This window comes from Dendrobium catenatum, unplaced genomic scaffold (assembly GCF_001605985.2).
Source record: "Dendrobium catenatum unplaced genomic scaffold, ASM160598v2 fragScaff_scaffold_156, whole genome shotgun sequence".
In the NCBI taxonomy this organism is placed as follows: domain Eukaryota; kingdom Viridiplantae; phylum Streptophyta; class Magnoliopsida; order Asparagales; family Orchidaceae; genus Dendrobium; species Dendrobium catenatum.
In genome coordinates, this window is record NW_021318618.1 from 760,769 (window position 1) to 830,088 (window position 69,320).

Here is a 69,320-nt window from a genome sequence, read left to right on the forward strand (position 1 = left end):
CAGTATAACTATTAAAATTTTGATGGCGAACACTTTTTTATATATATTTTTATGTATTATTAAAATATATCTATGTAGGTAACCCACAAATATCGGATAAGTTTCTATCATGGGAGAGGGGAACTCGCCTAAAGAGTAAAGAGAATGTAATCTAGTATTAGGCTAGTTGGCATCAACTTGTGGATTCATAGTCACTCTCCCTCGATGGAGTCATATCATAAAGACTTGCTAGACTAAGGCGTCATTATGCTCCAGAGCTCTGGTCGGCGGCTAACTCACTCTGTACTAGACTAAATCTCAGTGGTCATTCACCTCAACAAGGCTCCCTCATCCATGGCAGCTATCTCCAATCAAAGCCACTTGTATACCATTATTGTCTTCGATCCAATTACAAGAAGCTCATACCTTAGAAACCCTAGCTACGATTTCCTAGGCTGAGTCAGCTCTCGATTCATAGCATTTTCCATTTTAGTTAACTCACTTCTAAAGCCCGAGGGTCCAAATAATGCCTTTATTGAATCTTCAACGCATCTAGAGGTCTTGTTTGACCAAATCATTCCATGCACTAGATCCCAAAATTCACCCAAGGCACTAGAACTTAAAAACTTACCTAAAGCACTCACCTAGATGGGGTATTAACATTAGATGTAGAAATTCATATGAATATAAACCAGCTAGGCAATGTGTTTATATTTTTCATGCCATATATTATATTTTTTTTTCCCTCGAAATGTAGCCTTTCTTGTTGTCGTTAGATCCCTATAAGTAAAGGGTGAAGAGGCATTTTATTGGATCTTTGTTGTTTCACATTACTTCGTGTGGATTTTATATATAGACTCCAAAGCTCTTCTCTAATTCTCCATACTCACTCAGACCTAACCTAATTTTCAATTCAAACCTACCAACCACCTGCTAATAAGGTAGCATGTCATACTTGGATAAATTTGGAATTGAATGTCCTAAAGGGTGTGATGAACAATTGATGCAGTGGATAGAAGACAGGTACGTTGAAAGAGTAGCAAAATATTAAGTTTTTAGTAACATGGAGAAGCAAACCTATATCGCTCATGGTGATTTAATGGAAATAGAGGAATGGCTTACTAAGATGATTCAAGATGCAATGGGAGGGATAAAGAGGAATGCTCCAAGATAGAGTAAGCTAGAAGGATTATTTGATTTAATAACTCATCACAAAAGGCTGAATATTAGGTTGCTTACTTTGACACTTAATGCTAACTCTACTCACACTAACACTAGTGATGATAAGTATAACCCTTAATATCAGTGTGTTCAAAGGAGAAAACCTAAGTTAAAACAAAATATTCTTCAAGAAAAATAAGTTCATCATTCAGCACCATGCTTCAAGACGAGCTCATATAATCCCTTAAGGATAACCTCAATGTCTTTGCATGGAAAGTAGCATAGATGCTAAGAATTGACATAGCATTCACCTACCATAGGCTAAATGTAAAGAAGGTAGCTTGGCCTATCAAGCAAAAAATAAGAAAGACCACAACAATCATAGTTGAGTTAATATAACAAGATTTCAGCTAGCTACTTGATGCAAAATTTGTTAGAGAGGTGCAATACTTTGATTAGATTTCAAAACTTGTAATGTTCCAATAGGTAATGAAAAAAGGATAATGTGCATTTTCTTTGTTGTGTCCTGGAATATTCGTGAAAATGGAGAAATATAAAGTTTAACATCTTAGCTTATTATGAAGATCTAAAACACAAACAGATAAAATCTAAGGGAGGGGTGTAGCATTCATAAAGAACACCAGAGTTTTTACGTGGAAACCCCTGAAAAGGGGAAAAACCATGGGGCCTTACGCAGTTTAAATTAATCCACTGGTGTTTGTACTTAATAATAAATGAGGCCCTTCCTTGAGGTGAAGGCCTTGGATCAATGTAGTAAATATACATCATTTAAAGTGCACTGCAAGATGAGAGTTGGAGTAAAAGTGTTGACATGTTCATTTGGTCGGCAAGACCATAGTCGGTGATTCATGTAGGTCGAAAAGATCATAATCAGGTGATAATCATCGTAAGGATCATAATCAGTGAGTGATAGAGTTCAGAAAGACAGTAGTCGGTGATGGTGGTCGAAAGGATTGTAGTCAAGCGATGGTGATCAGAGAGACCATAGTTGAGAGACAGTGGTCGAGCAGACCGTAAATTAGATATGTTGGATGGAGAGGCCAAAGTTAGCTGGTGCAGAAGTCGGAAGAATTAAAATTGGGTGATGGTGGTCGGAAGGGCCATAATCTGGCAATGGCGGTCAAAAGGATTGTAGTTTAGTGATGATGATCAGAAGGACTATAATCGGGTGATGACAATCAGGAAGACCATAGTATGGAGATTGTGATCAAAGAGATCATAGTTGGTGGATGATGGTGGTCAAAAAAATTATATTCTGACGACAGAGGTTGAAAGGATCATTGTCAGCTAGCGATGATGGTAAAAAAGATCGTAGTCAGACTGCTGAGGTCGAAAAGACCTTAGTCGCGCAAAGGTGGTAGGAAGGATCGTAATTGGGCGAAGGTGGTCGAATATATCATAGTCGTCAAGCGACTATATTTAGAAGGACCATAGTTAGTGGGCAACTGAGGTCATAAAGACTATAGTTGGATGACAGCTGGTGGCTGAGTAGAAGTCCAGCTATAACTAGTGGCTAGGTGTAAATCTGACGTTAGGTAGTTGGTGATGGAGGTTCGAAGGATCGTAATTGGATGACAAAGGTCAGAAGTCTGTTGATAGCTGGTGGTTAGGTTGAAGTCAAGTGATAGTTGGTGGCATGGCGGAAGTCCGACAAAAGTTTGGTGATAGTCGGTGGTCGGGCTATGGTTGAGGAGGAGCTTGGTGGAAAGAGAGATCTCGGATGTCTCGTACTTTCCTCTCTTCCTTCCTTTCTTCCTTCCTCTCTTCTTGCTTGCTCCCCATTCATGTGATGAATAAGGGGCTATTTATAGTTTTTTGGGAATGACATGGTGAATAAATAAGGAGAAGTTCAAGGGCATGTTGGGAGTGTTTTGAATGAACGATCGATAGCGACACAATTCACCATGGAGCATTTATTAAGTATATTGATATCTTAATGACATCAAAATTTAGCAATCTTAGATTCGTTGGATTTTTCTCGATGACCCACTCGATTTGACTATAGGCATGTCATGTTCGGAAACCATTTGGTCATCCAATTTCTAATTTGAACCTTCCCTATTTTTTTAAGGTCTTTGATTTGGACCCACTTGGGCTTGGATTGCATCAAATTTGGTATCGTTGGGTTCATCTTTTCAAAACGTTCAATTCAAGTATAAGTTTGCTAAAAGAAAGGTTTGGATGGTCCCATATTTAATTTTGGAAGTTTCCAACTCAAATTTTCCTCGTAATTTGTGCCCGATCAAGATAATTTTTTTATGATAAACAAGACTTCATGAACTTAAATGCAATGTGCCCTAAGGACAATTATCCATATAGTAAATAATCAAAACTCCTCATTATAGTCTTTATTGATAGTAGATATATTGCAACCCATCTTCCTTTTGTATCCATATAGTTAATAATCGAAAGTCTAAAATGTAGTCACTCTTTTGAGAAAAAAATTAACCCATGTAAACATATTATTCATCAATTATCATAAAATCATATGACTTTCCTCTCAAAGTGGTGGTGCTAATGGGTCTAAATAAAACCATATGTTTTATGTTTAGTACTCTAAAATTCACTACATCCTTGATGGAATATAATGTAATGATGACTTCACATATTATTTTACTAACATGAATCATTTCGGTGCCCCTCTAACCAACTCTAGGTGTGTGATTTTCCTAAAGGGTGTTCTTGTTAGTATGCAATAGTCTCTTATGCCAAAATCAAGATGCATCTACTATGATTTTTAAATAATAAACTTCTTTAGACATATCTATACTTTTTAGTCTAAACATATAAATATTATTCATATGAAAACATTCTAATTTTTTTTTTATTCAATGAGAGCAAACATTTGTTAGAAAGAAAATTTATATCAAATCACTTACAACAAAACAAATTAATGCTTGATTAATTATGTTTCAAGCTGTCAATTTATATGAACGGTAAAATGATTTAACTTATCAACAATATTTGATTCAATTACATTTTTTTGTAGTATTATCACCAAGGAGCACATTTCAATTACTCCTAAACTCAAGTGTGATGAATTTTCTCTTATCTCCTGTTATATAATGTGATATTCCACTTTCTAGGTATCATATGCCTTCATTGATCTCATAATGAAGGCATGCATATACAAACATGCTAAGCTGTGATCATAAAAATCCAAATTTTTATAGTTTCACAATTGTTATATGGTGTATGCATGTTGTGATGAATCCTAATCAGTTTTAATCTCCATTCATAAGAAGTGCTTATATCTAACCTATGTGTGCACATCCATATAATTTGTCTTACCATGTCACATCTATAATAGGTAAAGCAAATGAATGAATGAAGTAGTCTATCAAATCTAAACTTCTTCTTCCTAGAAGTAGATGATGCATGTAAAACCACTCCAGATGGTATTTACACCTGTAGAAGTAAGTGCAATCATTCTTAATTCAAAAATTATTTTCTTAAATATTCACTGGATAATTAATTATTCCAATATTGACCCAAATTTCATGTTCAATCTTATCAAAATATGAAACTTCACATTTTATAGTAGTGTATGCATGCTCTTTCTCTTTATGAATTAATTATTTTTTTGGCTTATTTTTTAAGTTTAAATTCAGGCAACGAAATATTATGATGTCTTTGTAAGGAGGATTTTTTTAATGTAGAGTACTTTTTCCTTAAGAACTTAAAAATAGCATATGATTCTTCAATTAACAAAATGAATATCATTATAAGAAATATTATATACCTATTTGCCATCAGTTCAATTGATCCTTCATTTGCCATTTACCATTTGATAATGATTAGTAACCTCTTCATCAATTTCTATTTATGAGGAGTTTGAATTAAATTGATCTATAAAGCACCCTATATTCTTTTCTTGTGTTTCTTGCTACGTCTTATTTACTCAACTGGCCTTCTATAGTTAGCTCTTAAGACTTGACACTGCCACTTGATTTGTCATGATTTCTTACATTAATACAAATAATATCAAAAATTTATTTAATTCTCTTTAACTTTTTCTTTTCTCTTCTATTTATCCCTTCTTTTTAATGTTTAAGATTATATTAAATTTCTAGGTCATGAAGGAAATATCCTCATCTTTTACACTAATAGACTTACTACTATTAGTTCTTCTACTTTTAATGTGATTATTTTATAATTCCATCAATCACTTGCATCTATTTGTCATATTATTAGGAATTAGTCTCATATCGCATGTCATAAGTCAAGTGGCTTTCGTGTAAGAAGTTATCACTTCCTACCTACAAGTAAATAATATCATACCAGTAAATCTGCTTATACCTCAATTTTCATATCATTTAGGATTATACTATAACTTTTATTTAAAGAAAAGCTCATCAGCCCACCCTCATATATAGGATAGCATATCTCCAGCCAACATGAATCAATCAATCATTTCCAACCTGTCTTTCTTATTTTTACACACATTTCATATCATATAAATCATAATAACACACATTATGTACACATCATGTACAGTGACCTTAGCATGTAAATCTATTAGGTGTGCACATTAGTATGCATGCATGATGCCAAAATGCATGTTATACTATATGAACATTGTCCTAATGCATATCACGTATTTCATGCTCCAATATAGTACACAAATTCCTGATTATTTTATCTTTTCTATTACGTCACTCATTTAAAATAAAATGACATATATACAAAACTATATTGTGGAATTTGAGTACAATCAATCAAAAGGTTTAGATGATGATATCTATCATATATCAAAACTTGTATAATAAAATTAAGTTAATTAAATTGAGAAATGTTATATTTTAATCAATTTTTAGAGAGAGAAAATAGACAAAATATGAAATCATTAAAAACAAAGATAGGTTAAGATTCTCTATCATGATTAGAATACTTTTTTATAAGTAGAGCAATGGATGAAAATGCCCTAAAGTGAGCTTTCACTGTTCTCTCTCTACTCCTATCTCCCCTTTTACCTTTCTTGCCAAGAAACAACAAATTGGGGGGGGGGGGGTAACTTAATGATTTTAGATATTTTATTTAAAATAAATAAATTTCATGCTCAGCGTCACAGTGCTCTAGACCCTAGCATCACAACGCTCTCTCAAATTCTAGAGAACATAAGAGCATGGCATCGTAGTGCCCAAAAGGAACAGCACCGCAATGCTTTCTCAAAAAATTTAATTTGAATCTATTACACATAATCTATTCCAAATTTTCTTGCCAATTTTGCAAGTAGAGAGACACATGTAGTCTTCTAATTTTATGTACAAAAGAAGTAGTTTAAGCATTTAAAAATGAATTGTGCAAGTTCTCTTTTGTTGTTTGTCCACTCACTAAAAGAGATTTCAATGTCCTTTTCTATTTTCTAATCTTAGTGGTAGAGTTTACCCTATCTAAACAAAATTTCACATTCTAAAGTTAATGGATTGTTTAAATATGGTTATACTAACTTTTTTTAAAATAAAATGAAATATTATTAAATAGTGATGATTAATGGGTACTCGAATACACTTTTAAGTTTTTACTATTACCCATTTGTGTCATAACTAATTTAACTTGAGGTGATTAAACTTATCTAGCAAGTAACCACTTTAATACCAATTAAAGCAGCCAAGGGAGGTTAAATTGGTGTATCTTTAAAGTAAATATGAGATCAATAAGTACCAATTCACTTTTCACATTAATCATATTACAAGAGAATACTAGAGCATATTATTCATCATCATAATAAATGTTGTAAGTAGAATAATAAGTGTATAAAATAAAAGATATGTAAATCATATTTATAGTGTTCGGCCTTCTAGCCTACGTTCACTCCCCAAATATCTACTTGGGAGTTCCAATAAACTCTCTCCTTTTGTTTTATGTAAGCCAAAGAAGCTTCTCTCCTTCATGGAATAAAGGATAAACTCCTATGCCTCTACTTTTCCATGAGGATTATAGCTTCCCTAGCTTATTGACTATACTTCCAAGTACATGTAGAGCTTCTAAGAGATTACAATCAACATACATAAATTCTTAAATCGAAGCTAGGTGGCAGACTTTCAAATTAGATGATTAAGGACATTGTTTAAGGAAAAAAAGATGCAAAGCCCTCACAAAAATCTTTCTTTTTTTATGGTGGAAGAACAAGAATCAAGAGAGGAAGTTACCAAAAAAAATTACCCCCAAAACTCCCACGTAGCAACAAACTTTTACTCAAAAATTATATTTTAAAATTAATAAAAAAAGTATTTATATTAAAGGGATTTTATTATAAATCCTAAATTATTGTTATAAAAAATTTCATGATTATACATTATAATACATGGATCATGTAGTATGATTAGTTCATTAATGTGATTACAAAAAAAAATTCATATATGTTTAATCAGATTATACAATATGAATCATGATCAGCATATATCATATGAATCATACAATATGATATTTTTCTCAAAATTAATTTTTAAATTGCCCTTGAATATTCCAATCTTAAATGTTACTTGCTTAAGTTATTTTACAGCATAATAAGTATTATATAATAAGTTTAGTTTAATTTTTGGATACTCAATTAAGTAAAGGAGTGTATTGTTGTTTAGAAATTTCTTATTACTAATCATCTGGTATGATTTTCATTTTACATTATGATTAATTAAATATTTTTAATTTTAAACTTTTTAGATATAAATATGATGTATTAATCATATAGAGATATGAAAATTAAATTTCATATATATTGTACAATACAATTACATCATCGTATAGTATGATCCATAATGTCTTAATTAACTCCCTTAAACAATTCTAAAAATTAATTTATCTCAATTATATTCACATTTGTTGTGCTTAGTTATTTTACATCAATCATGTACCTAGTACATACAAGAAGTTATGATTAAAATTTTAAATTTCTAATTCTTATGCAATCATCGTTTGTCAAAATTATATTTTAGCCTTTTTTTAATGTACGCAAGTAATTGTTAGTATAAACAAAAAGTCTGCACACACAAAATCATTAGTTGAAATTCAATACAATCAATAATATTTGTGAGTATTAAAACTTTAGATAAGCTTTTAGGCTTCTAAGTGGATGCTCGCTTGAGGGAGACTCTCTAGAACCCTAGTTTAAAGGGTATTACTCGCAGATTTAAGGGAGCCACTTACTTAAGTGGAACTCACCTCATTCTGAGGAGCAATTGACTCGACAAAAGAGGCCACTTACAAGTAAATAAGAGATGTTCACCATTGAATATTCAGAAATAGATACCATGATAAGTGATTGTTCCCACATTTACCAATGATGTCTTATGCATTTATCAAAGATAACTATCCACTTGTACCCTATAGCCATGTATTCATGTCTATAATAGCTATATAATATGTTTTCAACCTATTTTTATATACATTATAGGTGTAAATTCTACTATAACCCTTTGAATCTTATAAATCATGGGCAAAGGGAAATTTTCACTCAAATAATACTTTATAGTGACTACTTAATCTTTTTGTGTTGGCCATAGAATTCCCAAAGCTACTCATTTACTTACCTTTTTACCTCTCTTTCTTTTTTTTTTTCTATTAATGTTACGTGCCAAAATATTTGTGATGGTAAAGCGATAGGAAGTTTAATGTCCTAGATTTATATGAGGATCTAGTGTAAACACAGATAAAGGGATGAGGACAGCAATTAAAGGAGATAATGGAGTTTTTATGTAAATTTTTTTAGGAAATGGAATAGCCCTATTAAACTTATTCCACTAGTATTTATATTATGTTACCAGTGAAGTCCTTCCACAAGTGAAGGCATTGATGAAGCACATAATTATTAAAGTTGGAATAGTCCTTTGGGAGAAATCCAGTATAAATCTAAGAACCAAAGTTGAGAGTCAGAATTCATGTTGATATTATGCACCAATTTTATAAGAAATGGTGTCCATTAGCCTCACGACAATGGTAGATGATGAAATCAGTGGGCATTGCAGTAGCTATGCAACAACATTGTTTAATAGATTGTAGGTTGGTGGATCATAGTCGATAAATGGAATAGGTCAAAAGGATTGTGTTAAAGCAAAAAATATTGGAAGTCTATAATCAAACAATGGTAGTTACAAGATTATAGTCAGTTGATAGTGATATGATGACAATGATCGATGGGTGATAAAGGTCGAAATGATCTTAATTAGGCTAAGTAGTCAAAGGGACTATAGTCAAGGTGATGGCAGTGTAACACCTCTAGGATCATATCACTATTCAAACTGGTATAACTCAATTGTAAGTCAGATAATTTGTTGATTTTTTTTATATTAATATCTTTTGCATGAGTTTAAGAATGATCTATATGCATGAAAAAGATCTTCATGTATTTTAGAGTGAGTTCCACGGGTATGAATGCATGTTTGTGAAATTTAGAATTTCTCCCATAGAGCGCCCCATCACGATATTTTCTAGCACCCCGACATTATACTCTATGGAATTTGAAAAAAAAAATGAACAAGTGCCCCTGCGCTATGTTTTGGGCACACTAGTGTGCACATGACACTTTTTGCATTTATAAATATCTTTTTTCACTATCCATTTCATTCATTCATTTTGGACAGTCGACCACGAGAGGGGAAAAGAGGATGTGGTTTGCTTCCAATCTTATTTAGTTATCCACCCAATTCTAAAAATGGTCTAAATTGAGGCAGGTCGCACTATGCATATCTCAAATTTAAAAAAGTACAAAGTTTTTTTAATTTTATGATTAAATTTATATTTTTGTCATCAAAAAATAAGGAGAACTTTGCACCAATAAAACTTTCACCACGTAACTTTGTATGTTATAACAACATAACTTATGAACATTTAAATATTTTTCTTTAAATTTTACACTTTGGTTTTTGAATGTATACTATTTTTATTGAGTAGACAATAATATGGACTCTAGAAAAAATAGTATAGAGCAATTAAAATCTTAAAATAATGTTAAATATGATCCCTAATAATTTAGAAAAATTCTAAAATAGTACATTTTTACTAAGTAGTATGTTCAGTTGCCTACAGTTATAGTAATTTGGGAAATTTTACATTGAGGTTTTTTTATGCTTTAATTTTCATACAACAATAAATTATATGTTATATTGATTGATTTATATTAGTTTTGATGTGAAATATGTATGTTGAGAGATATAAGGAGCCAGAATCTTTTTGATATTGTGTGATGCCTAGAATATAAAACTCTCTAAAATTCATTTTGTTGGGAGTCATAAAGGGTCATAATATTGAATTTTATCTAACTGAGGAGAATTCTGTTGTGAGTTATAAGGGGCTAAAATCTTTAGATTTTGTTAGGGACTAGAAAAAATTGTTACATTTTGTTTGTGAAATAAAGTTTATATAAAATTTTAATTTATTTAAATGTTCAACTTTATTATTTGAATCTTTGGATAACTACTATATATTATTACACAGCTCAGGGTTGTAAAGTTTTATAATACATTAAATAATTTTAGAAAATATTTAATAAAAAATATTTAAAAATCTATATTAGTATTTGTGGCCTACTATGCTATTTTAGCTCAATGTTATCTTTCTTTTTCAAGGTCTAGGAAAGGGAAATAACCTTTTGAATAGTAGTTTCAAGAATATGATCTTACTCTGTTGGTATTTCTTCTTTTAATTTTTGCACAATTATGGATAGTTTTTATTACTCTAATTTATAGCTTTTATTTAGTCATGCATTATGATTGTATATATATATATTTGATGATAGATGAAAAACTAGTTGTTGGATGAGTTTATTTTCAGTACTAGATGTTACTAGTTGTTTTATGTTTATTATTATTATTGAGTTAAATTAGAAGAAGACTTATGAACATTTTTTGAAACTTAGATCTTGGGTTTCACTTATTATAGCTCGACATAGTAGGACATATCTAGTCTATTGGCCTTATCGGGTTAGGTTGTGACAGGTGGTTTATGAATCATAGTTAGGGCAATAGAGGTTAAAGAGATCATAGTCAAAGGACAATGGTTTAAGGATCATAGTCGATAGGTAACAGAGTTCCAAAAGACCATAATCGGGGTATTATAATCCAACCTAATAAGACCCAACTGATAGGCAGGTCCTATCATGTTGCTTTTCAAGTTTAAAACTCCAATTGATATATGCTTCATTTATTGCACCTTGGTGGCTAAGAAAACAACTTGATTGGAGTTGACTTTTAGTATGGCATTGCTATCACTATTAGTTTTGGGCTTAGGTTTCTTTTTCTTGGACACCAAGATCAATGGCCCTTAGGAATTCTAGATCAAATCAATACCTAGTTATTGAAAAAATATATATTTTTTGTACTTTTATAATGCCCTAGAATCAAATTTAGAAAAAAAAATTATTTATTATTTTAGGAATATACTAGAGCTTTTATAAATCATCAATATAAACAATAATAACAAAAGTAATTAAAATCACATAATTCAAGATATTATACTATTTGTTCATTAAAAATATCATTTATACTAGCTAGAAGATCACTACAATCACTAATCTATCACTAGCTCTTGGCTATAAAAGAATAAATGAAAATACATAACAAAATTTTTAAAAAAAATCTAAAAATCTCTAACAATATCACTCCCACTAGTCTTGATCCATTCCCTTACCTGAAATAATTAAACATTCATATAATGAGCTCAAAAGTACAGCAGTGATTCAAAACTCACTAAATCTTTCAATACAAGGACTAAAGATTCAATATAATATTCTTAATCTAATATAATCAATAGCAATCAATGTAGTTAATGATAAAATATTATCAATAAAATTCAAAATGATCAATAATAAAAGAAGAAAATCATTACAATGAATCTACAAATCAATAATTAGTATAAAAATCAATAAATCGATAAAATAACAATGCAAAAATTATTCATAAATCACTAAAGGAATCCATCTTATCTATTCATATGCATCATCTATTTAAGTATTATTAATGCATCCAAAATTAAGAATGATATTAATGTATATGTCATTGTCATTAGTGCTATCATTATATGTATGCATCAATGTATGATTTAATAAGGCAGCATCCATCTTTAATGTAGTGTTTTTAACATTTTTAACCCCAACTGATTTCCAATTGGTCATCTGTCATATAAATTATCATACTCAATCAATCAATAATCATTATAGATGAATTCATTAAATCAATAAAGAGTTGTCACTTTTTGCTCGTCAGCATAATCGATCATCAATTACAAGATACAATAAGGATAACACTACAAATCATCTTTAAAGGAAAGTCTATTAGCCCATCCTCTTATGCAGGATTAGGGGTGTCAATTTGGGTCAACAGGTCGGGTTCGGGTCGAACCCGACCTGACCCAACCAGCTAACCCGATTAGCTAAAGGGAAAAAAAATGCAAAATCTGATCCGAACTCAAGCAGTGACGCCGATGGGGTGAGGTCAACGGTGGAATCATCTCTAAAAGACATTGGCATTCACAGTTCTGGCCTTCTGGGTTGTTCATGTCCTCGTGGCTGCTGTCGGGTCATGGCAGCAAGCGATCTAGGAGACTAGAACGGTGTAGCGGAGACCCTGGATTGCGGCAGTTTGTAGGCCGGGCCTGGCCGGCGGCGATTGCTGCAGTACTCGACTAGACCTAGACGCCTAGTTGCCTAAGACACGGACGACGGGACAGGATAGCTAGCCTGCAGTGACGAGACTAGACGGTGGATAACTGGGCTGAAGTTGACTCGATGCGAGGTACTAACGTTCCCGGGTTAGTACGAGTCGACCTGCGGGTTGCTGGGTCAACCCGAACCCAACCCAATTTTGAAATGGGTTAAAAAATCGAACCTGGACCCGACCCGTTTACTAATCAGGTCGGCCTGAACCCGAATTTTTTTAGGTCAGGTTCAGGTCGGGTTTCGAGTCGGGTCAATTATTGACACCCCTATGCAGGATATTATGTTTTAACGACTAACCCATTTTATAGTGTTAACAACTTGTCTTTCTTACATATAAAAATATTACAATCATACAATCAAAATATAGTAAGAAATAATCAATTCTATTTATTATAAGAAAATATTTATAATAATCAAAATTATTAAAAATTAAAATGAGATTTGAGTTACTTACAATAAATAGAAGAAACTTTTGAATAAAATTGATAGATGAAAAAACCCCAAATAACCTTCTCTCTCTTCCCCTCTCTTCTTTAAAAGGACAACACTAAAATTCAAAATTTTTATTTAAAAAAATTGGATTATTACAATCTATCCACCTTAGAAAAATATTATCCATAACATTTCTTTTAAGGATTTGGGCATAACATTAATGCCAAAGAAATATATAAAATCAAAACTCAAATCGAATCAAAACTCATCAATTTATTAAATGCGAATATGATAAATCTATACTGCATTACTTTGATATATCTCTAGTTACAATCCAATTCTTTCAACTACCACTCTAATATCAATTTTAATGCCCTAGAATTGGAAGAATTATTTATTCATTATTTAAGAATATACCATAGCTTTTATAATTTATCAATATAAATAATAAATAGTGAAAGCAATTTAAATTATATATATCAAGACATTTTACTATTTATTCAACCAAAATGTTATTTATACTAGCCATAAAATCAATGTAATCACTAATCTAACACAAGCTCCTAACTATAAAAGAATAAATGAAAAATTAAGACTATTCTAGGTTAACAAAAAATTAAGGGTATCATAATAACACCACAAACCATCTTTAAAAAAAGCATGTCAACCCTCCCTCTTATGGAGGATATTATGTTTTTACTGCCAACTCATTTTATAGAGCTAACAGCTAGCCTTTCTTGCTTATGAAATTGCCATAATCAAAATGTAGTACAAAATACTTAATTATAATAATTACAAGAAAATCTATATAATAATCAAAATCATTAAAAATTAAAATAAAATTTATTTTACTTAAAATAAATATAAGAAAATTTTAAACAAAATTGATAGATGAAAGGCCCCGAATTACCTTCTCTCTCTTCCATCTCTCTTTTTTGATAAGGCATGGTGCTGAAATTCTGCATTATTGGATGCCACACCTACTTTAAATGCTTCAAGAATCCATAAATAACAAATTAAATTCAACATTAACATTCTTATCCACTTGAATATCATTGGCCACAACCATATATATGGAAGTAACAACTGAATCATACACTCGAGTATCCACCTAGTCCATTTTGCAAGCTGCATGAGGGCATCCATTCATTGAGTTGGGAGTTACAATAGCCAAAACCAATCCATCAGAGAGTTGAATGTCTTCATCTCAACAAGCATTTGAGGTATCCAAGTCATGATAAGAACAGTAGTGATCAGATTGCTGGACATTTTAGTTATAAGTCATCTGAGCCAAGGAGTCCAAATTTGCGCAAGATTGACACTTGGTGAAAACTGCGACTAGGTTTAAAATAAACTCATTATAAAATCTCTTTCATTAATCATCAAAGACATATGCATACTCATATTACATGGCTATAAATATAAGCTAAAGAGATGAGTAATAAAACTAGCCATGACTTTATAAAAAGCAACAAAAGAAATACCTATAAACTCAAATTTGATTCTTAAAACTGCTAATCAACAAGCTCCTCTTTTTCATATCCTAAAAATGCAGAACTATAGTGAGCTACAAAAACTTAACTGACCACAACCACTGATCTAAATTTTTAAATTATTCTTTTATTAAATAGTTTTTAGAATATTTAGATGTAGTATAATAAATCACTATGTTGAGCAAAGTAATAAGAGCATAACAGTTATACAATTTTCAAATAATATGATGAGTAATAAAATAAACTAAAATTCAAATCACATAATATAATATAAAATATTTCTCCAGTCATAGACAAAATCTTAAAGGAATCTAGCCCCCTTATGACTACCTTTATGCCAATAGCACCAAAACATGGTATTTTGCCACAAAAATATGAATTTTTAGCCACCAAAACATGACTTTTTAGCCACAAAAAAAAAGTCGTATAGGCACCATATATATATTGCTTCTTTTACATTAACACTTTTTAGAACTTCTTTACTATTACAAATTTATCCTTATAATTCAGTAATAAAAAAAAGAAATTTAATTAGAAAATTAAAAAAATATTCCTATTTTTGAAAACTAAGACATAGTGCAACCTAACTCGATTCAACTAACTTTTTAAATTGAGCCGACTATAAAAATGACTCGAAATAGCTGAAAATCCCTTCTTTACCCTCAAAATCCTCTCTTTCTCACTCCAATGTTATCTGCTCAAATGTTCATATGAATGGAATATTGGAATTTAAAACATATTAAAGTGTATATAATGACAAGTGCTGTGGTGTCACTATCTAGCACTGCAGTGCTAGTTTAATTTCTAAAACCTAAGAACACAGTGCGAGAAAGCCATGTTTGAGTACCTATGCATCAATTAGCACCACACATAGGCACCATAACACATGAAATTATGATAGTTTAGAGGAAAAATTCATATTTCACTAAAATGCAACCAACCCTATAACTCACTCCAAAATAAATGTAGACCTTTTTAATACACACATATAACTTTTGAACACATTTGAAAGAGTCCAAAACATGAAAGTTCAAATATTTACCTTTTTAAATTGAGTTAGTAATGAGTTAAGCTAAATACTGAACATGGAGGTGTCACATTGGCGATAGTGGTCATATATAGTTGGGTAATAGTGGTCAGATGATCGTAGTCAGATGATGGTTGTTTGAGGAACACAATTAGGCATTAGTGGTTAATGGGACCATAATTGAGCGATAGTGGGCTAAGGATTATTGTCGGATGATGGTGGTATAAGGACTATAGTCAAGTGGGCGATGTTGATCATAGGACTATAGTCTAGCAATGGTGATCGGAGGGATCGTAGTTGGATGATGGTGGTATAGAAACCATAATTGAATAATGATTATTTTGGGATCATTGTTAGTATGAAATGGATCTTGAAAGGATCATAGTCAGGCGACTATGGTTAGAAGGACTATAGTCGAATGATAATGACTGGAGGATTATAATCATACAAAGATGGTCTGAGGACTATAATCTATCGATGATGGAGGTTGAAGGATTATAGTCGAATGATTTTTGTTAGAAGATTATAGTTGATGGGTGTTAGAGGTTAAAAGGTCCATAGTCGGTTGATAGTGGTTGAAGAGATGTAATAGGGTGATGGTGGTTTAAGGACCTTATTTAATATGTGATGAAGGTCTGATGACCGTAGTTAATGAGTAACGAAGGTCAGAAGGACTATAATAAGTGGGCAATGAAGGTTAAAATGAGTGTAGTTGGGTGATGAAGGTCGAAAGGACCATAGTCAGGAGATAGAGGTCAAAGGACCATAGTCACGCTATAGTGGTCAGAGGACTATAGAAGGTTGGCGATAGAGGTTGGAGAACCATAATTGATGGACAATGGAAGTCAAACGGATGTTGTTAGCTGAATATAAAGGTTGAGGACCATTGTCAACTAGCAAAGGAGGTCGAAAGGATCATTGTCTGACAATGGTGGTCAGAGGATCATATATAATTAGCGGATGACAGAGGTCAAGAGGATCGTAGTCAGAAAATGATGGTGGGAGGACTGTAGCTAGTGGGCGACAAATGGTAGATGATTATATTTAGGTGGTGATGGTTAAACATCAAACCAAATAATCTGACGGTGGAGATCAAGCTATGAAGCTTAATGGCAATTGTTAGGCATTATCGATTTGACCATAACAATTAAGCACTGGAGATTCATCCATAGTGGTTAGGCACTAGAGATCTGACCATGGTGATTCGGCATTGAAGGACCGACGATGACAATCAGGTGGAGATTTGACCACGATGGCAGTCGGCCGATGAAAGATTTAATTGTGGTGGTCAGCTCATGAAAGGTTCAATGATAGAGGTTGAAGGTGCGAGGGTGGTGGCTATACAAAGGTTTGATGATGATGTCTGGGAGGCAAAAGTTTGATGATGGCAGTCGAGATAAGGTCTGGCAATAGCAGTCGGGTGGAGGTCTGATGCAAAGGGACTTGGTGGCAAAAGTATGGTTAATCGAATAATGATGGTTTGTTGGTGGTAGTGCTCGAGTGGAGTTCTGGGATTCCTCAAACCTCAGAACTCTCTTGAATCTCTAGCTTTGGGTGTTCCCTTTCCATTTAGTGAGTGATGCGCTATTTATAGATTTCTTAGAGTGGAATGCCTTGTAAATATGGAGAAAATCCGGAACACACCATCTTTCAGCCTACATTGATTCCCTTGCTTATGAATTATTTGTTCAATATTTAAGTGCCTTAATGATGTCAACATTAAGATAACTTAAGCAGTTGGATTTGTCTTATTGAGTTGCTTGATTTGACTATAAGCATGTCAAATTTGAAAAGCATTTGATCATCTAGTTAGTATCCCAAAGTTTTCAATTATGTTTCAAACCTTTGATTTGTCCTCATTTGAGCTCGGATTGAACCAATTTTTTTGTCATTGAGTTTGTCTCATCGAGAAGTTCAATTCAACTATAAATTTGCTAAAATCAGAGTTCGGATATTTTGATTTTAATTTTCGAAGTTTTCAACTCAAATATGCCTCAAAATTCATGCATGATCAAGATAATTTTCGATAACATGCCATTCATATTTCTTTCTCATGATATATAACTAATTTTATGAGTAATATCCTAATATCATTTACAAATAAATTAGAATCCAACAATATTAGCGTCATATGCATACTGTTATACTAAATACAATGAAAAAGCCCCTAACAATACAAATGTCTAAGCAAAATGGTTCAACTGCCAGAAAAAAAGAGCACACCGGTCTAGAAGATCCGATGCACATTCCGTGGTCCGGTTTGGTTCGAAAGAACGAGCCGATTACGGCACGAAACCGGGGCGCTCAAAATCTCTAATTCAAAGATTGGTCGCATACTCCGGGGCGGCTTGGTCGCATTTGGCCCGGACTCATCAGCCACGTGTTTGATACACGTGGCAGAATCTTCTTCAACTTGTACGCACGGCGTTGGGTGAAATTGGGTGCAATTCAGCTTGGTGAGGCAAGTCCATTTTTTCTCTTAACAGTCTCAGCCATAAACTCCGCCACGCTTTGCCTGGGCTGGCCCACTTGGCTGGGCCCGGCGGCGAAGAACGCCAAAACACCGCAGTATCGATTTTTGACTGTTTTCATTTCACACCAAACAGCGGTAGAGACTATTAGCACGATGCCACGTGTCATCATTTTCCAGCACATCCGTGCTCCATTTCATTTTAGCATCCGTGTTCTTACTTTTTTATGTTACCAGAGGTTCGATTTATATTCTGTAGAAGAAGCGAGAGAGAGCTGACAGAGCAGAAGGAGAGCAAATGAGACAGAGAGTGCGGGTAGGAGATCGCCGGAAATTCCATACCGAAGCTGTCCGTAAGTACCTTGCGGAATATCTGGGCCGGAGAGCTCGGTTTCTATTCTCTTCTTGGCATACGTTTTGATCCTAAGGAGGCGATTCGTTTGCTATTTTGAGGCGAGGTCGTTCCGAGGAGGGTCTTCTCTGGAATGGATTCGGAAGAGACGTGAAAAAGTTGGTTCTGTTTGATTTTGTGGCTGTTCTTTGATTGCCTAATTTGTTTGCTATTTGGGTTTTTGATTTGGGGAAGAGGGCAGGAAGAGAGCGGTCTGAGGAGGAAGAGATGGGGTTCAATTTCGGGTCAGAGCTGGTGCGGCTCGGGATCCTGGCTACGACCTCCGATCATAAGTCGGTGGTGTCTATAAATCTGTTTGTAACGCTGCTGTGCGGTTGCATCGTCATTGGCCATCTCCTGGAAGAGAGTCGGTGGATGAATGAGTCCATAACCGCTCTCGCTATCGTGAGTTCTCCATCCCTACTTGAAAACTATCGGATTTTTTAACGACCTATCTGGCCAGCCGATGCAGGATCGATGATTTGTTTTTGTGATTTTCTTTGGTTTTGGTTCTTTTTAATGGGGGGTTTATGTTTTGGGCGCAATAACAGGGGTTATGTACGGGAGTTGTTATTCTGCTGACGACCAAAGGGAAGAGCTCTCATATACTTGTCTTCAGCGAGGATCTGTTTTTTATATACTTGCTTCCTCCGATTATATTCAACGCCGGGTATGTATAGTTAAATTTCCTTTTTTCCCAAAAACTTTGTTTGATTGTTGAATTCTTGATTTGTTGTATGAATGCGTGCAAGTTTGGCATAATTTTGTTGTTCTTATGCTATATCATACTCTGGAAAGTTGCGATTTTGTTCCTTTAACTTGCATATTTGAATGAACTGTTGAATTGATACATTAGATGGTTTGTGAATATGTTATTTTTCATTGAGGATTTTGATTATGTTTCTGAACGGGGTAATGGAATCTGAATGATGTAATCACAATGATTCAGTCTTGTTACAAAAATCAATGAATGCACTTAAGAAGCAAAGGAAAGGTATTAGCAGGGTGGTGTAGAGAAAGGCCATTGCTGTATCTTTAAGTTGTGTCTTGCTTAATTCAGGCTTCATATTGCGATAAATTTTTTTTCCCTAATTTTTTGGCTTTTGAATGAGGGATTGTTGTGGTAAAATAATTGAGCATGACAATGAGATCTTGATGTAGCATCTGAACGCTGTTGCAAATAAGCAACAAGATTTTGAGGCCTAATTTTCTAATCGAAGTTCACATTTTGTTATTCATTCATGACATAAACTTAGATTTATCTGTAAATTTGAAATGTTTTTACTTATTTAATTCAGGCATCATGTTGTGATGATTTTAATGTTTTTTTTTTTTAGCTTTTTAATTTTTTTTTTTTTTTTTTTTTTTTAATTTTTTTTTTTTTTAGGGATTTTAGTGCTAAATAATTGAGCTTGCCGATGATTTTTTGTTGTGGTATTTTAACGCTGCTGCAAATAAACAATAAGATTTTGAGGTCTTGTTGATTAATCTCAGTTCAAATTTTTTAATCCATTAATGGCATAAACTTGGTTGTATCTTTAAACTTGAAATGTTGTGTCTTGCTTAATTCAGGATTCAGAAGTGTCAATTTTAATGTGTTTTTCCTTCAGATTTTTTTTTTTGGGTTTTTGGAGCTATTATTTTAGTGTTAAAATAATTGAATATTTAAACGAATTATTGTCGTTGCCTTTGAACATTGCTGCAAATATGCAACAGGATTTTGAGGCCAGATTGACTAATCATAGTTCAAATTATGTTTTCATGGCATTAACTTGGGAAAAAAAAGAGTCGTCTATATTTGTTGCTTGGAGGTTTCTGGTAAATATTATTTTTGCTTGCTAAAAAATTGAGTCGCATGAGCAAGTTGATCTTAATATACTTGGCTACTTACGATGACGCATGCGCAATCAATCAATTAAAGAGAGAATAGGGACATGATTTTATACATGAACAACTTGAAATGGAAAAAAACCCTAGGTCTAGCCTATCTAGAATAACTACTACAAATAGCACAAGATGCTATAAGGGGCTGCACATCATCAAAATTTGAGGTCTCAATACAAATTAAATGAACACAAGTTGTTGTAGGCGTCTCAAGTGAGATGGCAATGTAGGAAGGTCGACAGGGCATCCAAAGTTGATTGCAGCACACCCCTTCGAGATGTGTATGACACAACCTTGATGCAATAAAAATAGTAAAATACAATATGAATTCTAGAATGCTAAAAGTGTCCTACTCAAGTTTCTTAGTGATCCCAACAACCTTTAGAATTCCAGAATTCTTGAACATTCAAAATGCCCCAAATGAATGGAATTGAATGCCTATTTATTGATTTTGAGAAGGTATATTTATTTTTATTAGGATATGTTAGAATATTCTCTGTAAGTGTCAACAATGAATGGTGGAAATCAAGCCTTTAAAATATAATAGAACAATTCTGCCTTTGGGTTGGCATAATCAACTCATGAGTGGTTATTTGTGGTGGTTCGATGATGAATAATGATCACTAGACGAAGATAACGGTTAAATACTATTTTTATTCTCCTATATGAGTCGCAAAACAAAAGAAGTAAACTATCGCCAACTCAACTACAGCCTTTTGAAAAACAAAATAAACTTTACACATCATTCAAACACCAAAGGATGGAAAGTTGCGATCACCACTTCCTGATTTTAGGCTGGGATGTTCATCACTGCTAGGAAAGGGTCTAGGCTTGTGATTTCCTTGTCATTTCCTTAATTGCAAGAAATTGAATCGATAAAGACAAATTATCTTAATTTACCTTAGCTATTTATGATGACACACAATTAGTCAAATCTATAAACAATATGAATGCATACTTTTTTACATGAAAAAATCGAAAAGGAAAAATCATAAGAGTTCTTGTCCACAGTTGAAACAACTTGCACTCACAAAATAGGTTATAAAATGCCTTCCTTCTACATAAAATGCAAATCAATGCAAGGTAAAATTAAATCAATTTGTTGGAGGTGTTTCAGACGCTGATGATGCACAAAGCTTGATGATACTCCTAAGGTTTATCACAATTCACCTTCTCTGGAGATACAAGTGCAAAATGTTGATGTTACAAAATGTATGGCATTAATTCCAATGTGCTAAAGATGGCCTAAAAAAATTCTTCTAGAATACAAGATACCTTAAACTCCAAAATCCACAATGTTTATGTGTCCCAAATGAGTTGAAGTGAAATCTTCTTATAAATTTTGAGAAGGGCGCAACAGTCTTTGTTCGAATTTTACAATAATATTCTCTTAGGATGCTTACAATGAATGCTACAGATTTCATCCATCCATAATCAAAATATGGCTAAACAGCGCTTCCTTTAGCTTGCCTTAAGATGTTGAGATCTAGTTAAGCAGTCGGTGATGGGGATGATGTTGGCTCAGCAACCGCCATCACCTGCAACATCTTAATCAAAGTTTTGAATATACACTCTTTTATATCAAATTCATGAGTCCAATAGGGAAACAAATTGTAATTTTGATAAGAAATACTTGAGTTCGCTAGCAACCCTAGCAATAATTGATAAAAACAGCAGAAATAATGCAATAATCTTGATGAAATCAATCTCAAACGATAGATTGTAACAGTGGATTCAAAGCAAAAGCAAACACCAAACAAAATACAATTGATCCTCAATTCGAGAGGAGGATCGTTCTCTCCCAATCTCTAGACGATAAGTTTAGAGCTCAAGACGCCAAAGAAAAAGAGAACAAAAGAACCCAAATCAAAATATAGTCCTAACCCTAATTCCCTCATCCTACTTAAAGCAAACAATCAATTAATCAAGCCACAATTACTAATCAGCCCTTGCTGCCCCTCCTTTCCCTCCAAGGAGTTTGAATTTGAACTCTTAGTGGACCCCACTCCTCTCTCTCTCTTTGCCGCTGCCCCTTCCTGGAGGAAACCAGGACCAGTCCACTAGGGACCGGTTGTAGTTGGACCGGTCTAACAATGCCGCTCTCATAAAAGAATCACGTTGTCCTGAAACTGATGTTTCACCCTCTCGTATGGCTCCCACATGGCATCGTAGTGAGGAAGATTCTTCCACTTAATCAGCATTTCTTTAGTTTCATCTTCTTTATGGCAAATCCCATCAACTTTAAGGGTTCCCAAACACCTCTAAATCCTTAATAAGTGTCACCGATAACTCCAAACTGGATGTATAATCTCCAATGACCCTTCTCAACTGAGATACATGAAAAATTGGATGTATAGTTGCCGTTGGTGGTAGTTCCAATTGATATGCTGCACGACCCGGCTCGGGGGCTCGAATTAATGAGGTAGGAACATACGGTCGGACGGTAGATTAATTTTTTTTTTTAAATCTATTTCAATAAATTTTGAATGAGCCACTAAACTTCAAATTTGAAACAAATTAAATAAAACAAGCAATACCTCTCATTGGTTACATTACGTCTACGATATTGATTTCTACTTCTCATTTTGATTTTATTAACTTACACCTGAAAAAGAATGTTAGAACAACAACAGTAAGCCACAATTTAACAAGTAGCATATGTTTCTAAACTACAGTAACTCAAGGCAGTAGAAGTAATATGCTTGATGCCACTTTTTATTCCATATCTCAAATTTTATTTATTTTAAACATATCATTTATTTCATCAATATTTTAAATGTATAATTTTATGCATAAATCATAAATATATATCATATCATATTTAATTTACATTTGTCATATCTATGTTTATATCTTCCTCATTTTCATAAATAGTATAACTGTCACAAGAGCCACCGTCTAATTTAGTATCAATGAATGTACTACTTTTTTATCATTTTATTTTACTTTTACGTGAACGGGTACAACGTCCTTAGCCAGTATCATAAGGTGGTGAGCTCCATTAGTCAACATGCATATGCAATCATTCTATATCAAGCATATCATCTCATTCTTATAATATATGAATTTATATGATAATGCCATGAAATATAACAGTAACATAATCGTGATCTAAATTAACCATAAAGATTTCATAAGCATGCTTTGACTTTCTAAAACATATAACTGGAGATAAACAAAATTATCATTATAAGTAAAAAACCATGAGTACTCACCTTGAAATCAGATGTTTTAATAATTTATTTTAGTCTCTAATTTGCCGTCAGCTTAACTCATATATAATATTATGTAAAAATTAAGATCATTACATAAATATCATTATTTAATAATGAAAAATCTTAATTATAAATTATTTTACCTCACTCTTTCTCTCTCCAATTAACTATTTTAATATTATTATTTTTGGATTTATCATAAAGCCTTAAATTTGGAAACCAAATTTTCATTAATCTCTTTATATTAGCATGCCAAATCTTCCCAATCATTTAATTAATAAATAGGACTTTTCTATTTTCGGATTTAATTTAATTAGAAATTAGGAAAAATAATATTTTATGAAAAACCTTAATTCCTATCCTTAAAATTTTTCTAAGGCCATTAGAAATAATATTTATTATGAAATTTTCATAAAAATTAAAAATTGAAAAAAACCTAATTTTGAAATCTTAAAATAATTTGGGAAAGATTAAAATTTCATGAATTAGAAATCATTTTGCAACATTCCCTAATATTTTCCTTCCAAAAATTCAAGTTTTAGAAAAACCCTAACTTTTCATTTCAAAAAAAAAAAAAAAAAAAAAAAAACTAAGAAAATAAAAAGATTTCTAGGTTTAGGAACTTACCCTATTACTTCTTAGGCCTTCTCCTACGATTTTCCTCCAAGACCACCGCCGAAAACCGCCACCTTCGCCACCGTCTCCCTTGCACCCGTCGCCCTTTCCCTCTCTCGTTCGCTCTCTCCTTTGTTTTGGCCAAACACAACAAGAAGGGACCAAATTGGCTTTTAAGGGTGTTGGTAAGTGAATGACGCATGCACCTTCACTTCTAAAATTTTTTTAAGAGCTTGTAGGGGCTATTTAGTCTTTTATTTTTAAGTAAACTTCGCCGATTTTTAAACTCTAAATCCGTACGAAATTAAGTATAAGTTCTTTATATCAAATCGTTTGAAATTTCGTGTAGAATTTTATAAAATTAATTGTGTCGAATTCCGAAAACTTTAAAAATTCACATAATTTCATCACATTGCATCAAAATGCGTGCAATGCTTACTATCGACATTTTTGGGTTTTACAATTCTCTCCTCCTAATAAAAATTTCATCATCAAAATATACATATAACTTATAAGTATATAAGAAAACATCATCTAGTTACATAAGCAAATAACGTTTTCAAGTTTTCTTCAATATAAACTTTAACATTGAATACATAACTGATTAAAACTAAACACTTGAGATAACATAACAAGATAACCTGATAAACCAAAAACATATGATATAACATAATAAGGACTACTCATTCATCTTTATTAACATTTGCAGACTCATTAGGCTCTTATTGAGTCAAAGTATAAACTTGTGTCGAACATTCTACCTAGATTGATTTTGTGTTGAAGGTGCAATTGATGGTTCTATCATCTTTGGTTTGCCAAAGTTTCTTTGTGAAGGTGCTTCACTTGATTTCATTTCTCTTGAAATCTTCTGAATCAATACAGGATAATATTTTGATATGTGTCCAGGCTGATAATACCAATAACAAGTGTTGGAACTAATCAGACATTCACCCTTATGCAATCTGCCACACTTAGCACAAGCTTCAATAACTTTACTAATAGTTGCACAACTAACTCCACTAGAACTAAACTTGGGGTTTTTCTCATTTGATCCTTAAATCAGATTGATTTGGATATCCTCTTCAACACTCTTCCTTTTATGTTAGTCCCTTCTCTTCTGAGTGTGTTAAAAGTCAGTCTCCACCATCCTAGCTCTTTTCACCAACACAGAATAATCATCGATTCCTAAAGGTAATAAATGTTGTCTAATTGTATCTTTTAGACTAGAAAGGAATCTATAACATTTCTTCTCTATCATTCGAATCAACTGTAGTGCATATCTTGATAAAGTTGTAAATTCTGTTTCATATTGCATCACTGATTTATCTCCTTGAATCAATCTTATAAATTTGTCCTGCATTTGTCTCCTTGCTGATATATGTACAAATCATTCTCTGAACAGTTCTACAAAGTCTTCCCAATTAACCGATGTATTTGGAATATCTCCTAACCTATCTTCACGTTGTCCTCTCCACCACCTTTTCTGCTTCTCTGTCCAACGCAAATGTAGCGAGTGATACCATCCTTTTATCAGGACATGACATGCTATTCAGAATCTTCTCTATACGAAGTAATCAATTTTCTGCCACAATTGGTCCTTCATTACCCTTGAATAATGGTGGTCACATGTCTTGAAACAACTTCAAATATTTATCCATTCTAACTTCAGGCTGTGATCTTGATTTTTGAAACATTTGGGTCATAGCCATCATCATCTAGGTAAGGGTATTGGTGGTGATAGTTACTTCAGGTGGTAGTTCTTCTCCTTCTACATTTCTATCAGTTACCTCCTCTTGATCACTCGCATACCTGACATAATTATAAATTAATTAATTATCTTATATAATCGAATATTTAAATTATCAATTAAGTTCATAAAGAATTCATATGGCTCTTTCATTTCGATTCACATTCCTAGTACCCTCCTTAGGCTTTGATACCACTTTTCTCATGACTCGGCCCAGGGGCTCGAATTAACGAGGCGGGAGCAGACCGTCGGACTGTAGATTAATTTTTTTAAAATCTATTTACATTAATCTAAAACTATCTCAATAAATTTTGAAAGAGTCACTAAACTTCAAATTTAAAACAAATTAAATAAAAAAATCAATACCTTTCATTGGTTGCATTACGTCTATAGTATACATTTTCACTTCTTCCCATTTTGATTTTATTAAGTTATACCTAAAAAAGAATGTTAGAGCAACAATAGTAAGCCACAAATTAGCAAGTAACTTATGTTTCTAAACTACAGTAACTTAAGGCAGTGGAAGTAATATGTTTAATGTCACTTTTCATTCCATATCTCAAAATTTATTTCATTTTTAACATATACTTTATTTCATCAAGACTTTAAATGTATAATGTTATGCATAAATCATAAATACATATCATATCATATTCAATTTATATTTGTCATATCTGTGTTCATATCTTCCTAATTTTCATAAATAGTACAACCGTCACAAGAGTCACTGTCTAATTTAATACCAATGAAGATACTTTTTTTCCTTTACCATTTTCTTTTCCTTTTACGTGCATGTGTACAGCGTCCCCAGCCAGTACCATAAAGGGGCGAGTTCCATTAGTCAACATACACATACAATCATTTTATATCAAGCATATCATCTCATTCTTATATCATATGAATTTTATATGATAATACTATGAAATGTAACACATCACTTTATCGTATGATCAATCATTGGATAAGAGTAACATAATCATGATCTACATTAATCATAATGATTTCATAAGCATGTTTTGACTTTCCAAAATATATAATTTGAGAGAAACAAAATTATCACTATAAGTAAAGAACTATGAGTACTCACCTTGAAATCAAATGTCTTAATAATTTGTTTTAGTTTCTAATCTACAGCCATCTTAACTCCTATATAATATTATGTAAAAATTAAAATCATTACATAAATATTATTATTTTAATAAGGATAAATCTTAATTATAAATTATTTTCCCTCTCTTTCTCTCTAATTAACTATTTTAATATTACTATTTTCGGATTTAACCTAAAGCCCTAAATTTGAAAACCAAATTTTCATTAATATCTTTATATTAGCATGTCAAATCTTCCCAATCATTTAATTAATAACTAAGACTTTTCTATTTCGAAGTTAATTTAATTAGAAATTAGGAAAAATAATATTTTATGAAAAATCTTAATTCCTACTCTTAAAACTTCCCTAAGGCCATTACAAATAATATTCATTAAGAAATTTTCATAAAAATTAAAAATCGGAAAAACCCTAATTTTGAAATCTCAAAATAATTTGGGGAAAATTAAAATTTCATGAATTATAAATCATTTTGCAACATTCCCTAATATTTTCTTTCCAAAAATTTAAGCTTTAGAAAAATCCCAACTTTTCACTTAAAAAAAAACTAAGAGAATAAAAAGATTTCTAGGTTTAGGAACTTACCTTATTGCTTCTTAGGCCTTCCCCTACGATTATCTTCCAAGACCCTTGCTGGAAATTGCCGCCGCCGCCACCATCTCCCTTGCACCCGTCACCCTTTCCCTTTCTCGTTCGCTCTCTCCTATGTTTCGGCCAAACACAACAAGAACTTGGTCCCTTAGGTTTTTAAGGGTGTTGGGTAAGCGAATGACGCATGTGCCCTCACTTCTAAAATTTTTCTTAAGAGCTTGGAGGGGCTATTTAGTCTTTTATGTTAATTTTAAACTTTAAATTAGTGCGAAATTAAGTATAGGTTCTTTATACTAAATCGCTGAAAATTTTACGTAAAATTTTATAAAATTAATTGCGTCGATTTCCAATAACTCCAAAAATTCACCTAATTTTGCCGCAGTGCATCAAAATGCATGCAATGCTTATAATCGACATTTTTGAGTTTTACATATGCTACCGTTCCAATCTTCTCCAATCTTCTTAGGTAAGGGCCACCTCAACATAGCCTCTATCTTTGATTGATCGTCTGCCACCTCTTTTTTGGATTCAATATGACCCAAATACTCCACACTAACCTAGGCAAAACAACACTTCTTCAGGTTAGCTCTTGGCTGATGCTTCTGCAATAACTTCAACACCCTCCTCAGATGCTCCCAGTGCTCCTCATTTGTCCGACCATAAATTATGATATCATCAAAGAATGCTAAGATAAACCTTCGGAGGTAAAGTTTGAAAACCTTGTTCATGAGTGCCTAAAAAGTGGATGGAGCGTTGGTGAGGCCAAAATGCATCATCAGGAACTCGTAGTGCCCCTCATGAGTTCTGAAAGTTGTCTTTGGCACATCTTCCACCTTCATCCTGATCTGATGATATCCTGACTTCAGATCAATCTTCGAGTAAATCACTGCTCCACTCAACTCATTCAACAACTCATCAATCACTGGTATAGAAAACTTGTCTAGCACAGTTTCCTTATTGATTGCCCTATAATCCACACAAAACCTCCAACTCCCATATTTTTTTCTTCACCCGTAAGACTGGACTAGAGAAAGGGCTCACATTGGGTCTTATAATTCTCGCCTCCAGCGTCTCTCTAATCAACTTCTCAATCTCATCCTTCTAAAATTGAGGGTATCGGTAGGGTTTGACGCTGATGATTAACACACCTTCCCTCATGGTTATGGCGTGCTCCTGCTCCCTCGGTGGTGGCAATCCCTGAGGTGGCTGAAACACCTCCTGGAATTGATGAATCAACAGCTATATGACGAGGGGTATGTCCCCTCCCTACTCCAATCTTGCTCCCTCCAAATTGTGCAGCTTCACCAAATATCCTCCACCCAGCTCTTTTATGGTCTTGATCAAAGACTTGAGAGATACCCCAGTCTTTGACAGCCCTGCATCACCATGAATCACCTTTTTCTTCCCCCCAACCACCAGGTCCATCCTCAATGTTCCCCAATTGACCTAGTCCCTCACTTGTATCCCTAAATGGTCAACACCACTCCCCTAAAAACTCTTCTATCCATTTCCACATTTCCCGTACCCATCATTACCCCATAGCCTCCTGTATCCACTAATTTCACCCCCAGTAGATCAACAATCTGGGTGGAGATGAAATTGTGAGTTTCCCCACTATCTATCAACACTACCACCTCTCTATCAGCTATCTCTCCATTCACTTTCATAGTGTGATTCAGAGTAAATCCTACCACTGCATTTAGGGAGACTTTTGCCACATCCAGTTCAATGTTTAAAATTGCGTATTCGGGTATTGAGGCGTTTTTCATTCGTGAGGCGAGGCGTAAGCCTCAAGGCGTTTTGAGGCGTAAGCCTCAAAATCAAAAGATTGCGTAAACATAAAATGATAAATTTTTTATATACTAATGAGTGAATAATATAAAACATAAAAAAGCATAAGATATGAAGTGAAATCAAAATATCTCAATAATAAGACAACATGAAATATAGTTCCAACTCAAAATTCTATCTTTCCCAAATCCCAGTATTCTATTCATTAACATATAATTCAAATTTTCAAAAATAAATAGTAATGACATATCACATAAGAACTTAAAAGTCATCAGCACTGTCATCACTATGGGGTTCTTCATTTGAATCATCATTATGAAGAACAACTCTCTCCCCTTCCTCCTCTCATATAGAGTCCAATGTCGGGCATTTACTTCAAGATTTATGTAAATTTTAATATATATAGCGTGAGGCGTAAGCCTCATGCCAGTGAGGCGAGGCGGGCCTCAACCAAGTTGAGGCACAAGCCTCATAAAAAAAACTCGAGGCATTTTTTACTGGAATTGCGCAAAGGTGGACCTCAAGGCGAGTCTCATATTGCGCAATTTTAAACCATGATCCAGATGCAACTTCTCCTCTTCCTCCATCTCTAACCCACTCTCTCCTCCCTCTTTAGTTTCCTCATCATCACAGACGGTGAGAACCTAAAGAGTTTGGTCCTTACACCTATGTCCCGTCATGTACTTCTCATCACATCTAAAACACAACCATTTTTCCTCTTCTCATGTATCTCCTTCTCAGTCAGCCTTTTGAAATTTTCCCAATTTCCTCCTCCAGCTCTCTCCTTGGGCACTTCCTTCAGACTCCTTGGAGCTAGTTCCCTGGGAGTTAAGAAGGTGCTGGTCATCCTGTATAATCCCCCTTAGTTGCTCCTCCTTGCCCCTCTTTCTAGCTGCTTCTATTCCTCCACCAACTATGCTAGCTCTATGGCCTCCCCCAGGTCTCTTGATCTCATCGCCCTAACCGCTGCCAATATATCCAGTTTAAGCCCTTTCATAAAGTTCCCCTCTAGCACTTTCTCAGAGAGCCGGTCTAATCTGCTGGCCAAGTACTCGAACCTTTCACGGTAATCTGCCACGGTCCCCTCCTATGGCAAGACAAAAAATTACTCATAAAAGTCTCCTCCCTTACCGATTCAGAAATTTTCTAGTAAGCGCTCTTTGAACTCTCTCCAACTCCTGATGGGTTGCCTCATGTCACGCCATTGGTACCTCGCCAGTTCCTTCCCCTCCAAACACAGTCTTATCGCCGTCAGCTTCTCTTCCTTTATCAATCTGTTGAAGGCGAAATATCATTCCACCTTGTAGATCCAACCATGATCATCATCGCCATCAAAGATGGGAATCTTCAGCTTCCTCACATTCGGGTCACCCCTGTTGCCCCTGAATTCTCCATAACTTTCAATTCCACGATGAGGAGGCGCTCCCCAGTGGTTACAATCTTTTCTCCGGCAATCATACCCAACCCCTTCATCAAATTTCCCTCTTCTTCTTTCAAATTCAACACCTCTGCAGTAGAAATCCCCCCTTCTCCCTATAAAATTAGCTGCCTTTCTTTCAAAATCAGTGCTCATCTCCTCCCTAGAAAGTGGTTCTAGAGGAGGCATTTTGTCCTCACCCTCCAAGATCTCCACTTCCGGATTTTCCCTTCCCCTAAACATGTAAGTATTTCCACTTCTTCCATAGCCGCTGATGGTTTTCCTTGCTTCCGATCTCACCGGGTTGGTCTTCACTTATAGCAATTTCTTCAACATCTCTTCCATCATGGTGAACTTCCCTTCCATCCTTTCATTATTGGATGAAATCTGATTTTGAAAATCAGAAAATTTTTCCTCCAAATCTGATTTAAGTTGCCCAATTTCTCCTCCCAAAACTTCAACCTTCCCGGCCATATTTCTTCCCAAGAATCACGATAAGATCTTCTTTCAGATGAAATCTCACTGCTGAAATTTCAAAATTTCAGATAGTCCCATTACAACGCTTTGATACCGGTTTGATAGGAAATACTTGAGTTCGCAAGCAAACTTAGCAATAATTGATAAAAACAGCGGTAATAATGCAATAATCTCGATTAAATCAATCCCAAACGAAAGATTGTAATAGTGGATTCAAAGCAAAAGCAAACACTAAGCAAGATACAATTGATCCTCAATTCGAGAGGAAGATCGTTCCCTCTCAATCTCTAGATGATAAGTCTAGAGTCCATGACGCCAAAGAAAAAGAGAACAAAAGAACCCAAATCAAAGCATAACCCTAACCCTAATTCTCTCATCCTACTTAAATCAAACAATTAATTAATCAAGCAATAATTATTAATCAGCCCTTGCTAACCCCTCGTTTTCCTCCAAGGATTTTGAATTTGAACTCTTAGTGGACCCCACTCCTCTCCCTCTCTCTTTGTCGCCGCCCCTTCCTGGAGGAAACCAGGACCGGTCTAACAAATTCCAACAGTTGGATTAACATGATCGTTTCGAGAAGATTTATTGCTCAAATTTGGGTCATTGGACTATAATGGTACCATGCCAGTTTTATATCACATTGTTCATCTCTTTAGAGAGGAGTCACTGGTCATTAATGGTTCTATAAAAAAGGATTTATGGAAGTTACAATGGCTTGAAGAAGTTAAAATCTATACAATTATTTTGTATAATAATGAGCGTGGGTTGGTGTGATCAGACAACCTCGACATAATATTTGCGGTCCAGATATGCCAATGGCTGGTCTGGCGCACCCCGAACTCCCCATAAGCCAACGGTGACCTTTTCTGCCTTTCACCTTGATCTCATGTGCAAGTTACGCGTACAAGATATCTGACCAAATTGTACCAGCTTAGGCCTTTTTAAGTTCAGACTTCAGCATTTTTGGTGTCAATGGTTTTTTCACAATGCAAAAGGCCTTCTTCTATTGCTTTTGCTTCGTTTTGAATGTGTTTGGTCTCTGATTTGAATTTTTTTTTGTATAATTTGGCACTGATTCAATTTTCCAAATTGCCTTGCAATCTATACATTGCTTTGAAATTTCTGCTTGATGGATTGAGATTTTTACGATCCCAACAACTATATTGTTCAAACAAAAACTTGTGTATGACTGTCCTCATTAAATTGTTCAAAGTCGTGCTTTACCGTTTTGTAGTTTTTTGTTTTTTATGGAAAAGTTAAACAAACATGCTGAATTTTACTTGCAGTCACTGGGATCATCATTAAATTGTTCTTGATTCATGCTTGCTTGTTTAACTTTTAACTGCATGCCGTGTTTCATTAAACTCTTTCTGTGACTATAAACTTTTAGCGTCCTCCAACCCAATGTGCCTTATTTTTGAGAAAATGGTTAAATAACTTAAAGCGAGACATTGAATGTTTGGTGACTTTTTCCTTTTCCGACAGTTTTCTTCAGACTTTTTCAGTGGCCTTAAAAATTTGTCATCTACTAACCCAGTGTGCCTGTTTCTCGAGATATGAAATACTTACGTAACTTCAAGTGAGACATTGAATGATTGATGATTGTTCTCTTTGTGCCAGGTTTCAAGTAAAAAAGAAACAGTTTTTCCACAACTTCATGACAATCATTTTGTTTGGTGCAATTGGGACATTAATCTCCTTTTTCGTAATATCGGTTGGTAAGTTCTAACACTTTGTTCTTCTTCAGGTTTTTTAAAAATTAACCAGATATTTTTAAAATTAAGGTGGAATTATAAGTCTATCTGATCTTTGTTAGTCAGTTTTCAGCTTAGTTTAGATGGTTCCAGCTGAGTGAAAGTTTCAGTTCTGCATCTTGTTGTTGTCGTTTTGAAAGAATCTCTCTTGATTCACCTATGAAATTACGCGGACATCAAATGAACCCGCAGTTAAATTTATGATATACTTATAGTAAAATGTATTAGGTTTTCCAGTCTTTTGGTTATTTTATTGTACTTTTTTAATTAATAATTCATCAAAGTATTCTTGCTTTATTTATTTATTTATGTTTTTCATTCAACATCCTCTTGAGTTGTTATAGAACACGAGAAAGTTATTTGAATAGTCAATTGCATAAGAATGTTATGTAATCTAGGTTTAAAAATGAGTATTTTTTTCCTAAATTCAGTAATTTCTAGTAAACAAAATACTTTGTCTGGATAAAAGTTTCAAAATTCATGGATGCACCATGAAATTTTGATACTAATTAGAGAAAGGAATTGAACAAATATGAATGGCAATTTTATATAATTTATATAATAGTTACTTATATGTTAACAAAGATTTCGAAAGATGTTGACAAATTTAAAAAACAAAAAGAGAGAAATGCTGCAACAACAACAACAACAACAACAACATAAGCCTTTGTTCCACTACGTGGGGTCGGCTACATGAATCCTTTTTTCTCCATTATGTCCTGTTAAAAAACAAATTCTCATTTAAATCTAATAAAGAAATATCATTTCTAATATTTTCTAACCAAGTCTTTTTAGGTCTATCTCTATCTTTCTTAACAAAAGCCAAATCTAATACCTCTACTTTCCTAACCGGGTCATCGGAGCCCCATTTTATGTGACCAATCATCTAAGGCGACTCTCTCTAATACTATCTTCCACTGGAGCTACTCCAACCTTTCCACATATATGCTCATTTTGTATCATATCTCTAAGGGTAAAGCCACTCATACACCTGAGCATACTCATCTCTGCAACACTTAACTTAGTATTATGCTCTCTTTTAATGGCCACATTCGACACCATAAACATTGCAGGTCTCACCACCATCTTATAAAATTTTTTCTTAAGTTTGAGTGGGATTTTTCTATCACACAACAAGCCCGATGCATTCCTCCACTTCAATCACCCACTTGAATTCTACTGATAAATCCCCATCTATTTCACCATCACTCTGAAGAATAGAATCAAGATATCTAAGACATGTACTCTATTAATAACTTGATCACCTAAATCACAATCCCTTCACAAGATCCATTACTCTAAAATTAACCCATATATCATTTTTAGATCTACTCAAGCGAAAACCTTTAAACTCTAAGGTTGACCTCCATAATTCAAGTTAACATTTAACTCCTCTCTAGTCTTACAACAAGAAGAATATCATAGCAAAAAACCTACACCAAGGTATATCCTCTTGCAAGTGTCTAGTGAGAACATTCATGATAAAGCAAAAAAAATGGGCTAACGTCGATCCTTGATGTAATCCGACTGAAATAGGAAAATACTAGGTCAAACCACCTTGTGTTTAAACACAATAATGCTCATGCATACATATCTTTAATGATTTGAAATAAGCATTATTAACTCCTTTCTTTCAAGAACTCTCATGACACTTCTCTTGGAATTTATCATATGCTTTTTTAAATCAATAAATATCATATGTAAATCCTCCTTATTCTCTCTATATTCTCCATCAAACCTCTCAATAAATGTATGGCTCCATAGTAGACCTACCCGACATGAATCTAAATTGATTTTGAGAAACATTAGTATCACGCCGCAATCTTCGCTCCATAACTTGCTCCCATAGTTTTAAAGTATGACACATTAACTTAATTCCTCTATAATTCGCACAATCTTGTGCATCACCTTTATCTTAAAAATAGGAATTAACACATTCATTCTCCACCTTATCATCTTTTAGTCTTTAAAACAATATTAAAAAATTTAGTAAGCTAAAAATTCCTTCCATCTCCTAAGCATTTGCACACCTCTATTGAAATATCATCAGGTCCAATAACTTTTTATACTTTATTTTCTTTAAAGTCTCTTTAACTTCAGTTTTACTAATATGCGATAAAAAATAGATTTCTTTTTATTTAAAGTGTAAGGTCACTAAAATCATGTATTTCACATTCTTCATTAAAAAAATTATCACCCATACCTATAAGGCTACACCGAAACCTTCTCAATCCAAGAATGAGCTGCATTTGAAGAAATAACCTCATTGACAATCTTAGTTTCTTTGTAAGTTTCTATCTTTGATGGATTTCAATATCTCGTATATTTTTGGATGATGCAGATCAATGTTTAAAATTGTGTTCAGGTATTGAGGCGTTTTTCATTCGTGAGGCGAGGCGTAAGCCTCAAGGCGTTTTGAGACGTAAGCCTCAAAATCAAAAGATTGCGTAAACATAAAATGATAAATTTTTATATACTAATGGTGAATAATATAAAATAAAAAACATAAGATATGTAGTGAAATCAAAATATCCAATAATAAGACAACATGAAATGTAGTTCAACTCAAAATTCTATCTTTCCCAAATCCCAATAATCTTTTCATTAACATATAATTCTAATTTCCAAAAATAAATAGCAATGACATATCACATAAACTCATAAGTCATCAGCACTGTCATCACTAAGGGTTCTTCATGAATCATCATTATGATGAACGCTCTTCCCTTCCTCCTCTCCTATAGAGTCCAATGTTGGCATTTACTTCAAGATTTATGTAAGTTTAATATATATAGCGTGAGGCGTAGTTCATGCCAGTGAGGCCGAGGTGGGTCTCAAGGCGGGTCTCAAGCGGGCCTCAACCAAGTTGAGGCGCAAGCCTCATAAAAAAGACTCGAGACATAAGCATTGAGGTTTTTTACTGGAATGCGCAAAGGCGGGCCTCATATTGCGCAATTTTAAACCATGATACAGATTCTTCCTTTAGTGTCTGTGGTTTTGAGAAGTCTACCAAAAGACTTTTTGATTTCGCCCTTAACGTTGTTTTTTTTTCCCTCGCCCAATTTCATAGTCACGAATGATTTCACAGGCGTCATGTTTGGCAACTTGTCAATAAAATTTGCAGGAATTAGAGTCAATATGAATTTGTTGTTAGAAAAGAAAACTATGAGCTTTTACTTTAGGTTGATTAGTGGAAAAAGTTTTATTTCTTTTTATTATTAATTATTATTTTTGCTTTCAATAAAACCTTTCACTGGAGTGTCTCTCTGTATATTAAAAATTGATTGATTAATTTAATTAATAAAATTAATTAAAAAATAATTAATTTAAATTTATCGCTCCTAGAATTTTAAATTGCTCACAAATTTTAATTGCTCTCAGATTTTAAATGCTCTCAGATTTTTAAATTAATGAACCAACAAATTTTAATTAATTTTAATTAATTAATTTCAATTAAACAATTAATTTAAATTATCTAATTTCAACTAATTAATTAATTTTGATTAATTAATTTTAATTAACCAATTAATTTTAATTAATTAATTTCAATTAAACAATTAATTTAAATTATCTAATTTCAACTAATTAATTAATTTTGATTAATTAATTTTAATTAACCAATTAATTGTAATTAATTAATTTCAATCAATTAATTTGGTTTAATTAATTAATTCTAATTAACTAATGGATTTCCATTAATTAATAACAATCAATTGATTTATTTCAATTAGAAATTTCAATTCATTGATTAAATTTAATTAAGAAATTTTATTTTAATTAACTCATTTTAATTATTCAATTAATTTTCATTAGTTGATTAATTTTCATTAGTTAATTTTATTTTTATTACTCAATTTTAATTAAATTTAATCAGTTGGTTAATCGATTAAAATTCAAATTTAATTGCTCTCTAATTGTGTAATTTTATGAGGCAATTTTGGCAGTCTTCTGGCATCCCGTCCCCTCGCTGGGAGGTCGGGACGGCATTTTTCATTATTTCTTCCTGCCTGGATCAGAGATTGACAGCACAGGGTCTTTGAATTTTAAACCATTCTACCCGGATTAGAGATCGACGACATAGAGTTTTCAAATTTTATAACCATCCGCCCATATTAAAGATTAATGGCGAGTGTCTTCCAATTTAAAATTCTCCTGCTCTTAGTAGAGATCGATGATGCAAGTCTTCGAATTTAAAATTCTCCTGCCCATATCAGAGATCGATGGCACAGGTCTTCAAAATCGATGCATACCTATTGCTTACAATTGTTAATTTTTTATATTTAATTCTTCAAAGATCAATTAGAATAATTCTTTAAAGTAAAAACCAAAACCCATCAACTTGTTGTTTTGATTTAATTAAAGAGGAGAAGATACTTGAAGCAATTACACACAAGCAATAGACGGAGAGTTGGAAGTGACGGACGGCTTGCGTGAGCAGAGTCGTGTGAGTGTGTCGGCCTTGTGCAAACGGACAGGACACGGGCTATCCACATTATTGAAGCCAGAGAAGACGATTGGATCGAGTGCTTGCGAACGACGAAGCTGGAAGAGGTGGAAGTCTGAGTTGGAACAGACATACACAATCACGTGCGGGTAGGGCCGAACCGTGGCTGGGCTTGGTCGCGTGCTTACAATGGATCAGATAAAGGAGGTCCCGGGATCAGTAGACGCAGGCAAGCCCCTATTTGAGGTTTCACAGGGTTGGAGGTAGATTGGGACTTCGGTCCAGGATCGAGTAGATTGAGGGAGTGTGAAGTAAGGCGTTCAATTGAGTGAAAGATTCGATCGATGTGGGTAAGGCAAGCAGCAGAGAGGCTGCTCGCAGGAATTGAAGAGGTAAGCATAGGAGATTCGACAAAGGCAAATCAATGGGAGAGAGGCGGAACCGAAAGTAAGTCATCTTCTTCTTCTTTTTGTTCTGTTTCATTGTGTATTTATCAACTGATTTGCCAAAAGAGAGTTACAGTGACAAAGCATTGTATCTTTTGACGAGGTGAGGTTGAATCAAAGAGATGTATCTCTACGATTTCTTCTTTTTTTTCCTCACATCTCTCTCTCTCTCTCTCTCTCTCTCTCTCTTTAAAATTTGTCAACAAAAGAGAAACAAGCTTGCACATCTTAACGTTTAAAAAAATTCAATAGTGTTAAGAATATAAAAATATGCGGATTTTCATTGCCTTATTTGCATTTAAAGCATATATAAAATAATTATCAAATGGGATAATATGAATGTTCCTAAAAGTTTTATAATCCATTCGTGCTATAGTTTGAAACATTTGTTTTCTTTTCTAACATGTTATTGTGTTAATTTTAATATTGGTGAAAAAAAGAAAGCTTATTATGCAATATATAAAGCCATTTTTTACTTAGTAATAATTATAGAAATTAGTAAGTATCTTTGTGCAAAAGTTGCTAACAAGATGGAAAATTTGGTTGATATGTACTATTTATTAGAATTGTATAATTAATTAATTTGAAAAATCATCATTGATTTGGATGAAAAAAGTTAAGAATGAATGTCTTAGACAACTCGATAAAGCTTCAAACCTTTTTGATAATAGTATAGATTACTATTTAACTTGTGTACAAAAAATAATGTTAACTGTATTTGACTTGCATTTACATTATAGTAGCTATAGTTATGATTCTCTTAAACTGGTACAGTTAGGGGCTTATTGCTTCTCTCAAACCCAGTGCAACTAGTTTCACTGTCCACGTTGCTTTAATAAAATTAAAGTGCACGACCAGTAACCATTTAGGTGATGCAAAACTATGCGTCTAAAGATGCATCCTTTGCCAGTTCGGTGATCAGTTTACACTAGGCAGATAGTTTCGCCCTTCCTTTTTTCAACGGTCTGAAATAGACATCTCGGGCCTTGTGTCATCAGCTTGATAGTTATACAGTTTTGTATGATAATCATATATATTTGGATGAGAACAGGAAAAATGTAATTATTAAGAAGGAAGTTTGTTGACTTGCCTTGCATAGAATAGTACTATTTACTCTCATTTTATGATTCTCTATTTTTTTTTCCTGTTATGATTCTATTGCTAAATTCAGGTGCTATTGAGTTCTTTGGGAGGATGAACATAGGCCTTGACATTGGAGACTATCTTGGTAAGATTTAATTTTATATTTATGTTGATACAAATTTGTTATCTGTTAATGCTTGATATTACTTGCCATCCGCTAATTATCACTGACATCTATGCTTATGATTGCAGCTGTCGGGGCTATATTTTCTGCGACGGATTCCGTTTGCACTTTGCAGGTTCTTGAGATTTATGAAGCTGTCTTAATTGTTTAGCTTTATGAGGAAAAAACTCTATGTAAGCAACTTATTGCTTCTGCAGATTCTTAATCAAGATGAGACGCCTCTTCTTTATAGCTTGGTCTTTGGCGAAGGTGTTGTAAATGATGCCACATCAGTTGTGCTCTTCAATGCACTACAGAATTTTGATTTAGTGCACATTGATGCTTTAATCATATTGAAGTTCATTGGCAACTTCTTCTATTTGTTTTTGAGTAGCACTGTCCTTGGCGCAGTTGTATGTTCTTTTTTTTCTATTTGCTTCAGTTCGTCAAATGTATCTCCTTCATTTCCTTTTTACAAATTCCAATTATATTTTCTCATATGTAGACTGGATTGCTAAGTGCTTACGTCATCAAGACGTTATACTTTGGCAGGTTTGTGCAGCACTAACTATACCTTCTCTAGTATTTTTCTTATTGTATGCAGATACTATCGATAGCAGTACAATATGTTATATAATTTTCTGGCTTGCACAAGTTTTTCTTGTTCTGTAAAGTTTTACTGTTTTTTTGTTATTTTCTTTGGTATGTAATAAAGGCATCTATTGCTCATGGTCATGAAGTCATAAAGGTTATGCATGTATAGTTTATAGCTTATTTTCATATGCTTCCTGCAAATTTCAAAATTATATTATATCAAATTTTGAAAAAGAAAGCAGCTGGAAAAAAAAAACTTTGCTTCACAAAAATAGGACATATCACAAATTTGAGTTGTGTGGGAGCATGCATCAAAAAGCATTATTTTGGATATTCATATCCTCCACAGCTTGGTGGTTAAGGGAAAGCCCAACCACTTGCAGAGCAATGAAAAATCAATTTATTTATCTCTGATAGTAACAGCGACTATATTTTGCATCAAAAGCACAAACAGAGCTTTATCAAGTGTAGCTACTCTTGATTAGTTCAATAATTTGTAACACACTTGCTATGATATTATGGATTTTATCCATGATGTCACCCCTGACCAGAAAAAAATCAGGTGAGCTTCTACATTCTTGTTTTGACTGGCATATTTGTGATATTTTGTAAAATCATCGTTCAATTTATCTCTTTCAACATATTTTTAAATTCATTACAACTTATTATCTTTTAATTGCAGGCATTCTACTGATCGTGAAGTTGCGATTATGATGCTCTTGGCATATCTTTCGTACATGTTAGCTGAAGTAAGATTCATAACCTATTGCAAAGATTCAAGAAATTTCTGCAATTTTTTCTTCTTCTTTAAATGAGCATTTAGTAGAGGAAAACACTTTTTTTGTCTTGGCCCATATAAAACTTTCTAATTAAATCTTTTGTTGATGTTGCAGTTATTAAATCTTAGTGGCATTCTGACAGTATTCTTCTGTGGAATAGTGATGTCACATTATACGTGGCACAATGTAACTGAGAGTTCTAGAATAACTACCAAGTAAGTTGAACTTCAGAATTGCAATATTTTGTCTTAGAACCAATTTTGATGCATCTTTTAGTGATTTGATTGTATGAATTGTTTGTGATTATTTATTGCAGGCATGCTTTTGCAACATTGTCGTTTATTGCTGAGACTTTCCTCTTTCTTTATGTTGGAATGGATGTACTGGACATTGAGAAGTGGAAATTTGTCAGTTCCAGGTATGATCTATTTCATTTTTACCATGAATTCGCAATGGTTATGAACTGAAAAGATTAACTTCAATAAAATTCAATAGGATTTATCAATGTGATTTACAATTTTCGTTCCTTGAATTACTGATACTTTGGTATATGCTGATAAACTACTTGGAAATTTGTTTATTATGTGATTTCTATTACTACTCAAAATGAAGGGTAGTAATTGAATTGTGTCGAAGTATAGGATTACTGAAAGTTGTCCTGCCACAGTGCTTGGGAATTTATTTTGCATGTAGTTGTGCACTACGTAGAATGATTGCTTTTGTTATGGTAAAGGCCAAATGAATTTGTTCTGAATTTAGCTTGCTTGTGAAAGTAAAAGCTTTGTTATTGAGGCCTTATATGTTACAGGGGTACTAATTATCAGAAATATCATAGTTTCACCATTAACAGGATGATATGGTTTCTTAAACTGCCAAAGTATAATGTGGTATGCATAATATACCATTCATCCTTAATATAGTATCACGCTAACTAATTTATGAATCATTTATTAAAAGGGTTCCATATTTGACATTTTCTTTTTGACTGAAGTATCCTTTTTTCCCTTCACATTTGCAGCCCTGGAAAATCAATTGGTGTTAGCTCGATTATTCTTGGCTTGGTTTTGGTTGGAAGAGCTGCGTTTGTTTTCCCACTGTCTTTTCTTTCCAACTTAACTAAGAAGTCTCATAGTGAAAAGCTCTCTTTTAGGAAGCAAGTGAGTGGCTAGAATCCTTGGCCTTCTGCGTTGATGTTACCTTACGAATTGATAAAGAAATTTAAGCCTTCTTATTAACAGGTTATTATTTGGTGGGCTGGACTTATGAGAGGTGCCGTCTCCATTGCACTTGCCTATAATAAGGTGACACATTTTGACCTTTTTGAAACTCTCTAGATTTATGAAGCTTTCATTCTTTCTTTCGAACTAATCATTTTTTTATGTTTTAAAATATATATGTACAACTAGCTTTTGTCCTCAATGTCAGTATGTTTCACCCTTTCTCTTTAGGTAAATAAAACACTTCTTAAGACCAAGTTATTGTCCATGCAAATCTAATATAGTGTCATTTTCACTCTAAAGATCATGTTCAAATGAATGCTAATGCTTTTTCTACCGGGAAAAAAATCCTGGATCCCTCATTGACTAGTGATAAAGAAAGACAGATTGTAGGTACTTTGGCTGAAAAGAGTCAAGGTGAGTTCACAAATTAGACTCTGTGATGACACATTATTTAAAACATAAATAGCAAGGGATTGGGGCATGATTCTGATAGGGAACAAGTGCAGAAATTGAAGAACTAGGGGCTGAAATTAGAGATTTCAGCAAGATCAAGCAGGAATTTGAAGAAATCCCTTGGCAAATCAATAGGAAAACTCAATATTATATGAAAAGTGGAAGAAAACAAGCAAGCTACAATGGATCTTCAATTCGAGTGGAAGATCCGGCTCTCCCAATCTCTAGCCGACTCCTAGAGCCCAAACAAAACCTAGAGAACTCCTGAATTCACCAAACATCAACATAACCCTAACCCTAACTCTTCCCCCCAATTTAGATAATACAAAATAAATGCATAATTACTAAACAACCCTCCTTAAATTAATTTCCGTCATAAATCCTACCCCTCCTATTTGAAAATGGCTTTTAATTCATGGGCCCCACAAAGGGGTCTGTGGCTTCCTTGTTCGCCTGGCATAGACCAGGTGCCGACCTTAATTTAAGGCTAGCTAGACTGGTCTAACAATACCCCTTCCAAAGAACCGCCTTGTCCTTATGGTGGAAGGACATAAATTGATGCTTTATCATATGGCTCCGAAGTAGCATTGTACTCTTGTAGGTCTTTCCACTTAATCAGCACTTCCTTACTTCCTCCCTCCCCCTGTCGCGCACTCCTACCTAGTTCAGTGATTCCATAACCACCTTCAAATCCTTAGTTAGAGTTGCTGGTAACTCTGCAGTGGAGGTGTGATCCCCTATAGCTCTCCTCAACCATGACACGTGGAATACCGGGTGTATGGTCAGGATGGGAGGAAGCTTCAGTCGATACGTCACTGCTTTGATCCTCTCCACTATCTTGAAAGGGCCAAAGTGTTGTGGTGCCAGCTTCTCATTTCTTATACTCGCCATTGTTTCTGTCTGTATTGATGAACCGTCAAATACACTCTATACTCGGCCTCCAATTGAATGTCCTTCCTGTGCTCAACAGTCTGACTTTTTCAATGAAAAGACTAATATGTTACTTTGCCCAAAGTGCACCAAATGAGACGAATCTCTGTCTTGCAACACTTAGAAAGGGGTCATCTGGGATACTGAATGATACGAAGTGTTATACCAATACTCTGCCCACGCCAGCCACTTTGCCCACAACCGAGGTGTCTCTGAAAAAAGTATCGCAAATATGTTTCCATGCTCCTATTGACCACCTTCGTCTGCCATCTTTCTTAGGGTGGTAAGGGGTGCTCCTCTTTAGTACAGTCTCCTACAGCCTGACTAATTCCCTCCAAAAGTGACTGAGGAACACCTTGTCTCAATCAAATACTATTTATTATGGTATCTTATGTAATCTGTCCACCTCTCTAATGAAAGTTGATGCCACTATTATTTTCGTGTAAGGATGTTGTAGAGGAATGACATAAGCATATTTGCTTATTTTGTCTATTATCACTAGAATAACTTCCCTTCGATCGAGGTAGCCCATCTACGAAATCCATAGAGACATCTTCCCACTTTCTGTCTAGAAGTGCTAAAGGCTGTAGTAGCCTCCCTATAGCCATTGCCATATACTTGCTCCTTTGGCAAACCTCGCACCTAGCCACCATCGCCTCTACATCCTTGTGCATTCCCTTCGAATATAGTTTAGCAGCCAATCTTCTGTATGTCTTTTGTACACCCGAGTGACCCCCAGCATCGCTCTCGTGAAACTCTTGCAGCAAGTGTAGCATATGAATTGAGGTTGGTGGCAGCCCAAACCTCCCCTGGTATAGATGTCTCTCCCCATCTACTGAATAACCAGAATGGCTATTCTCATCTTTCAGCAGGTCCTCTCTGATCTTTCTCAGCTCCTTGTCCTGTGCATTTTCTTCCCTAATAACCCCCCCAATCCAACATCAGCAGTATCAAAATGGCTTTCTCTTGAAGCTCCCCCATTCATCTAGCCAATGCATATGCCACCTCATTTTCTAGCCTTAGCCAGTACTGGATTTCAAAATCATATCCCAGCAACTTGGACAACCACCTTTAATGCTCCTCAGTCACCATTCTCTTCTCTAGTAAGTAGTTCATGCTCCTATGGTCGGTCCTGAAGATGAAATGTCGACCCAGCAAGTACAGCCACCACTTCTGAATAGCCGATATAATGACCATCATCTCCCTCTCATAAACTAACTTCAGTTTGGCTCTAGCTGCCAACACTTGGCTAAAGTAGGCTATTGGTCTGTGATTTTGCATGAGCATTGCCCCAACCCATATCGTGAGGCATCTGTCTCTACCAAGAACATCTGGCTGAAATCGGGTAGTGTCAAGATCAAAACTGTGGTCATGGTGATCTTCAATCTCACAAAGGCTTGAGTAGCTGCCTCTCCCTAGAAGAAGTTGTCTTTCTTCTTTCGTGAAATGGAGGAGGTGGAGCTTTGTTTTGTAGAGGAAGTTGTGGTGGTTGTTATGGAGCCTTCAAGCATTTGAATTAGCTTTCTTTGGACATACTTTGCATGGAAGATCAGATATGACATGCTTTGTATGGACAAATCAACTATAAGCCATGGACATATTTAAGCAAATAGTTTGCATCTTAACTTTGATAAGGTTGATCACTTGATGTTGGTCATCAACTAACATTCCATTTTATTAATTACTATTAGAGTCAATTTTTTACAATCATTACATTGATAACTAAAATAATATGGGTTGAGAGATTGGGAAACAAACACAATATAAACACATCACATACTAGGGTTTGAATAGAAAAAAAATAAAACCTAGACCATATCAGTACGAATTTAATCACATATGGGAGGGAGATCTAGGGAATGATTGGTGAGGAAGAAACAACTAACATATATTAAATTAACAATAAATTACAAATTATAGTATATGCCACCAACTCTTCCATGATTGTGGGGATCACCAAAGTTGGATGGCTCCTTCCACCACCAAGTGGATAAATGAGAGATTCTAATTATTGGAAAGAGCTTTTTGACCAACTCATCTTTTTAATTCAATTTCTTCTATAATTATACATACAGTGACTTTCAAATGAGTAAGTGCAACATTAAATTAAAATTATAATATTTAAATTCAAACTGAAAAGTGGGGGTGGTTACAAGTAGCGGAGGTAGTCTTGCATGAAATGGAGCTTTGATTTGTGGAGGAAGTGGTGGTGATTGTTATGGAGCCTTCAAGCATTTGAATTAGCTTTCTTTGGACATACTTTGCATGGAAGATCAGATTTGGGCATGCTTTGTATGGACAAATCAACTATAAGCCATGGACATATTTATGCAAATAGTTTGTATCTTGACTTTGATAAAGTTGATCACTTAATGTTGGTCATCAATTACATTCCATTTTATTAATTACTATTAGAGTCAACTTTTTACAATCATTACATTGAAAAAATAATATGGGTTGAGAGATTGAGAAACAAACACAATATAAACACATCACATGCTAGGGTTTGAAGAGAAAAAAATAAAACCTATACCATATCACTGTTATTTCATTCTTGCATGGGAGGGAGATGAAGGGAATGATTGGTGAGGAAGAAACAACTAACATATATTAAATTAACAATAAATTACAAATTATAGTATATGCCACCAATGCTTACATGATTGTGGGGATCAGCATGCTTGGATGGCTTCCTTCCACCACCAAGTTGAGAGAAGAGAGATTCTAATTATTGGAAGGAACTTTTTAACCAAATCATTTTTTTAATTCAATTTCTTCTATAATTATACATACAATGATTTTCAAATGAGTACGTACAACATTAAATTAAATTATAATATTAAAATTCAAACTGAGAAGTGTGGGTGGCTACAAGTAGCTTAGGTAGTTTTGCATGAATTGGAGCTTTGATTTGTGGAGGAAGTTGTGGTGGTTGTTATGGAGCATTCAAGCATTTGAATTAGATTTCTTTGGACATACTTTTTGTGCGTGTTAACCCGCTGTATAAAACAAAAGAGAGAAAAAACAAAAAAAAAATTAAAATCAACGTACCTGCCATCCCACGCAGTCGCACGTCGTCGCCGCATTTCGCACGTCGACGTCCCCTCACGATCGCCCACGACCTCTTGTCGTTAAAGAGTCAAGGAAAAGAGGCTGAAGGCCTCTTACTCTCATCCCGACATCTCTCTCACTCTCGCTCTCGCTCTCTTCTCCCTGCTGGATCGTGCGAAAATCAGATTTGAACATGCTTTGTATGGGCAACTCAACTATAAGCCATGCGCATATTTATGCAAATAGTTTGCATGTTGACTTTGATAGGGTTGATCACTTGATGTTGGTCATCAACTAACATGCCATTTTATTAATTACTATTATAGTCAACTTTTTACGATCATTACATTGATAGCAAAAATAATCCAATGCATTTTGAAAATTAATCTTGAAATGTTATAATTCTCCACATGAGCTGTATTAATTTGATGATCATAACTCTGGTGAATGCTCGCATCTTTGGTCACAACCCTTCAATATTTAATGCTTGGTTTATGATTATCACACCTTTCGCAAATGCTTCTTCATGTGATCTTTGAATTTTGGCTCCTTATACTACATCCGTTCTTCATTTTAAGAACTTTGCTCATTTAGAGTTAAATTTTTATAACAAAATACATAAGTATTATTCATGTCAATTTTCCTTGCTCATGATGGACTAGATGTTTTGGAGGTGGTGAATTAGATATTAGATGATGCTGTTGGAGAAGGCTAGTAGAGAGGGTTTATTGAAAAAGGTAAGGGGTGGATTAGAATGGAGTTGATATTTTAAGTAGGTACTAAAGGTAAAAGTCTTTGTTCCTTTGAGGTTCTCATCAAAGTTCATAAAAAAGATCATAAAAAACTAACATTGAACTGTTGTGACCCCAACAAATAACCGCGAGATCCATCTATAACCTCACCATTAGATCGCTTGCAAAAGAAAGGTCACCAAACAAATTTTTAACCAAGTAATAGTCTTTAATACTAACATTGAAGCAGGGTGGAATGGCATGGTTGTGTAGCTGGCCATTGAAACACCTTAGAAGGGGATAAAATTGACTATGAATATAGTGGTTAGGTAGTGGTAAAGTAGGGTTAAATATGGAAGAGTGTGGAGTGATGGTGCGTAGAGTTACTTGGAGGTTAGGAAATCTAATTGCCCACCTCGATTTTAAGGAATTATTTTGTGTGTGTGTGTGGGGGGGGGGGCTTGGGTGTGGGGGGGGGGGGCTTGAGGGGATGTTTTGGGTTAGTACAAGAGGTGAAGATGTGATTTGGAGTTTGGTAGGAGATGATGGGGGTGTACAAGCTTGTATGTGGATTTTTGGGTTAAAATACGAGAGTTTTACTCAATGCCTTAGAAGAGGATGGAAGCCATTGCATGGGGCTTTGGCGATTGTGCTTGGGCTTTGAAAAATGAGTAAGGATGAGAGTGAAGTGGAAATAATATTAGCCAAATTCATTAAGAAAACAAGCATAATATAAACACTTCACAAATTGGGGTTTGAAGAGAACAATAGAAACTTATGATGCATCGCTTTAATTTTGCACATTGGGAGTGGGGGGTGTGAAACAAAAGAGCGCTTAATAGATTAACAAGGGAACACAATTCAGGGTCAGACACTATCTTCCATAGCCACGGAGGTCACCAAAACTTGTGGCTCTCTTCCACCACCCAGTGTATAGAGAAGACCTTCCAATTATTTGAAAGAGTTTATTTTCACCAAATCATCTTTTTTTATTCAATTTCTTCCATATTAATACATAATGTGATGTTCAAAACTTTGTGTACAACATTAAATTTAAAATTACAATATTAAAATGCAAACTAAATATGGCAGTTTCAAGTGGTGGGGACCATTAGGTTGAGGTGGTTATGGAGTTATCAAGCATTTAAAGTAACATTCTTTGGACGTCCTTCCATGGGGAGATCAGATCTCGACATGTTTTACATGGACAAATTAACTATAAGCCATGCTCATGCATATTTTGGTCATATTCAGTCAAATAGTTTGCATCTTGACTTTAATAGAACAAATATTTGATGTTGACCATCAACTTACATACTAATTACTAGCTACTATTAGATTCAACATATTACAATCATTATATTGTTCATAAAAATAATAAAAATTACCTACCACATTTTAGCTATTCTTTATGAAGTGTTGTAATTCCATCTCGTGTGCTACTTCAATTGGATGATCACATTATTTATGAATGCTCTCATCTTCCATCACATCCCTTGAATATTTGATACCTGATTTTGTGATCATGATTATCACATCTTTGATGAGTACTCTTTTATGTTTTATTTGAATTTTGGTTCCTTGTAGACAGGTTTGCTAGGCCAGTCAGAAACATGAATAAATACGGTACGACAAATGATCATAATTGACTAGAAAACAAATTTATACGAACATATGAAAGGAGTTCAGCGCTGTTGCTTGAAGACAATTAAGCATCATGAATCATGTAATCAAGATCCATCAATATGATTCATAAAAGATATATACGTGAATGCAAAATTTATCACAATTTTCTCTATCAAGAAATTAATGCTAGAATCATGTAATGCTATTGAAGATGATGATGCTGAATGGGAATGTTACCAATTTTTTTATTAATCTATATACTCATCAAAATATTTACTCACAGTCATGGCAAAGAAAAGCTATAGCGCACAAGAAAAAATATTTAACAATATTGAATAAGTTTTATAGCAAATGGCAAGGGAATGTTGTAACAAGGACGGAAAGTTGCTTCCAACACATAGTATGTAAGAGTTACCTACATCACGCTGCAATGCTTGGATCCAAAGATCCTTTCAAGTTCAATGCATTACAGACTTGGAAATGACCAGAACAAGCTATATATAAAATCTATGTCAAATATACATTTACATGCATGCATAATCCAATTAATAATGAGTAGTTAATGATAAGTGACTTTATTAGATATCTTCCAAATATGGAGAAACCCATTAATTCATTAAAACTTGCCTAGGGAATCTATTTTCTCCACATGAATTCAGCCTTTTTTTGCTACTCCAATTATCCTTATGCTAATCTTGATATGGAATATCAATTAACTTTGTTCTTATATATTTTTTATATTGGATATCCGGATATTACAAAGGATATTCAAAATGATAAGATAAAGTGACCGAAAAAAACAAGATTTCGATACATACAAAGGATGGTAAAATTTCACTCAATAAATAAGTTGATAAAATTAGTATCAGAAGATTAGAAAGAGAAATAGGCTAATATCTAAAGTTTTACAAATAGAAGCTATCCAAGATAATCTACCAAGATTAGGCTTAACACCTTTGACAAAACACAAAAAGTACCAATAAAAATTTAGAAATTTTAATGTTGACCCAAAATAGTTGGGATATGGCTGATGATGATGAGTTGTCTTATTGTATGCGTTTTGTAGATGATAGTTCTAGTCAGGGAGACATTCATTAAAATAAGTTAGAAATAAAAACAATTAAGAATATGTGGAAAGCTAGAACATTTAGAATTAATAAAGCAATGGCTCAATATATCTTATACATATTTAATTAGTGGTATTAACAATTATCTCTTAATATTATTAAAAGGCGGCGAAGTGATGCCAAGATATGATATCTTTAAGTATCATAGTTCCTTCGTATAGAAGAATACATATAACATGAGAAGTTAGCTTTCAGACTTCATTGATTAAAATAGAGAAATGTCTCAGAAGTATCATATAATAAGAATATAACCTGAAGATTTAAAAGATAAATTTGGAGTGTTGGGTAGTTAAAAGGTTATTGATATCTAAGTTTAGCATTACTCAAATGAGCATATTAACATGTGTGAAAAAAATTAGGAATGATTGTATTGACATTTTTTAAGAAAATGTGATCAAAAGTAGAATTGGGCTTTGAATATAAAGGGCACTAATTAGAGAAGTCTATAAAATTAGTGTTTGACCAACTCAAAACAGACTTCGCCATTGCCTTGGGATCCGTGCCAATCTCCTAGTGCAATTTTAATTGAACAAATTTATGGTCGTTTTTTGTTATTGACGGCGCTCAACGGCGAAGCCCGTTGTGCGATCGGACACGTTTGGGCAACGTCGCGCATTAATTTCAAGTATCGGTTGTCCGTTTTGATTGATCTCGCCCGATTTGACTGCAAGGGGTTCCCTCTTAGGCGGATTCGGCACTCTGATTGCAACGACAATCCGTTCAGCAATCGGAGGTTGTTTGACCCTTGAAGTGACACGTCCAACGTCAATTTCGCCCTGTTTTGTGTGCTTTTGCGTATAGGGGTCAACAAAGACATAACAATGCAGCTTTAAATCTGATATGGAACTGAGATAATACCTTATATATTATTTTACAAATTAAAAAGCAATACAACATGAATTTGATGAATTTTCATATTGATTTTCACATGTATTAAGTAAACTTAAAAAGTAATTCACGTTCCCACCTCTCCCTATAAATAATAATCATGCTCTCTCTAATCCGTTTTTTTATTAGTTTTCCTGTAGTCATTTAGACATTATACTAATAGATTCAGTGACAAATTTTGCTGTACATATATTTTGCAGTTTACAAGTTCTGGCCACACTCAACTCTCCGGCAATGCAATCATGATTACTAGTACCATCACAGTTGTTCTTTTTAGTACAGTGGTAAGTTACTTTATAGTTTAATCTCCTCGGTATCAAACAGATACTGTCACCTGCGGTTGCTTATTATTTATTTCTCATCTGTCTGTCATCATAAATCCCGAACCTACACATGCTTCTACTCCTTTGAGGCTATTAATTTGTTCTTGCCTAACACAATTATTAGGTTAACGGTGCGTCTTTGGACGTCCAGTGAAATGTACACTCAGGCTTCGTTTGGGACGGCTTTCTTACTGCTTTTTAAAGCAGTTTTCTAATAAAAAATTTTAATTTATATACTAAAAAGTTGTTTTAGGAAGCAGTAAGAAAATCGTCCCAAATGAAACCTCAGTTTTCAGTCAAACTTAGGCACCAATAAGAGATGGTGGCAAGGCAATTATCAATTCCTAAATGAAATTTTTTCTGATTTTGTCTACTGGCATCATGCCTCAGGTCTTTGGTTTGATGACAAAACCACTAATAAGGCTCTTACTGCCTTCATCTCATAAGCCACTAGGCAGTACTTGCTCTGATGAGCCCACAACTCCTGTATCCTTGTTCTCCTCTCTCCTTGAGAACTCCTCACTCCTCGAGAACGGTCGGGGAGTTGATGAGCAACCCATTCACCGTCCAACAAGCCTCCGAATGCTTCTCTTGAAGCCTACACACACTGTGCATTACTACTGGCGTAAGTTCGATGACAGCTTCATGCGTCCAGTGTTTGGCGGCCGGGGATTCGTTCCGTTTGTCCCTGGTTCCCCTACTGAAAGAGATGGCCATGGAGAAGGGTGAAAGATGAATATCTTGAAGAAGAAAAGAATCTTATTTTCCAATAAACAAACACCTTTCCCCCTCGAATGGTTTTTTATGGGCTACAGATTGTATATGGATGATGCAGTGATGGCTTGACTTGTGCTGGTTTGTGGTTGCGATGGGTCACTAGGCTTTTTCATGCTTCCAACAGTGTAACTTATGTGGGTTTATGTAATATTTCATTTCATTTTTGGTTTGTGCAGGTCTCTTAAGATTTATATATATATATATTTTGATTGTTGAAGTTTTGCTGAAAGGGTTGTGTACAATATGGAGCTGTTGATTATTTTTCTATTTTTTTCAGCGTGTTTTGTAGGAGTTTGTGTGAGTGTATATGTATACAACTGGAATAATTGAAATCATAAGATAGCTTTCAGCTTCAATCTATCCCATTCTGTTTGTTTTTTCCTTAAAATTTAGTGTATATGTATACAACTCATTCATGCAGCTCAACTTGGTCTGTTGATTGAGAGTTTTTGCTGCCAACTAAAAAGTCTTAGATTCGAGTCTTGCATGGATGATGTGTGTATTAGTTTGTCTTAATAGGCTTAAATGTCCCAAAAAAATTGCGAAAATTAATTACCCAAGTAATTTGCAACTAGCTTTTAGCAAATTTTGCTTTAACTCTTTTCGTCTTTTGGCGCAATTTTACTTCATGATGGATTGCAGAGTTTTTATTAAGTGTTGTAGAGATGAGGGTACTCAGGTGGATGAGTGGCTTTAATTTTAGAGACAAAATACGAAATGAGCATATACGTGAGAAGTTTGGAGTAGCTCCAGTGGAAGATAAAAGATTAAAGACAATCGTCTTAGATGATTTGGTCATATAAAACGGCGGCCTTCCGATGAACCGGTTAGGTAAGTAGAGTTATTAGATTTGAATTATGTTAAGAAATGTAAAGGTAGATCTAAAAAGACTTGGTTATAAAATATTAGAAATGACTTTTTTCTTATTAGATTTAGTCTTAATATGACATAATGGAGAAAAAATGGATTCATTTAGCCGACCCCACATAGTGGGATAAAGGGTTGTTGTTGTTGTTGTTGATGATGATGAATTTTAGAGTTTTTGATTTCTGCTGACATTAAGGTTTCGTTTGGGACGGCTTTCTAGTATAAAATTTAAAATTTTTGTACTGGAAAGCCGCTTTAAGAAGCAGGAAGACAGCCGTCCCAAACAAAGCCTAATTTTCTTTTATGATACCATGAGCTGTATCATTTTTTATCCCAAATCGAAGAGCTTTTAAGTCTATAATAATATCAACAAAAATTCAAGAGCTTTTTACTCCATCATAATGTAATTTGTCTCGGTATTATTTTTTGGAAGCAAAGTCAGCTACTATAATATTGATAAGGTTAGCTACTCTGGACTTGTTAAGCACTTGAAGGTGATCTTGAATTTAGTTTTTTTAACCAATTTATCTTATTTTCAACGTTCTCTTCATTTCTGCATGTGATAGCTTGGAATATGTTCTGTAATTGCTTTCAAAATAATTTCTTGACTTTTGAAGTGCATGACATTGACTTCTTTTGATTCCCTACTATAATAAATATAATATTATTGCAATTTAGTTTTGCTTATTTTGCTTTTCTTTTTGTTTTCATTGAGGGAACTATACACAAAGCATCTATTAAAAAAATGAAGAAATTATTTGTGGACAGTTTCAAGGATAACTTATTTTTATACTCATCTTGCTGTACATGTACTAACAAATCAAAATTTAGATAGTTTTGTCTAAAACTGTTAGATATAATCTTGTATTCTTTTCTCTTTTAGTACCATAATGACATGTTTATATAGAGAATTTTGTTAATGAAGTACTTATATTTCATTGAAAAAGTATATCAAATCTTTTTTGACTTGATACTATAAGATTTTAATCGAACAATGCAAAAGAATAAAGCATTTGTTGAATGAACTATTGTTTCCAAGAATAATCTTTGAGCTGATTCAATTAATCCTACTATACATAGAGATTGTACAATTCAATTCAACATAACTCAAATTACAGTTATTTTTTTTAGATTGAACTAATTAGATAGTAAGAATCACCTTTATATTGTATGATAATATTATTAAAAATAAATTTTGGATTTGCTTTAAATAGTTCATTTTGATTCTATTAATCTAAGAGTGAGTGAGACAATAGATTCATTAGAGACATTTTTATTAAGAGGGTCCTTGGAGATTATGTGTTGGTTCTCTTTCTTTGTGAGAGCTTATATAAACAACTTGAGAAGAGAGGGTAAAGTTGAGAGAAGGGTCCTTGGGGAGTCGAGGGTTGTGTGATGGAGATCATACGGCTGACTGTTTCAACATGCGCCTTTGTCATCTAGTGTTTGTGTTCGGAGCTCTAGAGAGAGCCTTTGTGTGGGCAAATTATGACTAGCCGAGGAGCGACATCTCCACATTGAGAGGAACAGATGGAGGGTGAATGCATCTCCACCGTACTGGGAAGCAAAAGGAGGGAGCCTATGTTTTCCGGGGAAGGAAGAGCTTGTACAGGTCATTCTCCTCTTGGGAATATGGAAGGGCTTTTTCGCTTTGCTGAGTGATGAATGAGTATTTTCTAGTAGAATTCTAAAGGAGGAACTTGGGGAGTAGGCAATGGTCAAGTTGACTGAACCAATATAAAAATTCTAATTTATATTTCTTTACTTTATACACTCTTTACTTCCTACATTTTTGATTGATTAGATCTATATTTAGAGTTGTTGTGGTTGCATATAAAAAATGTTTCAAAAATGATTCTTTAGAATAACTTTCTACAAAAAAAAAAAAAAAAAAAAAAAAAAAAAAAAGTTTGATCTTTCCTTTATATATATATATACATATCCTTTAAGTCTTAAAGTTTTTCTAGTGCATTTCAAATTACTTACACTACATATTGTGTTGTTTTACAATAAATTTTAAATAACCAATTCAACTCGTCTCTTGGTTGTGCCAAGTCACTTTCAACTGGTATCAGAGTTGGGCGCTTCTTGTTTATTTGGTTTAATCACCTCAAGTATGTTCTAGCATGATACAAGTATAAAATATAAACATTATGGATGGGTACTCCATTACCTGACTACCTCTATTTAATAATATACATTTTAGTTTTTAAAAATCTTAAAAGTCAACAGTTTTAGAGTCTATTGACTTTAGGATGTGGAACTTAGTGATGGAAGGATACACACAAACATATAGAATAGATAATAGAATCAAAGTTAAACTTCCATTTACTAAATGGAGTTTTAAGAATAAAGAACTAACACAGTAGAATGCCAAATTCTCAAATTATTTTTTCTGTGCATTGAAAGCTGAAGATGTTTGACTGAAAAGTGTTTAAGTTGGAGTTTGAAAAAATTAATTTTCTTTGGGAGAGTTGAATTTATTGAATTTCAATCTTGAAATGGAACACATAATTATTAATAATATATTATCCCGAGAGACAAAATATTGTTCCCTAATGGGTTCAATTTACAGGATTGAAAGTTTATTCTGATTATCATAGTCAAATTCGGGAAAGAATTATATATGACCCCAGAGTGTCAAAATGATCGTTCAATCAAACATTTAACTACGATAATTTGAATAAATATTATTAATTTTATAAAATTTTATAATCAAAGTTACGATAATAATTGATATATCTTTCCAAGGAAAGAAGATATAAATCATTATTGATCATTTGAAAATGATGATAATGAACTTTTATTTTAACTTTAATTTTCCCAAAGAAAATTAGTTAAGTTTTGAAAATATTGAATTTGAAAAATTAATCTGGGTTTCTAAATCTCCTATGAGTGTAAGCCCTCGTAGTTTATTATATCGTAGGAAATAGAAATTTCCTATGAATACTCTTGATTAAAACAGCCGTAGAAGTTTTATTTAAGACTTCAAGGCTTAATATCAAAGGAGATAAGGATTGAAAATTCAACAGGGAATGAATCAAAAGTGAGCATTTATTTCTAAAGGTCAAGGAAGAAAAGGTAGGAGGTGCTTTGGGATTCTAAAATATTTCAGAAGCACCACAGTCTATCCTTAGTGTTAGGCTTGAATTTGATATAAAAGAAATTTTAGTTTAAATTATTAATTTTATTAAAAAGTTGGGATTGTATCCCCAGAGGTTGACGTCTTATAATCTAAGCTTGCCTTGGAACCTAAAGACTAAATTGGGTACTCAAAATCAGTGACCCGAACATAGCTAATGTAATGCAAATCTGGACTTACCCTGGCCTGAATTGGGGAGCCAGCTAACCTCCTAAACGCTTAAAATTCATGAGTCCAGTCTTTTATGCAAGAGTGGTAGGAATGTTTAATTAAGATTTGAAGAGTTCATGACAACATTTGGAGCTAATCTTAATTGGCCCCTTGACTTATATTGGGTTAATTTATGCTTAAATTAAATGCAATTATATTTTTAGACACTTTTAAGTTTATATATAATGCAATGCATATTAATTGACTCAATAAATACTTAAATCAAAATGTAGTTTTAAAAAAGGCTAAAAATAGATTTTTTTTTTCTCTAGAGATTGTGCAGTTCCCCCTTGATAGATTTGCACCCTCATAGGTCATGTGGTCTACAAAAACCCGTAGGCGGTGAGGTGCCTTACAAAGGAAAGAATGCACAACAAAATGTTATGCAAACTCCCGGCGATCCTAGACTTACTTCTTAAAAGTATTAGGATATTTATGTGAGCTTAAAAATGTTTAAATTTAATTTAAGTAGAAAAAAAATTTTAACGATCCCTCACGAGCCTCCGATCAGGTTCCAGCCTAAATCAAATACGATGTGCAATATCATAAAAAAACAAAGAAAAATAGGCAAATCCTAATTATAGGCAAAGCACATCAACCAATAATTAAATTAATATTTAAATTAAAAGTTTGTGTGGCAAGTGTCATTTAATATTATAACCTAAGGGAAACAAAAAGTAAGGTGGTCGTGTACTACTGATAACAACCTGGATTTTATTTTTAAGACTCAAGTGAATTTATGAATGGGATTCTTCTCAATCTTCATTTCTTTATCCTTCTACAAGCTTCTTGGATCCATCGAGTCTAGATATCCAAATGAAAAGGAACTCCCCCTTGAAAGGGGTATTTTCTTTTCTCTTTGGATATTTTAAAGTTATCCAAATTTGGATCTCCAAATGGATAAGAAATCTCCCCTCGGGAATATTCTTTCCTTTTTAGATTCCAAATTGGATTTTCATCCCATCTCAAATCACTTTAATATTACAACTCAATTGAAATTAAATTACATTGAATAAAATTAAAAATCTAGACTCAAACAACCTATAGGATTATTCTAAACAGTTAATATTAAATCATCCAAAGTAGTTATATATTAAAATTAAAATACTCAAACCAGCTACACTTGGTCATGCTCTTTTAATTTTTAAAAGGGGTACTTAGCACAACGAGCACCTATAGTAATTTAATGACTTAGCACAACGAGCACTTGTAGCAATTTAATATTTATATTTTTTGTGCTCTTTTACTTTCAAATGTTCTGTATGAGCATGACCGCATGCATAAGATTATGTCAACATTTATATTTCCCCTAGTCTAAGAGTGAATCTAACACACAATCAATCATATCACAGAGTGCAAAAAATTAAATAAAAAATCACAACAATAATCTAATTCTAACAACCACCATGTAGTGAAAACTCGAAAAACTCGGTTCACATCAGAAAAGTAAACACCGACCTAGCCTAGATCTAGAAGTGGTGCCCTAGCAAACCATCTAAAGTGTGTGAGGTAGGTTGTGTCTTAGATAGGTCCTATTTAGGGTAACTGGTTAAAGTTGTCTAATGTTTGGGTTTATTCATGGTTGAATGATAAATTTGATTAGAGTTCAAATATTAATAGGTTAAGATTTATTTTTAGAATGCATTTTTAAGGTTAATTGATTAGATATTAAAGGATTGATCTAATTTAATTAATTAGATTAGTTGCTTATTTTAAAGATTAGATTAATATAAAATTTTCATCAATTGATTCGTGGCGTATTTTTACAGGCTCGAGGAACCAGACCTCTTTAGGACACGTAGCCTCACAACTTGAGATAGTCCAACCTAAAAACCTAGTTGATGTAGTTGAATTAAGAATTTTTAATTTGGTTAAATTATTAATAATCAATTGATTTTAAGGTTTTACACTCAAAAGAATTCGTTCGTGGCATTGTTTCACAGGCTCGATGAATTCCTTAGGATACGTAGCCCCATAATTTAAGGTAGTTCATCCTAAAAACATAATCTTTGACTGGTCGTTGTGTGTTAAAGGATTAGTTGATCGATTTTATTAATAAAATTAATCATTTTTGGAATTTTGATTAATTATTGAATTTTTTAGAATTTTCTAGATTATTTTAATCATTAAATTAAGTAGTTAAATTTTGACTTTTAGATTAAAGTTGATTTCTTAAAAGTTAGTATTTTATTAAATATTAAACCTTAGGATGAGCAATTACACCATAAGTTTATTGTATTTAAATTTTTTTACAATTAGTTACGAATTTTTGAAGTTTGAGTTAAAATTTTCTCTAATATTATACCTAAACATGAGTAATTAGGCTTTGGGCTTGTTCAATTTAGAAATTTTTTATATTAAGTTATAAATTCTCAAAGTTTTTACCTAATTTTGAACTAGGGTTAACGAGAGAGTTGACTTTTTGCCTTTACCTATTTCTATTGGTTTGTTATTTTTAGAAAATACTAGACTTTAAATGGAGTTGATTGACACTAAGTTTGATCAATTTGTATTTTTTCTGTAATTAATTATGATTTTTCAAAGTTTGATTAATTAATTAATTTTTTATACTATTTAATTAAGAATATTTTGATTATTTTGATCCAAACTCATCTTAACAATATGGAATCAATCCCAAAGGTTAAGGATGACCCATGGGAGTATTTTCAAGTTTTTAGAATTTATTTAGAATTTTTAATAATTTTTAATTATTTTATTTAATTAATTATTGATTTTTACTAAGACTTAAATTAAACTTAAATTACAAATCTAGCGATGCATATTTTATTTTTCCTAAATAGAGGATCAATATCTGGTTAGTTTGATATATTATTTGTAATTTTTATATTTAATTTTTATTTTTTACAAATTTTTGAAGTTTTTGGGTCCCTAAAATAAAATTTTGACTTGCTTAATTTTCTTACTTAATGACTTCCAAATTCAATGAAATTTGGACTTAAGGTGTAAAATTTTACTAAGTTTAATGTTTTGATGTTTCACTTCTATTGGGTATGAGTATAATTTCTTAGGATTTTTCTAAGTTGACTAGACATTATCCTTAATTAGTTTTTCTAGGAGTCACTAATGTTCAATTAGGTTTGAATCTCGGGTCATCTAACCTTGGCACTAACTTACACATACCACAAAAAAATGCAAGCCTAATTGTAAGTGGCATGTGAGTTATAAATTTTCAAAATTTTGGGTCAAAATTTGATCAAAAACTTTGAAAATTTAATTCACCAGAATCCATCAATTAACGAGAACTGGGATTTTTGTGGCATTTGATTATCACACCATAGTTTATCCTGTACAAATTTGAAATCAATTAGATTACAGGATTGAGAATTATCAAAGAATTTCAATTTTTGTTAAAAGCTAAATAACTCTTAACACATTGATTTAAATCAATAAAAAAAATTAAAAATAAACTTGAACTTGAGAATGTTCCAATGAGCATAAGAACATTAAATTGGGATAAAAAATAGATTTTTGGTGAATTGTTGAAATTTAGACCATTTGAATTGATTTTTTAAAAATCAATTTTAATTCAAAAAATTCGATCAACGACCAAGATTTGGCCATGTTGTCGCACCTTCATACTGAAGAACCCCAAGGAAGGTGCTTAGTTTAGGGCTATCCGATCAGCCCATTTCAAACAAATGGATGACCTAGATTGACCCATATTTTTTCAATTCATTTTTGAACTAATACTTCTTATGCTCATAACTTTCAATCCAACCATCTAAATTTGATAAAAATTGAAATGTGGGATTTTGATACCCTTATATTTCAGCCCATGTAGTTTCAAGGCTTCATGCATTGAGATTTGGGAGAAATCAAGGTTTGATCATATAATTTAAAACAAAGATAACTTACAATCCAACCGTAGGATTTTGGAGTTTTTGGGCTTGTTGGAAAGCTAATAAGACCCTCTAAAACTTTCTGAAGAGTCTAGGAGCTGTGAATGCTAGATTAGAATTTGCTATAGCAAGTATATTTTCTCTCTCTTTCTCTCTCTTCTCAAATTAGGTTCTTAAGCTTTGCAACAGTTGGGGGTATGGCTGGGGGAGCTTCTCTTATACATGGAGAGGCTAGGTCATCAAAGGAATGGGCTCAAGGTTGTTGGAATTAGGGATTTTGGATTAGGTAGAATGACGCCAAGACTTTGAGTTAAGTAAGCCATTATCCCTTCCTTCTAATAATTGCATATCCTTAATTAGAGAAAGAGGGAGGCTTTGGGATGCTGCCAAGTAATCCTTTCAGCCACCTAAATGCATAGATGCATGGATTATTTGGGTAGAATTGATTTGCCAATGTGGCATAGCCAACTAAACTCACGTAAGAGCTTGTTTAACCATTTGACCACTTCCTACTCATTTGTTGACTAGGTTTGACTATTCAACAGTCAAAGGGTGATGAGGTGGAAAAGGGGAATGTCTCAAATGCTAGTAGGATGATTTAAAAGGGATTTAGAGTAGTTCAAGTAAGGTTTGAATGAGTAAACATACACATGTGGAAGTTTGAACAAATTAGAAATGGTTAACTTGGTCAAATCCAATATGCTTTGACTCATGAGAATTTTAGGAAGGTTTGAACTATACTATGGAATAGTTTTGAGGGTTTGAAGAAATCAATTTGACCAAATGGGTTGGAAATACCCATTTAGACCCTTAAAGAAGTATTATGTCAACCTAAGTTGACTTAGCCAACCAGGTTGACATGGATTTAAGCTCAATAAGCTTGAAATGATATTTAAAGTTTATTAAAGGCGATTCTAGGGTTTGGGGAGGTTATTTTTGTTGGCTTAAGAAAAATGGCACGAATGTATGAATCCCGCTTTGCAGCTATGGGATTCCATTTCCCTTAAGTTAGATTGTAGTTAACCAGATTTTCCCTGAGATTAGTTTTAGGGTTTAAAGATCTGGGGTCCTTACTTCTTATGAGCGCAAGAACTCATAGTTAATTACTCCTCTTACTATGTAAGAGAGAACTCTCAATTAATGATGAATAAATTTTAGATATTTTTAGTCTCAATTGTGGGTGAAATGGAGGTAAACCCGATCAAGATCCCATGGTTCTGTCATCCCGGGTATACCATAGTTTTAATCTACCAACACTAACAACCATTGATTGTAGTGTCCAGGGAATTTGATTAGCAGCCATGGGTTGCCTCCTCTCAGGGATCTCGAGTAGACTAAAGTGGTGAGATTTGAGTTTTAGTTTGATTAACTGTAGGTTTTAGTTTTAATTTTTTTTATTTGGTGTTTGGGGTTTACATTTATTAGAATACCCAAAAATTAATTTAGTTTGGGATTTATGACTTCGTTTAGAAGTAACCTAGGAGTTTAGTTTGAAGTGGGTCTTATGGCTTCTTTAGGAAGTAGCCCAGGGATTTAATTTAGAATTGGGGCTTCTTACTTTATTTATGAGTTGCCCAAGGATGGGTCTTACAACCTAACTCTACAGTGAGGTTGCCCGTACGTTTTAAATTATTTGGATAGGTCTTATGGCTTTCCTTAGGAAGTTACCTGAAAAGCAATTGTGCGGAAGATGGAGGTAAAACCGATCAAGATCCCATGGTTCCATCATCCAGGATATACCGTAGATTTAATTCTACCAATACTAACAATCATTAACCGTAGTGTCCAGGGAATCGAATTAGCAGCCATGGGTTGCCTCCTCTCAGGGATCACGAGTAGACAAAAGTAGTTAAATGTGGGTTTTAGTTTTGATTTTTTTTATTTGGGTTTTGGGGTTTACATCTATTAGAATACCCAAAAATTAATTTGGTGTGAGATTTATGACTTCATTTAGAAGTAACCCAGGAGTTTGGTTAGGAGTGGGTCTTGTGGCTTCTTTAGGAAGTAACCTAGGTATTTAGATTTAGGTTAGAACTTATGGTCTTTATAGAAAGTAGCCTGAAGATTTGATTTAGGTTGGGATTTAAGACTTTTTTAGAAAGTAGCCCGGAGATTTAATTTAGAATTGGGGCTTATTACTTTATTTAGGAGTTGCCCAAGGATGGGTCTTACAACCTAACTCTACAGCGAGGCTACCCGGAGGTTTTAAATTTGATTGTTTGGGTAAGACTTAAGGCTTCCCTTAAGAAGTAGCCTAAAAAGCGGGTCTTACAACTTAATCCTTTTTAGACTAAGATGCCCATGTTGACCTAATTTTTGTATGAAGTCACTAAGGACCAATCCAGACTCCAGATCAATCTAAAACCTAGGATTCTCCTAGATCCAAACCCTATGATCTTCTTAGGCCTTAGGAGCTGCCTAGACTTTAGATCAATCCAGACCTTGAAATTAATTTAGATCTTAAATCAATCCCGACTTCAAATCAATCTTGACTTTAATCCAAACCTGAACTCAATTCAAATCAAGCCTCAATCAAAATCCAGACTCCAATCCAAGTGAAGATCTTAATTTTCAGTTAAAATCCTGATCTTGCCTTTATTAAACTTCAACCCTATCCTATCACACATGATCATCCCAAATGATCATAAATGATATGGATAATTCAAATCCAGTCATTCAAACTCAAAGTCCATTTCAAATCCAGAAATCCAGACTCAAATCCAAAGTTCAAAGGCTTTATCCTGAAAGCTTTTTCCATAGATTTTTCAAATACTTTAAAACCCAATCAAATGACCTCTGATTCAGAGTCTATCACTTGCAAAGTGATAAGACATTTCTCTGGAGGCTACCCTTCAAAATTGAACCCATTCTAAGGTCTCTAACCCTAGAAACTAAATCAAAATCCAAAGGCTGTAAAACCTTCAAATATTTACATCCTATGCCACTGGACTTGTCACTTTGGAGATTCTGACTTTAGAGCCTTCACCAAAGCCTCTAATCACTTCCAGACCTTTAACCTTGATATGTTGAACATTAAACTGCATTTTCTCCCCCTCACAAGTCTCTCTCTCTCTCTCTCTCTCTCTCTCTCTCTCTCTCTCTCTCCCTCTCCCAAGGCTCTCTCAGGTCAAGATAGCATCACTCAAGGTCTTAAGCATGAGAAAATTTGAGTCCTTTAAATAGAATTTTAAGAACCGATATTATCGTCCAGGATGATATTTATATCGTCCTGTACGATCAGTATAAATTAAGCTCAATCAGCCGGGACGATTTGGGACGATCAGAAGAAAATTGGTTCATTGTCCAGACCGATACCATATTATCCTGGCCGATTAGTTCAAATCCGTGGGAAATCATTCTAAACATCGCCCTGAATAGATTCTGGCCGATGTCAATCGTCCAGTACATCGTCCTGGCCGATCCTGCGATCGGCCCGGCCGATGTAATTGTATTAATCAGCCTTAATTGCTTTCCATAATTTCCAGATTAATTTAGGAATAATTATGCTGCATCATCCAGGCTGATGCTGCGATCGTCCTGAATGATTCCCTAAAATAAAGAATACCTAAATTGATCATGGCAGCTAATTCTTTCTTAATTGAGCCTACCGTCCTTACCGATACAAGGATCGTCTAGGATGATGTGCTTAATGACAACTGCTTAACCAGGATGCCCTAATTAGGGTTTCTGTTTTTAGTTAGATCATCTTGGCCGATTTGAACATCGTCTAGGCCAATGTACTCAAAACAAAAAAAAAAACTTAGAAAACCCCTCAAGTGTGTGTGTGCAAGGTTACTTAGCTTCAGGAACCACTTTAAAATTGACTCAAGAAAAAGAAAAATATTACAGACTGACTCAACCTGAATCTACCCAATCTTGAGTTGGTCTTGAGTTGTGTTCAATCTTGTGGACCTGAAAAGTTAGTAGGCAAGGCAGTCGTAGAAAAACATGAATGTTTGCTATCATCAAAAGTCTAATCCATAATCTCAGATTCACAACAATCTCCCCCTTTTTCATTATGGCAAACACACCCAGAAAATTTCAAGCAGTTATGGCAGTTTAGTAAAAAAAATATGACGAAAAAATAGTTCACTAAGTTCCAGAATTCAAAGTACAAGATACATCAGACTACTCCCCCTTTTGACTTCATAAAAAGGAGGGAAACACAACAAAACACAAATAAAAAAACATAATAAAAACTAAAACAAAGCATAAGAAAAACAAACTACATAAAACAAAAACTAAAATTAGAAAAATGAGGGACCCTGATCATCAGACAGAGTTGGTGGTGGTGGTGGTGGTTGCTGGAAGAAACTAGACAACGTAGTAAACTGTGCCCCAAACCAGGCTATGTTCTGGTCATGCTGCTGCTGCTGGTGTGCAAAATAGGCATCGAACCGAGCCTCCCACTGATCAAATCTCTCCACCAACTGATACAGCTGAGGGTTCTGTCATAGAGGAATAGTTCTAGAACAGGAGCGGGAGCCTCCTCCTCCTCGGCCCCCTGAGCTTCCGCTTCCCCTGGGTGGAGATGAGTATTGTGAAGGACATTAAAGGAATTGTTTGAGTAGAAGGGTGGTGGATTGTTAGGAGGAGCAGGATATTGAAGGTTGTATTTGGATTTTAGAACATATGTAATGATGTGTCCTAGAGTAAGATTGGGCTTTCTTCTATGACCCGGATCGTGAATTGTAGTCAAATGCTCAATGTAGCGAAAGATCATTTATGTGGCATTAAACTCTCTATGTGCTAGAATGTAAAAGGTAGTAAGTGAAAAAAGTGGAGTGATGTGGACTCGGTCCCCGACTTTTGGAATAACAGAAGTGTGAAGCACATGCTGGATTATCCTAGCATTTTTGAGTAAAAAGCTAGTCTCTCCAACATGAAAGTATGTGTTGGTGTGGCGAAGAAGTGATTTGCAGTGGACCAGTCAAAGTCAGGATCAGAGATAAGGGTATACAACTTATCCCTAATGGTGGACAGCTACAATAGTTCAACACAATCCTGATATGTGATCTTGACATGACGTCGATTCACATAAGAGGTGAGAGCATTGTAGGAAGAATTTATGTGGAGGTTTGCATAAAATTCAAAAAGAAGTTCAAAATTAAAGGGGACTACGAGGGTGAGAATAAAGAAAAGAGTGGTGTGAGTGAAAAGATCCAGCATCGGATAGGAGAGGTAGACTAGATTAATTATTCGGGAGAGAGTAATGCTGCACTCTTTGTAACGGTGGTAGGTAGCCTGATCATCTGCCTCCCAAAAATAAGGGTCCAGCGTGCCCCTCGAGGAGCTGCCAAACGTCTGATGAGCACGCTTTTCGCCAACCATTAGCAAGCAAACAGGAAGTAAACAAGAGAGGAGAAGAAGATTGAAGTGAGAAACATTAGTTTGAAGGCTTTGAATTTAAAGGACCGATCAGATCGTCCAGGTCGATCACAGGATCGTCCAGGATGATCCGGTGCAATTATTGTGAACAGGCCGATTGGTCAAAAAGATGGTCCGATTGTCCGGGACGTTCAGATATCATCTGAGACAACTATACACAGGAGATCGTCCCGAGGAGTCAGGCCGAATGACCATTAAAAAAGCAGATCGTCCGGGCCAATTAGGTGGATCGTCCAGGATGGTGCTCAATAATGAATCGTACCGACCTAATTTAAAATGTTTTAAATATGTGCCACATGTATCGTCCAGGACGAACAGTGGATCATCTAGGATGATTGTCCAAAAATGGATCGTCCCGACATTTTAAAGATTTTAAACATACTGAGACGTGTATCGTCCAGGGCGAATAGGTGTATCGGACGGAACGATTACATTAAACGCCTCGTCCAGGATGAAAAATGTATCGGCCAAGATGATCAAGATGATTATAGCGAGGACGATCATGTCATCCAGGATGATAAAGAATCGTTCAGGACGATGAGAGCAGAAAAGTCAGAATATTCAGCAGATTGAGTTTTTGAAGCAAGAAAAAGCCGATCATCCAGGACGATATAAATATCGGCTAGGACGATGTGACAAAAAATTTCAAATCAAAGGAAGGATGGAGATAATCAGAGAAGGCGCAAAAATAATAAGATCAACAAAATAACAACAATAAAATAAAAAGCCATAAAAAAATAAAGTTTTTTTTAATCAAGGCATGAACATGATATATTCTCCATGTGATTGATTTTAAAAATTTATAAGTTAATGAGTTAACAACTTCAAAAATCCAAAAAATGGTAAATATTCTATCATGTTAACCCTAAGCTCGGACTTCTTTTAGGGCAAAATCTTCTTTTGAAATAAAAATGCCTAACTCAAAAAAATCATTTGGATAAGAAAAAAAGATCTAATCAAGATTTGGTTTTAGAAAAATATCTTTTAAAATAATATATCAAATTAGTTTGTTAAATCACAAAATTTGAAATCAAGTCCTTAAAAATCTCAAGTGATATATGAAATCTTTAAGAGTTGGAAGAAAGGAAGATAGCTTGCTTTTTTATTAACTCATTTTATGCCTCTTGGCCATTGAATATCGCACTTTGCACATCTTTTGATTTTTTATACACTTTGTGTATAATAAATTTTCTTTTTGATTTGGCGTCATTGCGCATCTTTTGCTTTTGGCATCATTGGTCATTTTTTTCAAGCTAATTTCTTTTCCAAAAATACTTAATATTCTTAGTTGCGAGTATATCTTCTAGATATTAGAGAAGAAAAACTCACTCTCTAATATAAGGAAGAATAAACCATAAAATAGAATAAAAAATCATATGAGAGATGCATTGACAAGATAACGAGAAATATTGAAGTAACAAAAAAAACTTTAATTATTATAAATATAAGCTAGATTACTGTAGCAAGGTAGAAAAGATCTCAATTGCAAAATCTATTTGTTAGTTTGATATAAACTTTTGTTTATAAAAGAAAATTTCACCACCAAAATATGTTAGAAAAAGAGACACAATCAACGGTGATTTTACTCTTTAGCAGATTAAAGAGATGTAAAATATTGACTACAAATTTTTAAAAAAATAAAAACATGGCATAAGATATCAATTCAGCGATGATTTGAAAGAGAAAATAAATTAAAGCCTAAAAAATAAAGTAAAAACAAATAGGAACATCTATAAAAAGAATAGACAACAAAAAACAAAAAAAAATAAAGCAAGGTACTCAGTAGATAACAAATCAGAAAATCAGTAGAAATCAAGTTCATGCATTAATGTCAATCACACCCAATCTGATTCTTAAAGTGTTGAATGTATCGAAGGCCAGTGGTTTAGTAAATTTGTCAGCTAGTTGATTCTCAGTTGCCATAAGGTGTAACTCAATGTCTCCCTTAGTCACATGATCTCTAATAAAATGATGCCTAATGTCAATGTGCTTAGTCCTTGAATGTTGGATAGGATTCTCAGAAATGCAGATGACACTAGTGTTGTCACAAAGAATTGAGATTGTGCACACAACTTCTTAAAGCAATGTACTCAGCTTCAGCAGTAGAAAGAGCAATGGAGTTTTCCTTTCTACTAGACCAGGAGACTAAAGACTGTCCCATGAATTGGCAAATTCCAGAAGTGCTTTTTTTATCCACCTTACATCCTGTAAAATTAGAACCAGAAAATTCAATAATCTCAAAAGAAGTGATGTGCCTAGGGTACCAGATTCCTAGGTTTTGGGTCCCTAAAAGGTATATAAGAATTCTCATAACTGTATTCATGTGGGATTCCTTAGGGTCAACTTAAAATCTAACACAAAGACAAACGCTAAACATTATATCAGGTCGGCTAGCAGTCAGGTAAAGTAAAGATCCAATCATCCTTCTGTACTTCTTCTAATCAACTGATTTTCCATTTGGGTCATTGTCTAATTGAATTCCTGTGGTCATGGGAGTATTAATTGGCTTGGTTTTGTCCATTTCATATTTCTTCAAGATGTCATGTATGTACTTTGTTTGGCTCAAAAAAGTTCCATCATCTAATTGTCGAATGCTAAACCCCAAAAATTCAAACAATTCTCCCATCATACTCATCTCAAACTCCTTACTCATTATTTTAGAAAAATCATCACATAGCCTTTTATCAGAAGATCCAAAAAATATAACATCGACATATATCTGAATAATGAGTAAATCATCTCCTACTTTCCTCAGGAAAAGGGTGGTGTCTACACTCCCCTTAACAAACTCCCTTTTTAGCAAGAATGTGTTAAGCCTCTCATACCAATTTTTGGGTGCTTGCTTTAATCCATATAAGGCCTTTTTTAGTTTGAAAACATGATTTGAAAATTGGGAACTCTCAAAACCTGGGTGTTGTTCCACAAACACATTATCTTTTATTTTCTCATTTAAAAAGGCACTCTTAACGTCCATTTGGAATAGCTTAAATCCCTCATAACTGACAAAGGCTAATAGCATTCTAATGGCTTCCAATCTAGCTACAGGGGAAAAAGTCTCCTCAAAATCTATCACTTCTATTTGGTTATACCCCTTAGTCACTAATCTTGCCTTATTCCTAACCACCACTCCATAATCATTCACCTTATTCTTAAAGACCTACTTGGTTCCAACTATACTTTATCCCTTAGGTCTTTCTACAAGCTCCCAAACATCATTCCTAATAAATTAGTTCAACTCCTCCTGCATGGCTAAGATTCAAAACTCATCAGAAAGGGCTTAGTTTATGTTGGTGGGTTCAGTCATTGAGATAAAGGCACAGTGATTCACTTCCTTCCTAAGTCCATGTCTAGTCTTAACTCTATCAGAAGGGTCTCCTAAGATTGGTTCTTTGGGGTGACTCGAAGAGTATCTCCAATCTCTAGAGTTTGCCTGAGTCACATGATTCTATTGAATTTGGGATTCAATATCCCGAAAAATTGAAGAGTCTTTATTTTGTGCCCGGGCCTGACTAGTCCTGCAGAACTAAGTCTAAATTACGCTTGTTTTCTTGATTTCTCTTCTTCGCTGATTTTTAAGTGCTCTCAGGCCGACTAGATCCTGAGATCTGGACTGGCTGCAATGCGGATTTGCTCGCAGTACTTATATCCTAGAGCCATGTGTTATAAATTCTTTTTAAAAATTATTGGGCGTATAGAGCTCTTAGCTAAACCACTTCCTAAAGCTCGTCTTCAAAATTGCAGTTCTCTTTATAGGTCTTTTGTTGTAGCTCTCGACGTGCAGTAGGGGATATATGAGTTCTTTATTTTAAGTACGTACAAAGGTATATTGAGAACTACCTCCAGAAGTTTATGTCATATTGAGAAATTCTTACATTACATTGTTAATGATTTGCATTACAACCTCATATTTGCCCTTTGACTTACTGTTGGGTATTCGCTTTGATGCAATAGGTGGCATTTAAAATTAGATCTTTTAAATTTGCCGTCAATTA

The 69,320-nt window shown here is 34.0% G+C and overlaps 1 protein-coding gene across 3 annotated transcripts; it reads left to right on the forward strand.

Annotated features, from left to right (window-relative positions):
• Positions 1-18,468: 18,468 nt before the first annotated feature.
• On the forward strand, positions 18,469-52,221 carry LOC110100914 (sodium/hydrogen exchanger 2). Of its 3 annotated transcripts, XM_020828637.2 has the most exons (15): positions 18,471-18,743; positions 18,827-19,029; positions 19,176-19,294; positions 33,093-33,190; positions 39,288-39,344; positions 39,452-39,498; positions 39,581-39,775; positions 39,868-39,914; positions 40,639-40,705; positions 40,850-40,950; positions 41,052-41,153; positions 41,754-41,892; positions 41,974-42,036; positions 50,962-51,045; positions 51,475-52,221. In XM_020828637.2, the coding sequence occupies exons 2-15, from the start codon at positions 18,853-18,855 to the stop codon at positions 51,811-51,813; spliced, it is 1,635 nt and encodes a 544-aa protein (XP_020684296.1). In that variant the 5' UTR covers positions 18,471-18,743; positions 18,827-18,852; the 3' UTR covers positions 51,814-52,221. The 3 variants fall into 3 exon arrangements, 2 of the variants coding, with proteins under 2 accessions (XP_020684296.1, XP_020684295.1); XM_020828636.2 differs by having other exon boundaries at positions 18,471-19,029; XR_003699503.1 differs by lacking the exons at positions 50,962-51,045; positions 51,475-52,221 and adding an exon at positions 41,544-41,622 and having other exon boundaries at positions 18,469-19,029.
• The last annotated feature ends 17,099 nt before the right edge of the window (positions 52,222-69,320 follow it).

Coding starts and splice junctions, on each gene's coding strand:
- LOC110100914 (XM_020828636.2), top strand. CDS start 18,853: ATGGGGTTCAATTTCGGGTCAGAGCTGGTGCGGCTCGGGATCCTGGCT. Junction 39,345..39,451: donor TGACATTGGAGACTATCTTG/GTAAGATTTAAT, acceptor TTATGATTGCAG/CTGTCGGGGCTATATTTTCT. Junction 39,499..39,580: donor ATTCCGTTTGCACTTTGCAG/GTTCTTGAGATT, acceptor TTGCTTCTGCAG/ATTCTTAATCAAGATGAGAC.